Source organism: Rhinolophus sinicus, chromosome 15 (genome assembly GCF_057876585.1).
Source record: "Rhinolophus sinicus isolate RSI-liver-muscle chromosome 15, RSI-T2T, whole genome shotgun sequence".
Lineage (NCBI taxonomy): Eukaryota > Metazoa > Chordata > Mammalia > Chiroptera > Rhinolophidae > Rhinolophus > Rhinolophus sinicus.
The window spans coordinates 66,693,435-66,751,698 of NC_142515.1; the positions used below are offsets into that span (position 1 = coordinate 66,693,435).

At 41.8% G+C, this 58,264-nt stretch overlaps 1 protein-coding gene across 3 annotated transcripts; it reads left to right on the top strand.

Annotated features, from left to right (window-relative positions):
* Window positions 1-4,256: 4,256 nt before the first annotated feature.
* Window positions 4,257-33,096, top strand: ZNF239 (zinc finger protein 239). Of its 3 annotated transcripts, XM_074337302.2 has the most exons (3): window positions 4,429-4,477; window positions 5,361-5,399; window positions 28,140-33,096. In XM_074337302.2, the coding sequence occupies exon 3, from the start codon at window positions 28,235-28,237 to the stop codon at window positions 29,618-29,620; it is 1,386 nt and encodes a 461-aa protein (XP_074193403.2). In that variant the 5' UTR covers window positions 4,429-4,477; window positions 5,361-5,399; window positions 28,140-28,234; the 3' UTR covers window positions 29,621-33,096. The 3 variants fall into 3 exon arrangements, with proteins under 3 accessions (XP_019573991.3, XP_074193403.2, XP_088648286.1); XM_019718432.3 differs by lacking the exon at window positions 5,361-5,399 and having other exon boundaries at window positions 4,257-4,477; XM_088792160.1 differs by lacking the exons at window positions 4,429-4,477; window positions 5,361-5,399 and adding an exon at window positions 22,663-22,809.
* Window positions 33,097-58,264: the final 25,168 nt, after the last annotated feature.

Genomic DNA, 58,264 nt, shown 5'->3' on the forward strand with positions numbered 1-58,264 from the left:
TGCTTGAAAGCAGGGGAACGGCAGCAATGGACTTGGCCCTGGCAGGTCAAAAGCCCCCACTGTCAATGGTTGGGCCTGATAGCCCCATGGGGGGCCAGTTTGACTCATGATTTGCAAGTGACGCCAGGGGTGGTGGCTGAGTGGCCACTGCAAGTGACTGTAGTATACAGAGGTCCTGATACCAGGATGAATTTGTGAGGAAACTATGTGCTCTCACTATGGCCTATTATGGGGTCCCCTATTCTGTTACATGTTGAAACTATGCAAGGGACCTCAAGCACTGCCATAAAGGTCTGGTACCACAAACCGGGAAAGGTGCCAGTGGCAGCGACCCTCCTTTCCCAGGACAAAAAGCTAGCATGTATCCTCCCAGATGGAAGGGATTTGCCAGTGTTGGTTCCTAAGACTACCGTTTCTTTTCGTCCGTAGGTGTCAGTAGGCTAATATGACACAGGGACCCTCGCGGAAGACACTTGTCGCGTAGATTGTGAGGTGAGACCCTGTAGGGGTGCAGTGTGGGGACAGAGCCCCAGAAAGTAGTTTACAGGTTCTCAGCCTCACGTGGAAAGGTGCTGGCTCGGCTAGTAGACGGCCCTCAGCTGTGGCTGATTGGCTGTCAGCTGTAGCCAGTTAGCCAATTAGCCGCTAATATAACTGCTGCGGCTACGGAGTAGAGCCGAGGAGAGCCGAGGAGAGTACAGGAACAGAGCCGAGGAGAGTGGAGGAGAGTCGTCGGTTGGTTGGCAGAAAAACAGACAGCAGGTCGCACGTCTGGTGAACCCAGCCTCCAGTGAGACCATAGTGGTATGACTCCCCTACCTATGGCTCCGTGGGTGTTCCTTTTTGGCCTCACCATGTCCTGCATTCTTGTGTGGGGAGCGGGAGCAGAGACCCCGCAGGCTGCCCTGCACGACAGTAGTACCAAGAGCCTTGCATTGCTGGACAACATTTTCTTCCCTCTTCACTCCTCCCTGCTTGCCTGGGCGCATCTGAACAATTCTCGTCTTCCCTCTGGGCCTCAATTCTCTGAAAAGTGAGGAAGGCTGGATGAGACTCTCTCTATCACCCTCTCCACTCCCATGGCTTCATGGCATTTGAGGATATCCTGGGAACAGTTGGGAAATAGAGCTGGAGCCATTCTTAGAACTCTCAGGGATAGGGAAGAGGCGAAAAGGCTCAAATCCATATGGGGCCCTAACCTCCCTTTTCCAGCTCCTACTGTGATCTCTTCAGCATTCCTAGGAGTCCAGCTAGGCTGGACCTGAATCTGCCACCACCCTGCTTGGCCTGGTGTGTTTTATGTTGGAGAGATCCCCCAGCAGGCTGGCCTGGGAGGGGGGCGTAGGGGTCCAGCAGAAGCTCCTTTCCTCATGGCCTGTTCCATTTGTGATCCCCTCAGAAGATGAAGTGCCAGATGAATGTGCAAGAGGGAAGGTGCTTCCAATTCCATATCCAAGCTGCTGATATTTACCAGCAGCAGGATCTTGGCAAATCACGGCCTCTGTCTCCCTCTCATCTTCTGTGTCTTCACTTTAAGAATCGTGAGGAATAACCCTTACTCCACAGCACTGTTAACAGACAAGGATGAACGCTGGGCCCTGAGCCCAGTGCCGGGAACCCAGGTGGAAATCATTAAATGGAAGTCCCTTTATCTGTCTCCCAAGGTCTCCCCAGCTGAGGCCTGAAGACCTAGGTGCTCCCTGACCAGTGTTCCTTCAGGCCCCAAGACCTCAACAGGCAGAAGATGTAGACCCTAAGTGAGGCCTCCCAAGCTTCCTCTCAGAGCACCAGCACTGGCAACATGGAGAGCTTCCCAAATAGGGAGGGCTTGGCCAGATCTCCACAGCCTCAGAAGGCCACACCACTACTGCCCTTTTCTGGGCTCATGGTTGGAATCAGCTGAGGAGTGTCATGCAGAGTGACCGGCGGGGTCTTTTCTGGGGTCTCTAGTCCCTCTCCCCACATAAGAACACAGGACAGTATGAAGCCAAAAAGGAATACCCACAGAGCCATAGGTAGGGGAGTCATACCGCTATACTCTCACTGGCGACTGGGTTGGAGACACAGGAAGCAGGAGCCACACTGTTCGCAACCCTCACTGGGCCGCTTGCAGGCTCAGCCACCATCTTCTTGCTAGCCCCCATTTGCTGCTAGCATAGCCACAGCAGTTATATTAGTGGCCAATGGCTCACAGGTTACAGCTGACGGCCAACTAGCCAGGGCTGATGGCCATGCAATCACAGTTGATGGCCATTTACTACCTGAACCAGCACCCTTCCATGTGAAGCCAAGAAACTGCACTCCTGGCTCTGTCCCCACAGGAATGATGGCAAATGAGTGCTGGATGGGAAAAGAGAAAACACTGTTAGATCCACACAGCAAACCAGTGCTTTGGAAAGCAGATATCAACCTCTCCTGTGAAGCTCAGTCCCACTGTTTTAGTTAAAGGATCTTTGCCATATTGTGAACCCCCTCAGACAGAACCCAAGAGGGCCTACCCAACAGCAAGGGTAATTAGTGCACTGTGAGCAGTGAAGTGCCCCACCTCTCACCCTGACCTCTTGCCCAGCCAGTGTCTCTGGGCTGAGTTCTGAGGTCATACATGAGAGTCTTCAGGCAGCACAGAGCAGCTCCATGTTCCTCTGACATTCACCTGCCTGCCATAGCCAAGGACTACTGAAATCGTGGCCTCTTCTGCTCGTTTCCTCTATCAAACCTCCCACTTGTCCCCTGGCCCAATATTATTCAGGCCAGCTTCTTGCTTTCTTTACCATGGTCCCAGGACCCTCATAGCAATTTTCATAGCAGTTGTTTCTAATTCTCTGTACTGCCCCTCTCCTTGCAGACTTCCTGGGCTTAATAATGATGAGGCTTCCTTACGGAATCTAGGTTTGTACCACTCCAGTTTGCACAACTCCAGTGTGATCCCCTCATGGAGTAGGTACAGCATATAATAAACACGCCAATATAGAGGAATCCACATCTGTGTATAACTGATTATAGTTAAGACAGGTATGTGTCACTATAGGATGTGTGTGTGAGAAACAATTGTGTGCAGGTCTATGTGAGTGAGACATGAGTGTGAGAAACAGAAGCTGAGACCAGAGAGTACTGTGGGGATAGTATATGAGCAAGAAGACGAATATGAGGTATAAGAAAGTGTGTATGTGTGGAGGATGCATGCATATAGGGACAGTATGATGTGTGACTAAATGTGTCAAGGTAAGTTTGTTACATAGGGTGCAACATTGTACCAGTCAGCTCTTTTCACAATAGTGTTTGTTGTGTAACGAAATATCCCAAAATGTGGTGACTTACAACAAAAATCATTTGTTTCATGCTCATGAATCCACAAGCCAGCTGGGGTCTGGATGATCTAGGCTGAGCATAGTTAAGCTTGGCCTCAGGCCACAGTTGGGTCTGCTCCACATGTCTCTTATTTTTCTGAGTGAGTGGACTGCCCAGGACATGTTCTTCGCATGGCAATAGCAGAAGTGCAACAGAACAAGGCCACAAGCATTTTTAAAGTATCTGTTTGCATTACATCTACCAACGTTCTATTAACCAAAGCAAGTGACATTGCCAAGCCCAGCATCAATGGGCCTGGAATTGCATTCTTCCTCTAATAAAATAAATTCATAAGGAAAAGAATATGAATAGGTGAAAAATTAAAACAGGGACTTCTGGTTTCAGCCAAAATGGAATAGCCCCATTTCTCCCAAGTCCTCCCTCCTATAACTGAAAAATTCTGGAAAGAGTTCTGACTGCTGAGTGGCACATGGCTGATTCCCTCATCTCCTCCAAGTCTTTGTTCCTATATTTCCTATTTAAAATTGAAAAGCACATCCCAACCCACACACCCCCATTCAAGCATCCCTTAATCTCCTGACTCAGCTCTACTTTTTCCATAACACATAACAGCTTGTAACACACATTTATTGCTTGTTTCCCCCACTAGAATTTAACATCCAAAGTGATTTTTGATTAAGCGTCTTTTAACAGTTCCTGGAATACAGTAGGCCCTCAAACGTTTGCTAAACGAATGAACTTCAGAGGCGAGATGAAGATGCCCAGTGGCATGTATTCGGTTCAGAATACTATTTTTAAAGGTAAAGACGAAATTACGGGTGACGTTTACCTTCTTTTCTCCTAGTAGCACTTTAGCAAGATGAAAAACACTTTAATGGGTACTCCTAAAATAATTCTTACACGTTTGTAATAACCAAAACAACCCAGGGAAGATCTCGTGAAATGAACTAGTCATTGACCTCAAACAGTGAAAAGCAGCAGCCCCTGCATCTGAAAACCCGCCTTGCGCCGAGCTTCGCTCGAAGCCCTCGACTGCCACCGGAAGTGGGACCCAGAAGTGGGCGTGACCCATCCGTAGCTTTCTGGGACTTGTAGTTCTGGGCCCTCCGCACGGGCGAGGGTCACAATCCGGAATCCTGCGTTTCCAGGTGTCGGATTCGCTGGGGAGGTGAGAGGCGCCCCGCTGCTGGCGCCGCCCGCAGAGAGGCGTCTGGCGGTGGGGATGTGGTAGGGCCGCGGGCCCGGCGCCTGATCGCCGAGACCCGAAAGCCTGGCGAGGCGGTGGTGGGAGGGCGCGCGACCTGGTAGAGATGCGGTCCAGGGCCGCACGTGTGTCCGGACGCAGCGGCCGCCGCTGCGTTCTCTAGACCCGGCTGCGGGCACCTGAGACTAGGCGGCCCCCAGCGCTGAGTCGGCGGGCTCCGAGGGGCCCTCGGCTTGCCTGGCAGAGCTCCGGCCTTGGCCAGCCTAGGGGCTTCGTAGTTGGCCTTTTCCGCACCGGTGACTGGCCTTGTTCCAAGGAGGTTTTGAGGAGGCGTCAGGTGGCCGAGAGAGGCTCCTGTGAGGGACCGAGGTTTCTGTCCCCACAGCACAGTCCTCACTAAAAGGTTGCATCTGAGCCCCTACACTCTAGAAACGAATCAGGGCGGGGAAGGCCTCGCGGGCGTCCAAAATCCATCTCACGAGGCGACACATCCGACCTGAGACCTCTTACTGTGCTGAGCAGAACTGGAGAGCAGAGATCGGAAAGCCTGAGAATGGACACATCTTAGAGCTGCTAGGAGAGCGGAGCGCCATGGACCCTCATGGGTTGGAGGGTGGGTGGGCCTGGCCTGTTTGATCCAAAGTCCAGTGGACAGAGACGAGGGAGGCGCAGTGTGAGGGAGACAGGAAAGTCGCCTCAGGAGACGGTGTATGAAGTGTTGGCTGGAAGAGCTTACTTAGTTAACAGGAGCTGAGCCTTTCTACAGTCTTGCTGGACTAACTGGACCGGCCTGCAAGGTGGACTGCTTTTCATGGCTTTTCCTCTTTCCCTAACTCTGCCTTTCCAGGACTCTCTGTCCTGAGAGGAGGAAATTACCAAGTTCCAGGTGAGTTGGTGTTTCTTCTTGCAAAATGCCCTCTTCCTGAGAATGGCTGTAACCTTTCTTTCTTGGGACAGAAGGAAGGACATAAGCTTAACTGAGTGCTTCTCTATGTAAGGTCCTGTCTTGGTTCTGTGTGTTCTTTTTCTCTTTATTGTCACACTGCAGCCTGAGGCATACAGTATTTTATAAATATGGGTGTAGGAACATTAATATACTGAGGGCATATAGCTATCAAATGATGTTGCCATGGTCTGCAGAGGTCTCTGCTAGCTTTAAATTCCACATCAGTTTTCACTGAACCACCCTACCTCTATGAACTTGGTCCACTCCCCAGAGCACTGGGCTATGCTCTTCTGTTGAAAGACTCCACACAGCATGGTTGCCTCCTCTCTCTCAAAGCCTGCCTTTCCTGCCAGACATTTCACTCACATTGAACGTCATTCAGAGCTATGACATGCTCAGTCCAGTGCTAAGTGGCCTCAGGGAAACAAACAGCATTATAAACTATAAAGCGCTTTTCTTCATGAGCAGATTACGTGTACGAAAAACAAGTATGCGCATTAATGATAATCATTTACTAAACATGAAAGCATTAAAAACATGAGAAAATGTGTTAAATAGCAGCACAGAACTTACCAAATCACTCAAAAATGATCTTCAACCAGGCTGTGCATCAGAATTGTCTGTGGTGGTTTTTAAGAATTAAGGTTCCTAGGCACCACTACCTTCCAGACCTACTACAAAAAAGAGAATTTTACTCCTTTTTTATTCCATGATCTTTGTACATCCGTAGATTTGCTGCACTTATTGTCCAATATTTCTCTACATGTTTAATGTGCGCATCTCTAAGGTAGATGTTTGTTCATCTTGTATACTCTGGTTGATATGTTCCCTTTACCAACATATCTACATGTTTAATTGGTACAATAAATCGTTAAATTACCAGCTAGCACTTTTTTAAAAACCGATTTCTCATTTGTCTCCATAAAACCATTTCTAGAAAGTTACCTCAAGATTGGCACTTAGGGGGCAGCCGGATGGCTCAGTTGGTTGGAGCCCGAGCTCTTAACAACAAGGTTGCGGGTTCAATTCCCACATGGGATGGTGGGCTGTGCCCCCTGCAACTAAAGATTGAGAATGGCAACTGAACTTAGAGCCAAAAAAAAAAAGAGAGAGAGAGAGAGATTGGCACTTAGAATCATCGAATGTTTGAAATTAAGAGGTCAGCCAGCCCTCTCTCTGCCTTGGTGCCATCACTTTACAGACGAGAGCTCTAATTCTGAGGGAGCTGAAAGGAAGCACCATGTCCTTTGTTGCAGAGAGCAGCAGAGCCAGAAGTAAACCCCATGTTTTCTAACTCCAGGCTGTTCCTTCTCCATAACTAAGCAGGTCATCACATCAGAAACAATATGAAGAAAATAACAGGCTGGATTTTAAGGAAAATATAATTGGTTCTTAACACCATCACCAAGACCATCTTTCTGCTTGGCGAATAAAGTCCTCACACATATAGGAAGAGACTGTGAAAACTCCTATAAAAATTGGTTTATACAGAGGATAGTAAATTGCCTCAAGGAACTAAGAGCATGCCATCTCTGTCTTGAAAAGTAATTGAGGACCTCAATGGAGAATAATATGAGACCCTGTGCTCTCTCTGTTTTCCTTCTACCTGTTTACTAAGATTATTTATTCACTGCTGATTAAGTTGGGGATTGCTAGTATGATAAATTTTGAGATTCTGGTATATGTTAATAACTTTTTAAATTTAAAGAAAGGACTTCATCCGACCAATACTTGCTGAGTGTTTTCTGTGTATCAGACATTTTTCTTGAGTCTACTGAAAGGCACAAGTCCTAATTTAACCCCTCCATTCCTCTATGACTGGGGTCATTTCACCATTATGAACCCTTGTTTTCTCATCAAAAAGTGAGAGTGTTGAGTTTTATGACCTCAGGGTTCTCTTTTACTTGTAGCATTTGATTATTCTTGTAAATTAAATGTGAATTTATAAATACTTAGCATTTAGATTCTAAGTCAGTTGGGCAGTTACTGAGGATTTAAAGATTAGTTGAGCATGGCCCCTATCCTTTGGAATCATATAGCCAATCTGGGAGACAGATTTAATAGCTATAGTAGAGGTATATGAAAGATACTATGAAATGGAGGAGGAGGAAGCATCTGACTCATCCTCGTGCTTCAGAAAGGAGGTTGTTGATTGTCCTAAAACTAAAAGAGTTCCAAAATGGGTGAGAGAAATATAAGTCAGGGCAGAAGCAGCGTGTAAGGGCTATTTTAGACTAGAGCAGGACATCTGAATAACTACCGGTAATCCAGTATGACGACAGCTCCTGCCCACCACCTCCTGCCTTCTGCATTATTTCCTGTCCTAAGTAAATTGTTGCATCCAGCAGGGATAGGCTGTGGAAGGGAAGTGGATTAGCACATGATGTATGTTGTTTGGAGGAGCTTGACATTTGTTGGGGGCCGGTGGGGACAGGAAATTACTGGTCTCATGACCTTCCACTTTGGTTTGCCTTCAGAATTCTGAGTCCACTTTCTCAAGTGAGCTTGAGTTCCACCCGGGGGTGACTCATCTGCTCCACTAATACCAGGAAGACAATTCATTATTCAGTGTTTTAGTCACAACTTTGTTTTGTTTTAGTACGACCACTATTTTCTTTCTCTTTTTCCTTTCCTCTGTCACACTGATTCCTTTCATTTGGTCCACTGTCATAGCATTTCTCATTTTGGAATTTTCAACCTACTACAAAGTTTGTGGTCTGTCAGCATAACCTTTCCATTCTCAGCACAGAATTTTCCCACCACTTTATCTGTGGAATCTTAAAAAATTACTAACTCGGACTATCCGGTCTATGGATTGAAAGATGACAAAACCTGTATTTTGAAGACCTGGTAAGGAGTTATTGTGGTCTAGGTAAGAAATGAAGGCCTTTACCTAGGACACTGGCAGTGGGAATAAAGAAGAGGTAACACGTTGAAGGGATATTTAGGAGACAGCATTGACAAGATTTGAAATGACCTGATATTGTTGAGGAAGGGAAGGAGTCTTAGAAAATCCAGACAATTCAGGGAGATGGATAAAAAAATAAAAGGGAAAAAAAGATAATTCGTGGACTCGAATCTCAGAAGGGAGAAAAGGATTCGATCTAGAATACATAGGGAGAGGTTAGCCTTGGACAGAAACCTTTTTTCTCTGAGGTTGAAAAGAAAAGATCTGGTTGAGAGGAGTGGCTAAGCCGACTGCTTGATATTCACCGGGCCCTGTCGTACTAACAGATACGTTTATGTCACTCTAAGTCACCAACCTTCACTTCCACTTCTTTGTCCCACCTTTGTGCAGGGTCTTGCAGACTTCTATAGCCCAATCTCATCCCTCTTCCTCAGACACAGTGGAGACCTGTGACCTTGAGGGGAAATTGCCACTTGCCTCATTATCACCTTCTCCACTGGTGACCAGGAGAGTCAAGTCATTCCTGTAGGAGGAGTGGGGTAGGGGAGGGCTAGTTGTCCTCAGTTTCCTGAGGAGGGAGTGAGTAGTGCCTTCAGCTTCAGGCCTAAGGTGTGAGCTCTTCTGCAGGTTACTGGGCACTTCCCTGGCTCAGCATGAATTGCTCCTTTGGGCTTCACTTGGCTCTCAGTTGTTTTGTGTATATTCTGTCCTCTGCTTTTCAGCATGTAGCCTGTAGCCTGGTGCCAGCCCACAAACAGTTTGTTATCAGTCTGAAAAGAAAGGACAGAAATTGAGAGTTTAAAATTTTTATATCTGTTAAATCTAATAGTTTTAAAAATTGGTGTTGGTATTTTATATGTCTTTTTATTGTATTTCACAAAACTATTGGTTTGTGACATAGTAGGAATTTTTAAAAAGAAAGTGGTCCTTTACCAGAGGCAGTTGGAAAAATGTTGCTCTATCAACAGAACCCTGGGGGAACCAGATTCACTGTGAAGTTAACTAAATATGTAGACTCGTCTTGGGTGCCAGGCCCTGTGTGAGGCCTTGCAGATGCAGCCATGAACAAATCAGACAGCCTCTCTTCTTAGGGAACTTAGGAGGTATGATCAAAACATGATGGTGAATGTTTAAATAAAAAAAATTATTACAGTAAAAGACACATTGCCATTAATCCTCCTCAAAATACTCCCCTTCACTTCAAACACACTTATCCCATCGTTCTTGCCACTTTCTGAAGCAGTTCTGGAAGTCCTCTTTGGTGAGTGTCTTGTTGCACTGTCGTGGCTGCCTGAATGTCCTGAATTGATTCAAAACATTTACCTTTCATGATCATTTTGACTTTCGGGAAGAGCCAGATCCAGTGAATAAGGTGGATGAGGAGACACCGTAATGTTTTATTTGACAGAAACTGCCGTACCAAAAGCGATGTGTGACATGGAGCCTTTCCATTGTGTTCACAAAATACGGTGAATGCTGCTTGCCGAGTGCCATCTAACGGAAAGGCAGGGATCTTCAATACAGGAGGCCGTGTGTTGAACCTTAGTAACAGTGCGTGACAAGTTTCAACTTGTTCAGGACAGTCAGTTGGATGTGAGCTACAGTTGAGAGGTGTGTTTTAAAGCGTGCCATAAATCATCTTCCATCATGACAATGCTCCATGTCACACTTGCTTCTGATATACAGCAATTTCTGTCAAATAAAAACATTACAGTGTGTCCTCATCCACCTTATTCACCGGATCTGGCCCGTGCAACTTCTGGCTCTTCCCCAAAGTCAAAATGATTCAGGACATCAAGGCAGCAATGACAATGCAACTAAAGACACTCACAAAAGAGGATTTCCAGAACTGCTTCAGAAAGTGACAAGAACAATGGGATAAGTGTGTTTGAAGTGAGGCGGAGTATTTTGAGGGGTATTAATGGCAATGTGTCTTTTACTCTAAGAAATTGTTTTTTAGTTAAACATTCACTGTATTGTTTGATCATACCTTGTATATCTTAGTGGGAAGAGACAGACAGTAAGAAAGCAAATAAATAAATAAGAAAATGAGATAAGGTATAAGTATACAAAGAAATTAAAACGGAGAAATGATGTTTGGGGGTGTGTCTGGTATTTTCACCATAGACATCTTTGCCATAAGCATTTTTGCTACAGATATTTCCACACATAACTAATTGGCCATAAGGCAATTTTGCCGTTAAAAAAAAAAAAAGATATAAAATCACAAAAATTTAAAGGGATATTAAAAAGAACATAAAATTTAAAAGACTACTTTATTGCGAAATACAAAATATTTGAATACATTTAAAATGTGTTTAGATTCATGGCAGTACTGCTCAAATAACTGATTTTATTTTGTGGATTGTACCAAAGCACTTGTCTTTGTTCTATGGGAAAAGTGGGTTCAACTCTGCATCCTCAGTGAGGGCCCTTTGCCTCTCTTTCTCCTCCCCATATAGTGTGTTCAAAAATAAGAAACCAGCTCTTAGGGCAAATCATTATCATCTGGAAGAAATGCTCACTATTTTAAGATTACCACCACCACATCTACTTGTCACTCTGTAGACCATTAAGAACTAGCTGAGATTTATATATAATATAAAAATGAAAATAACTGAGAATTTCATCAATGGAGAAATGAAACCAAACTGACAACTAGCTTAAATACATTAGTCTGCTGAATGTGGTTGATTTGCCAATGGAGAAATGAAACCAACCAAATTAAAAACAGTCAACCAGTTATTTTATCTTTTTTTATGGCAAAATTGCCTTACAGGCAAAAATGCTGTGGTAAAGATGCTACAGCAAAAGTACCTAGAACCGTTTTTTTCGGTGCTCCTGTGGATTAGATGGCCAAGGAAACAATTCTCCGAGGAGGTAGCAGTTTTGCTGAGACCTGAATAAGGAACCATGTATGTGAAGGTATATGAAGATGTGAAAAAAGAACATTCTGGGCAGAGAGGACAACTAGTGTCAATGCCAGTTGGGGCGCTTAATGTGATCAAGGGTCTGCAGTGTAACACAAGCGAGGAGTGACTCGAAATTGGAGAATTGACAGGACCCCATTGTGTAAAGCCTTGCAGGCCAGGATGAAGAGTCTGAATTTTACTCAATATCCACGGAAAAATTTTTGGAGGGTTTCATGCCTGACAGGGTGTGTGTTTTAAAAGATCACTCTGGCTACTATGTGGAAAATTTATTGTGTGGGGGAGCAAGAGAGACAGATTAGGAGGTGGAGAGTTAACGACAGCTGAGACTCATAATGATAATAGCGCAAGACAGAATGGGTAGATTCAGATACATTTTAGAGGTAGAGTTCATAGCACTTGGTGATGGATAATGTGAGGAAGAGGGAAAAGAATCAAAATGACTTGAGCAGTTGGGTGGGTCATGTGACTGTTTACTAAAAAGGGGACAACTAGGGAAGAGTAGATATTGATGGAGATTGTCAGGAGGAAGAATTTCATTGGGCCTATGAAGGTTTAAGTGCCTTTTAGACATCGAAGTATATAGATAGATGTTAGGTAGAAAGTTGGAGCCTGGAGTTAAGGGGAAAGGTTGGAGCTGGAGATCAGTATTTAAAAATACCCAAGGAGAGTGTGTTATGGTTTTGTGTATATGTGCTATTTTATTTTTTTCAGTAATGTTCAACTATTTAGAAAAAGACATATGATTGATATGACTAGGGAAAAAAATTGAGATCTAAAGTATACTTTGGGTGAAAGGAAAAAGAGGAAGATTTAAAGGATGGTGATCTTGATAAAGCAGATGTGATAGAAAAGGAAAAACAGAAAGAATTGGAAGATGTTTTAAGAATTGGATATTAAGATAGTAATATTTCAAAAGCAGGGTAGTCTAATAGTGAAATGATTATTGAGTGAAATGAGATAGATTATTGGCACTATAGAGATTAAAAAATGTGATGGTAAGAGTGTTGGGTAAATTGTTCTCATTGAGTGTTGAGGTTGTCAGGATAATAGTAAGAATGGGGTAGGCCCAGTCAGAATGGCTATCATCAACAAGACAAATAGTAACAAGTGTTGGAGAGGCTGTGGAAAAAAAGGAACACTCAAACACTGTTGGTGGGAATGCAGACTGGTGCAGCCGCTATGGAAGGCAGTGTGGAGGTTCCTTAAAAAATTACGAATAGAATTACCATTTGACCCAGCAATCCCTCTCCCTGGGTATCTACCAAAAAAATCTGACAACATTTATACATAAAGACACGTGTGCTCCAATGTTCATTGCAGCTTTGTTTACAGTGGCCAAGACATGGAAACAACCAAAATGTCCTTCCATAGATGAATGGATAAAGAAGTTGTGGTATATATACATAATGGAATACTATTCGGCGGTAAGAAAAGATGATATAGGAACATTTGTGACAACATGGATGGATCTTGAGAGTGTAATGCTGAGTGAAATAAGTCAGACAGAAAAAGCAGAGAACCATGTGATTTCACTGATATGTGGTATATAAACCAAAAACAACAAAAGAACAAGACAAACAAATGAGAAACAGAAACTCATAGACACAGATAATAGTTTAGTGGTTACTAGAGGGTAAGGGGGGTGGGGGGTGGGAGACGAGGGTAAGGGGGATCAAATATATGGTGATGGAAGGAGAACTGACTCTGGGTGGTGAACACACAAAGGGATTTATAGATGATGTAATACAGAATTGTACACCTGAAATCTATGTAATTTTACTAACAATTGTCACCCCAATAAATTTAAAAAATAAATTATTTAAAAAAAAAGAATTGTACACCTGAAATCTATGTAATTTTACTAACAATTGTCACCCCAATAAATTTAAAAAAAAAAAGAATGGGGTGGAAAAGACAACAATGACTGTGAGATGACAGTGACAAAGAAGATTCAGCAGCTGGATGGCATGAGCTTGAGTGAGTTGTGGGCAGGAGGGGAAGGATTTGGGAGGAAGTAGAAAAGTAGATGAGAAAGAAGTTTCCAACAAAACTTGATTTAGATCCCTCAGACCCCTGAACTGTACACTTCTATTCCCTTCTCGCCTTTTCCAGTGCTACCATCCTCACCTTCCTTCCAGGACATTTGTGCAGATGGTTGTCGGTTAAGCAGGAATGTGCTTAATGTTTTAGGAAGCAGTAACATTCAAGGATTTCTCTGCGGACGTCACTAGGAGTGGGGTCCCCCACACTTAGAGGAAGCTGCGCAGAGCTGTGATACAGCCACTTGGTCTCTGTGGGTAAGAACCTGAGCTGGACACCCACCTGTTGGAGTCTTTGTCTCTTCAATTTTAAATAGTGATGGGCCCCAGGAGTTAGGGTTCAAGAATCAGTTTCTTAATTTCCTTTTGGCACTAAAGGATGTTTCTGATTATTCTAAGCAGCTAAAAGACTTTACTTGGTAAGAATTGGAGAATGGTAGCTTTACTGAATTGTCTGAAAAGCCATACCTGGTCCATCTCTGACAAGCCAGAGTTTGACACTGATTTTGCTTTCTACACAGTTATGCAGTCCCCGTGTGTTTCCCAGATGTGATCTCTTAGTAGAACAAGTTGAAGGTAATTAGATAATGGAGAACAAACTTCAAAGGAATCAGCTAGGAAAGTTATAAACCCAGGCTGATCCATGAAAGAGGAGTGAGTCTCTTATTTAGATGTTCCAGGAGTTCTCTTTGAAGTTCTCTGGTCTGTGGAGAAAGCTGAGGCTTCAAGGATGCTTTCCACAAACCGATCTCCCTTGAGCTATTTACTTACCTTCCTTCTACCTTTTCAGGAGGTTGTAGTCTTTCTCATTCACACTGACCTTCTTATCTGCACTCTATCTTTTCCCCACGTTCTCCCCACATGGTCTTGTGCCATCATTCCTTGGACTTTATTTTCATTAAGTCACCTGCCCTGCAATAGCTAGTTTCCATTGCTTCTTTTCTCACACTTTCAGAGATTCCTCCATCTCCCTTTCTGAGTATTGGACAATATGTGGTGAGACAAAACCCCAAACCTAGCAATAGATAGGGGTATAATTGATAGTTCTTCTCTTCAAAAACATTTTGATTGCTTGAAGCAAAGAACCTTAAACATTTTTGAGGTAATAATTCATTTTTAGGTATCTATCCTTAAGGAATTAATCAGTAACCCCAACTGAAAATTGTGAACAAAGATAAGTCATTATAGAATTATTTAAAATACTGAAAAAATTGTTCACCAAATATATCAGAGGGCTTGGTTATACAAATTATAGTGGAGAAAAATATGTGGCCGATAAAAAATATACTGATCAAGACTTTTTAATTAGCTAGGAAGATACATGTCTACCTACTAGGTTGAACCATGTGAAATTGCCACTTTGTAGTAAAAACAGACCTTCTACAAAAACAACTGAAAAAATATCCTGTAATGGTGGCTTTTAAGGTTTTTTCCACTTTAGTCCACAGGGTTCTCTTCCATCAGTAACTGTGGCTCTTGACCATTACTTTCAACTAAACCTGGGGGTGAGGCCAGCACCAGGGTGAAGTGGTCTCTGCAGTTGGCAGAGACCTTTTTCTTTATATACGCCTAGTGCTTGCTGTCTTATATTGTTAAACTTGTGTCCCTTTCAGAACTTTTCGTTTTTAAATTTTTCTTTTGGAATATTTACTAGTACTAGTTTTTCTCATGGTTTTGATAGTGTTCACCTTAATCTTAAAATTGTTTGACTTCTATGAAATTCTATGAAATTACAGTTTTTCTGTTTTCCCCAGCCTCTCTCTTCTTCATCCCTTTTATTCTGCATATTCACTGGCTTCTCTGTCTTTCCTCTAACATTGGAAATCCCACAAAGCTCTTTGCTTTTTTGATTTCTGTATATCAGTGTTTCTCAACCATTTTTTTGTTGTTGTTATTGTCACTGCACCCTCTCCAAGAACCGATTCTCACCCCTTGGGAGCAATAGTGCCTGTTGTGAGTGCACAGTGTGTGTGTACACTGGTCTGTCCCTCAAAGAGCTCTCGTATATTTAAACAGCTTCAGGTATCCTTCCTACGTTGATAACTCTACTGTCTTTATTTCCTGTCCTCATATTAAACTCTATTCCCAGGTATTCTTTTGGCTATGGGATACCTACGCTCGAATATACAATGTCACTTCAAATTCAGTGTATTGAGAATTTTCATATTTCTTTTTCTTTTTAACTTCCCTTCTAATTTTTTTTATTATTAAATTTATTGAGACGACAATTGTTAGTAAAATTACATAGATTTCAGGTGTACAATTCTGTATTACATCATCTATAAATCCCATTGTGTGTTCATCACCCAGAGTCAGTTCTCCAACCATCACCATATATTCGATCCCCCTTACCCTTATCTCCCACCCCCCACCCCCCACCCCCCTTACCCTCTGGCAACCACCAAACCATTGTCTGTGTCTATGAGTTTCTGTTTCTCATTTGTTTGTCTTGTTCTTTTGTTGCTTTTGGTTTATATACCACATATCAGTGAAATCACATGGTTCTCTGCTTTTTCTGTCTGACTTATTTCGCTCAGCATTACACTCTCAAGATCCATCCATGTTGTCACAAATGTTCCTATATCATCTTTTCTTACCGCCGAATAGTATTCCATTGTGTATATATACCACAACTTCTTCATCCATTCATCTATCGAAGGACATTTGGTTGTTTCCATGTCTTGGCCACTGTAAACAAAGCTGCAATGAACATTGGAGCACACGTGTCTTTATCTCTAAATGTTTTCAGATTTTTGGGGTAGATACCCAGGAGAGGGATTGCTGGGTCATATGGCAATTCTATTTGTAATTTTTTAAGGAACCTCCACACCGCCTTCCATAACGGCTGCACCAGTCTGCATTCCCACCAACAGTGTATGAGGGTTCCTTTTTCTCCAACATTTGTTACTATTTGTCTTGTTGATGATCGCCATTCTGACTGGGGTGAGGTGATATCTCATTGTGGTTTTGGTTTGCATTTCTCTGATGATTAGTGATGTTGAGCATTTTTTCATATGTCTATGAAAAATTTTTGCCATTTGTATGTCCTCTTTGGAGAAATGTCTCTTCAAGTCCTCTGCCCATTTTTCAATTGGGTTGTTTGTTTTTTTGTTGTTGAGTTGCATGAGTTCCTTGTATATTCTGGATACTAGCCCCTTATCGGAGGCACTGTTTGCAAAAATCTTCTCCCATTCAGTTGGTGACCTCTTTATTTTGTCAATGGTTTCTTTGGCTGTGCAGAAGCTTTTAAGTTTCATATAGTCCCATTCATTTATTTTAGCTTTTACTTCCATTGCCTTTGGAGTCAAATTCATAAAATGCTCTTTGAACCCAAGATCCATAAGTTTAGTACCTATGTTTTCTTCTATGCAGTTTATTGTGTCAGGTCTTATGCTTAAGTCTTTGATCCATTTTGAATTAACTTTGGTACATGGTGACAAATAGCAGTCCAGTTTCATTCTTTTGCACGTGGCTATCCAATTCTCCCAGCACCATTTATTGAAGAGGCTGTCTTTGCTCCATTGTATGTTTTTAGCTTCTTTGTCAAAAATTATCTGTCCATATTTATGTGGTTTTATTTCTGGGTTCTCAATTCTATTCCATTGGTCTATGTGTCTGTTTTTCTGCCAATGCCATGCTGTTTTGATTATTGTAGCCCTGTAGTACAAGCCAAAGTCAGGAAGTGTGATACCTCCATTATAGTTCTTTTTTCTTAAGATTGCTTTGGCTATTCGGGGTCTTTTGTGGTTCCAAACAAATCTGATGATTTTTTGTTCTATTTCTTTAAAATATGCCATTGGGATTTTGATGGGGATTCCATTGAATCTGTATATTGCTTTGGGTAATATGGACATTTTAACTATGATGATTCTTCCAATCCATGAGCACGGAATGTCTTTCCATTTCTTTGTGTCTTCTTCAATTTCTTTCAAAAACGTCTTATAGTTTTCAGCATATAGGTCGTTCACATCCTTGGTTAAGTTTATTCCTAGGTATTTTATTCTTTTTGTTGCAATTGCAAAAGGAATTGTTTTTTTTGTATTTCTTTTTCTGAGATTTCATTGTTGGTATATAGGAAGGCAATGGACTTTTGTGCGTTGATTTTGTAGCCAGCAACTTTGCTGTATTCGTTGATTGTTTCTAATAGCTTTTTGGCGGAGTCTTTAGGGTTTTCTATATATAGCATCATGTCATCTGCAAAGAGTGATAATTTAACTTCTTCATTCCCAATTTGGATGCCTTTTATTTCTTTCTCTTGCCTGATTGCTCTGGCAAGGACTTCCAACACAATGTTGAAAAGCAGAGGTGATAGGGGACATCCCTGTCGTGTTCCTGAACGTAGAGCAAAGGGCTTCAGTTTTTCTCCATTAATTATGAGATTAGCCGAGGGCTTCTCATATATGGCCTTTATTATGTTAAGGTATTTTCCTTCTATACCCATTTTATTAAGTGTTTTAATCATAAATGGATGTTGTATCTTGTCAAATGCTTTTTCTGCATCAATTGATATACTCATATGATTTTTGTCCTTTATTTTGTTTATGTGATGTATCACATTGATGGATTTGCATATGTTGAACCATCCTTGTGCCCCGGGGATGAACCCCACTTGGTCGTGATGAATAATCTTTTTAATGCATTGTTGTATTCAATTTTCTAGAATTTTATTTAGGATTTTTGCATCGGTATTCATCGGAGATATTGGTCTGTAGTTTTCTTTTTTTGTTCTGTCCTTACCAGGTTTTGGTATCAGGGTAATGTTGGCCTCATAAAATGAGTTGGGGAGTACTGTTTCTTCTTCAATTTTTTGGAAGAGTTTGTGCAGAAATGGTATTAGATCCTCTTTGAAGGTTTGGTAGAATTCACTAGTGAAGCCATCTGGTCCCGGACTTTTGCTTTTGGGAAGGTTTTGGATGACTGATTCAATGTCGTTACTGGTGATCGGTCTGTTTAGATTTTCCAGTTCTTCATGGTTCAGCCTTGGAAGGATATATGTTTCTAAGAACTTTTCCATTTCTTCTAGGTTGTTGAATTTGGTGGCATATAGTCCTTCATAGTATTCTTGGATGATCCTTTGTATTTCTGTGGTGTCCGTGATAACTTCCGCTTTTACGTTTCTGATTTTGTTAATCAGTGTCTTCTCTCTTTTTATCTCAGTAAGTCTAGCCAAGGGTTTGTCAATTTTGTTAATCTTCTCAAAGAACCAGCTCTTTGTCACATTAATTTTTTTCTATTGTCTTTTTGTTCTCTATTTCATTTAGTTCTGCTCTAATTTTTGTTATTTCCTTTCTTCTGCTGACCTTGGGTTTTACTTGTTCTTCTTTTTCTAGTTCTTTAAGGTGTAACATGAGGTTATTTATTTGGGAGTTTTCTTGTTTCTTGAGATAGGCCTGTAATGATATAAATTTCCCTCTTAAAACTGCTTTCGCTGCATCCCAAAAATTTTGGTAGGATGTATTTTCATTGTCATTTGTTTCTATGTATCTTTTGATCTCGCCTCTAATTTCTTCTTTGACCCAGTCCTTCTTTAAAAGTATGTTGTTTAGTCTCCATGTATTTGTGTTTTTTCCCGCTTTCTTTTTACAGTTGATATCCAATTTCAAAGCCTTGTGATCAGAGAATATGCATGGTATTATTTCAATCTTCTTAAATTTGTTGACACTGATTTTATGTCCCAATATATGGTCTATCCTTGAGAATGTTCCATGTACACTAGAAAAGAATGTATAGTCTGATGTTTTAGGATGAAGTGCTCTATAAATGTCAATTATGTCCATTTCATCTAATGTGTCATTTAGGGCTACTATTTCGTTATTTATTTTCTGTTTGGATGATCTATCCATAGCTGTCAATGATGTATTTAAGTCCCCTAGTGTAATTGTGTTTTGGTCAATTTCTCCCTTTAGTTCTGTTAGTAGTTGCTTGGTGTATTTCGGTGCTCCCTGATTGGGGGCATAAATATTGATGACTGTTATGTCTTCTTGTTGTACAGTCCCCTTCACCATTATGAAATGTCCATCTTTGTCTCTAGTTATCTTTTTCACCTTGAAGTCTGTTTCATCTGATATCATTATGGCTACACCTGATTTTCTCTGGGCACCATTTGCTTGGAGTGTCAATTTCCACCCTTTCACTTTGAGTCTATGCTTGTCCTTGTAGCTGAGATGTGTCTCTTGGAGACAGCATATGGTTGGGTTTAGTTTTTTGATCCAATCTGCTACTCTGTGCCTTTTTATTGGTGAGTTCAGTCCATTTACATTTAGGGTGATTATTGATATGTGAGGATTTCCTGTCATTCTATCTTTAGATTTCTGGTAAGGCTGTGTCTCCATTGTTTCTTTGCCTTTTTGTTGTTGTCTATTATTTCTGTGTGGTGGTATTCTATGATGTTTCCCTCTGTTTCTTCTTTTATTTCAGTATATATTTCAATTCTGGATTAATTTTGAGTGGTTACCCTTAAGTTTATGTAAAAGAAAGTTTGATATTTAGAGTATTCCATTTTCTTCAGCACGCTTACTTTCTCCATTCCCATATTCCGGTTCAGGCCTTTACTCTCCCCCTTTTTGAGTTGTGGTTGCCACAAATTGTCCCTGTTGATGGTGGTCGAATAGCCTCCTTTAGTATTTCTTGTAGTGCAGGTCGTGTATTAGAAAATTCCCTCAGCTTCTGTATGTCTGGAAAGGTCTTTATTCCTCCTTCATATCTAAAGGATATCTTTGCTGGATATATTATTTTTGGCTCATGATTTCTCTCTTTCAATAGTTTGAATATTTGGTTCCACTCCCTCCTGGCTTGTAGAGTTTCTGCTGAAAAATCTGATGATAATCTAATGGGCTTTCCTTTGTAAGTTACCGTCTTCTTTTCCCTGGCTGCCTTGAGGATTCTTTCTTTGTCGTTGATTTTAGACAGCTTCAGTACAATGTGCCTTGGAGAAGGCCTGTTGGGATTGAGGTAAGTAGGTGTTCTATTTGCTTCTTGGATTTGAGGGTCCAGTTCTGTCCACAAATTTGGGAAGTTCTCATCGACAATTTGTTTGAATATATTCTCTGTTCCCTTCTCTCTTTCTTCTCCTTCTGGTATGCCCATTATTCTTATATTGCTCTTTCTGATGGAGTCAGAAAGTTCTTGTAGAGTTCTTTCATTTCTTTTAAGTCTCAAGTCTCTTTCTTCTTCTAGCTGTCTCATTTCCAGGTTTCTATCTTCGATGTCACTGATTCTTTCCTCCATCTGGTCAACTCTACTACCTAAGCTGGTTATTTCATTCTTAATTTCTTCTATTGAGTTCTTAATCTCCAGAAATTCTATTTGGTTCTTTTTTAAAATTTCAATCTCTTTCGTAAAATGCTCATGCTGTTCTTTAATTGAGTTTCTGAGTTCATTTAACTGCCTATCTGTGTTTTCTTGTATCTCGTTGAGTTTTTTCAGAACTGCAGTCTTGAATTTTCTGTCAGTTAAGTCACATATTTCTGTATCTTTAAGTGCCTTCTCTGGAGATTTTTCACTTTCTTTCTGAGCTATCTTGTTGCCTTGCTTATTCATGGCGATTACTGGTTTACTATTTCTCTTCCTAGACATCTACAGGAGTGACTTCTGCAACAAGTTGATAGGAAGAGGTCTTTCTTTTGTTTTCCAGTACTTGTGGTAGAACGTTTTACTTTTTCTCCGACTGCAGGCTTTTTTTTTTTCCTCTCTCACAAGGTAGTGCTATGTTTTCTCTGCACTATTCCTGCTTCTCACATAATGGGGGGATTCCCTGGGAGACGGGCTTCTCCTCTGTTAATAGTTCGTCTAGGTCACAGGGCGCAGTGCCCCGGTGGGTATGTGGAGAGCTTTTGATGTTCCAAAGCTCTTCCAGCTCCTGATTCAGACCCCGTATGTTTCAGCAGTTCTGTTTACTCCTGCAGGGATCCGCCCAGATAGGTGGGGCCAGGGGCGGGGTGAGCTGTGAGAGGTGGCCCAGAGCAATGGCGGCGACCACCACCACAGTCGGTCCTGCTTCCACAGCTCTCTCCCCTTTGCTGGAACTAGTTGGGCTGTGGATTTGTGTTTGTGGGCCACAGTTCTCAAATATAGCAAATTTTCTGTTGTTTTGATCTGACACTGCTACTGTTTCGCTTCTAGCACCAGTTGGTGCGGCGGGCCGAGCTCTGGGAGGGGAGGGAGGGGGCGGCTAGTCTCAGTGCCTAAGGCTCTGTTCTCTGCTCGGCAGTACGGGTTTATACCACCGTTTTCAGCCTTTTTCCCTCAGTCTTTTCTCTGAGGTCTCTGCCGTGAGCGTTGGGTTCAGCCGTGTTATATGCTGTCCCCTCAGCCCTGTGGAGCCCTGGCGGAGCCCTAGCAGTCCGATCTCGCGCAGCTGTGGTAGTTCCGGGAAGCAGCGAGCTCTGCGCACTGAGCTGGGTCTGAGTCCTGCGCCCGGGCGGCTCCGTCTCCGCGCACTTCTCACTTTTCTCCTCCCCCCGCTCACACGAATCTCCCACCTGTAGGTGATTTCAGTCGGTAGTGGGCCTCTTCGTCTTGCCTGTCTGCTGCGCAGGGAATCCTTTGTGGAGTTTTTTTTGTTCGATTCTTTGTAAATTCCAGGGGAGCTTTACAGAGGCTCACCTCACTCCGCCATTTTTCCGGAACCCTCCCTTCTAATATTTTCATTTTTGTCAATATTAACATTCTTCCAGTCCCCTAGTGTAGAAATGGGCCCTTAAGTTTCTCCCTCCCTGTCCTCAGTATCTGCAACTCTGTTACCAATTATTTTTTACTTTAAATTCCTTTAAACTTATTAACACCTCAAGTCCCATAGATGTCACCCTAAAATGGGTCCACTTCATGCTTGAATTATGGTATTAGCCAGATTATTGATATCATTCTTCACTTTCAAGTTAGATGTTCCAAGTAGACTTGTCCCCCCTAAGCATATCATTTATCATGTCACTCTTTGGATAAAAAGCTAGAATTACCTTTAGTGCTTGTATAATGGCTCTAAACTCCCCACCTGGCTTTCGAGGCCCTTTGTGCCCTGCTCTTACCTATAGACGGATTGTTCCCTGATGTCCCAAGTTTAGGCTACTTCCCTCTAAACCTGTTTTCCTGAGGTCCTCCATGCATCCTTACTCTGGAACCTTTGATTACATCATGCTCTGGTTCCTGATTGATTTTGTCCTTTAAGATTTTATTCCAAGTCCATTGCCTTTGTAAAACCTTTGATTGCCCCTTCCGCTTGACCCTCTTCATCTCAGAACTTTACATTTATATCTCACAGTCTCAACTTGATTACACATTCTTTTGTATGCTGTCATTTTATCTATTGAATCTACAAGTCTGATTTATTTTTCTTTTTTCCAGCTAGGTTTCTGGAGGGAAAGCAATATATCTATTACTTCCTGTGCTGTGTGTATGTACATAGTTGAAATTTAAAAATTGACTGCTGTGCTTATCAGGAAAGAAATATTTTTTACAGTCTTGTGAAAGAGACCGTAAGTAAACACAATATATTATTATAAATTGATTAAGTCCTGCCCTGTGAAGGACAGACAGTGCACTTTGAGAATGAAGGCATGGGATGGGACAAGGATGATGTGTGTATTATTCAGTTTCAGGGAAAATCTTGAAGTGACATTTAAACTGAGATTCAAAGTACAGTGGTACCTCAGTTTTCGAACGTCTCCATTGATGAACATTTTCGTTTACGAATGCCGTAGATTTTATGGATCTATGGTATCATTAGATAGTAAAATTCATGCTCAATTTGCAGCTTTAAGGGTTGATTTTAAAGGTCTGGAACAGATTAATCCATTTTGCATTACTTTCTGTGGGGAAACAGTGCCTCGGTTTTCGAACATTTCAGAACTCGAACGGTCTTCCGGAATGGATTACATTCAAAAACTGAGGTACCACTGTATTACTAGGCATTAAAGAGGTTACTGGTTAGGGGAAGAATATTCAGAGAGATGTGCAAGGGAAGACCTGAAGACCTGGAAGAAACAGTGTAGCTAGGATACAGGGAGCATTTGGGAAGAATCCAGCGGGAAGAGGTGGCAGACAGGGCCTGGCTCCACTGTGGCATTGAAAGCACTGGTAAAAAGTATGGGTTTGTGCCAAGTTCAGTGGTAAGCCAGTAGAACAATGGAGTGGTGTGATCTGATTTACCCAGTATCACAGCCTACTTTGTAGTGAGTGGTTTGCCAAAAGTGAAGTAGGATATGTGCTTCTAGTTTTGAGCTCTGCTCTAAGTTTTCCTTTTTAATTGATATAAAATTGAACATAGTTGTCCAACATTTTTTATGCAAGATAAAAAAAATCTCAAAAATTCTAAGAACACAGAAGTATAATGTGAAATGAAATCACCAATAATTGTTTATCTTGTTTTTTCTATGTATTCTATATGTACTGTATATCTATGTTGTCATATTAACTCCCTGTAAAAGGACCTCTTTCCTCATGTCAGCATTTTCTTCTGATATTACATACTCATTCTTAATATTTTAAATATTTAAAAAACTAATATCACAAGGTTTTATTACTACTTATAAAACCTACCATTAATATAATTTTTGCCCGCTGATTTCCATAGACCTGTCATTTCTGCAGCCATCCCCAGTATTGGATAGCTAGGATGTTGAAGCCGTGTCCTTTGACCATTTAATAATTTTGGCCCACCTCATAACCTCACTGCTCCATACTGCACTGTTTTATCATTTTTTTCATTTTTCTTTTTGCCATTACTTTTAAACTTTGCAAACAAAGTAATATATTCACCTAGATAAAGCAAATTATATGGAAAAGCTCATAATAAAAACTAGTCCCCCTTCTCAGCTACTCCTTGTGTGGCTTCTCAGAGGCACTCAGTTTTAATCCTTTCCACTATTCCTTATTGTGCTTGACTTCATATTTCTAAATAACATGATTATGCAGCTATTACTTTAAAAAAAAAAAAGAAAAGAGCATAAAAAGGTGTACAATGTTATTTGTCAGTTATACCTAAATAAAGCTGAACAAAAAAATACAATGAGAATTTTGGACATGCTGGACAAAGGTAGAAAATAAATTATGCATGAGTAGCAAAGAAAAGTAAAATCCCCAAGTGTACTAAATATTTTTAAATGATTAAAGTTATACTGCAAAAATAAAAAGATGCACAGGAAAACTTTTTGTCATGTCCCCAACTCCATTGTATCCGGCTTCTAGTTGTTTGCTACCACAGAATGTCTGTACCGAGTAAATCTTGTGCAAATATCATTTCACAGCTGTGTCTGGAAATCTGAAGCGTGAAACTCCCAAGCAGGAATGCTGAGTGCATACGTTTGTGTTTCTGATCAATAATTATCAAAATGTCCTTGGAGGGGGATACCAGTTTACACTCACAGGCAGTTTGTGTATTCAGGTTTTGGGGTTTTGTAACAGCCAGAAATTGGTACCTCAGTATGGTTTTAATTTGAATTTATTATACTTCTGTTTTTCAATTTATCAATATTTGATATTTTCTATTGACTTCCTTATATCATAGATGAGGATTTTGCTCTTTTACATTACTTCCCCCATTATGCCCATCCTCCCAAGAATTTGTCAGTCACATCAGTGATTAATGCTTACATTGCTTTGACTTTGTAATTCTTATTTCCTGCAGAGTCAAGTAGTATACTATGATTACAGTTCCTTTTTTTTTTCCCCCTAAAGCTAATACTTGCTTTTTAAAATATATGTTATTTGGGGCAGGGAGGGGGGGTCATTCCATGTTTTATAGGGTTTGGGTTAATTTGGTTATTCTTTATATATCAGAAATTGATTCAATGTAATTTTCTGTTTTATTGACATCTTTGCTCATTGCTATTTCTTGTATCAGTGTCATCTTTTCCTTAAAGTAATTTAAACAACTTTTTGCTATAGTACGTTCCTGAGTAATTGTTTCAGTAATTGTTTAAATCCTTTCTTATCTGAGAAAGTGTCTGTTTATTCCTCCCACTGAAATGGTTGATTGGCTGGGTATAGAATACTAATTCCACAATCATTTTTCCTCCAAAATTAGGAGATATTTCTCAATTATCTTCAGGTGTCCAGTATTGCTAATTAGTAGTTCAATGTCAGCATAATTCTCATTTATTTGCACATAACCTGGCTTTTCTCTCTGGATGCTTTTAGCATTTTCTGGGATTTCTTTTTCCCTTGAAGTCCTGAGGTTTAATAGACCATTTTTAGCATCCAGTGAGCCCTGAATGTTGAGTTCTAGGAAATGTTTTGTTTGGTTTTATCCTTCTTATTTCTTTAATCATTTCTTTCCTTTCATTCTATCTCCACTTATTCATAAAACTACAAGATGGGTGTTTACTTTTTCTTTCCATCTCTCTTTTTACTCTGCATCCTAGGGAACCCCTCAATCTTCCATCTTAGCCATGTGTTCATTTTGTTATTCAGCATATCTGGAATGCAGGGCGTAGAATCAAACTGCCTGACACTTAACCATTACAACCTTGCTTTCCTTGTGTAGAATGGGTGTCCTAATAGCTCCTCTCACATAAGACTGTGTAACTAGTGCCTGAGTGCTTCAAAGAGGCACAGTAGGTCTTAATTATTATGATTATCATCTTTTTCAATCCTTTTACTAATTTAGAAGAATTCTGATTATTTTTCATGGCAACATGTTTATATTTTATTGTTAGATTTTGTTGTTTTTCTAGATGTGCTATCCTCTCAGATTTCTCTGGGATTTTAGTTATGTACCTTTTAAATTCTGTTTCCTCTGTTCACTATTTCTTGAGTTTGTGCCACTCTTTATTAAAATTAGTTTCTACATGTTTTTTGTCTGCTTACATTTTCTTATTATCTCATTTTTTTTCCCCAAAAGTGTTATGATCACAGTATGATACTGGCATGCACATCCTCAGCTGATACCCAACCCTCTTTGGCGCATGCAGTTTCTACTTATAGGAGACCTTTCTGCTGACTGAGCGTGGGATGGATGTGCCCCTCCAGGCAGGGGAGTTATCTGGGGCTTGATCGCCAGCTCTGCGGTATCTCCCTAATCAGAAATCCCACTTCAGGGGTTCCCTTGAGGCTTCGTCCTGGACACATGTGGAGTCAATTGCTTCTTTTTGTACCTTAATCAACCCTGTCATTGTGCAGGTTCAGCATTACCTCAACTTCTGCTTCTCTTTTAAGCCCAACTAATACTATTAGGAGTCTTTCTTTAGCAGGTCATTTATTTTGTTCCTGAGACTTTGTATGGGGCCACTTCTGTTAGCCACCCAGTATTTCATTATTTGTGGGAAAGAGGGTGGTTGGGAGAGTTGTGCTGCCAATGGCAACAACTAGTACAGCTATCAGAAATGCCTAACAAATTAACAAACCTGAATTTCCAGGACAAAACTCTCTCACTTTATAATTGTTGACTCTGAGTTTGGAATTTGAATTTCTAGGACTTCTTGAGATTTCTTACTCCTTCAGAAGCCTTCTCTGTACGTGATTTGAGCTGTGCTTTTTTTTTTTTTCCTAATTGCTCCATAATTCTTAATCCATCTGCTCTTTATAATCTAGGAGTTCCTCAACATTGACAACCTTTGTTTTCTTCCAAGACTATTATAAATTTTTGTCACTTCAGTATAATATTAGGGTATTCAGTCTAATAGTTTTGACCAACATATATGCTAGTTAAGTCTAAAGTCTATATTCCTAGCACAGTTCTCTCAGGAGTTCCAGACACATATATCTCACTGCTTTCTGAACAGTGCAGGAGGTTCCACCAGCACATTAACATCAGATTTACAGTTTGTCATCTGTCCTCCTTCTCCACTCCAGCCTTTTCCTTTTGTATTCCCTGTAATTATTACACAGCACCTTGGTCACTCAAGCAAGAAATGAGGGGATCATTCTTGGTGCCTCCCTTTTTTTCTACATTTATTTAGTTGCCACATGATTTAGAATGTCTCTCTCCCATTCTCTCCATAACCATCATCCTTATACTTTTCTTCTGATTTGCTATAGCAGTTGTTTCTCTACCTAAAGTCTTGCTCATTTCTGATGAGCAAGTTAGTCATTTCATTTCCAGTTGAAATCCTTTAATAGCTTTAAATCCCTTCGCGTCAAAATGAGAAGTATCAACAGTCGAACTTACAACTAACCTCTAGTGAATGCACGGATGTTCCCCACCCTACCACACAGACCTTTGTTCTGGCTCCTGCCTTCCTCTGCAGGCCATAATTTTCACCACTGTTACCTGCCTTATATCCTTCACAAGATGTGTTTATACTTTTCCTGAACATGTTATATTTTCTCTTCACATTTCACTTTTTTTTCCCCCTTACATTTGCCCCCAGGTTTGTGTCGAATGCCCCTACTCTGAGCTCTCATATCTGGTTGTGCCTGCATCTACTGTCGCACTAATGTGATGTTATGATTGTTGATATATTTGTCTTTCTTCCAGGTAGGCTCTAGCTTGTTAAGCAGAAGGATTCGTTTTCTTCCTTGTATCCCCAGCATCTATTAGAGTGGATTACCAATTAAATGCAAATTGAATTAATATGAAGTAAAGTGAAATGAAGTGTAATTTGTGGCAAGGATTTGGGATTCATAGTCTTCTGCAGAGTTAGGGGAGGAGTACTTTTATTGTTTATGCTTAAAAGCAGAGACAAGATTTCCGCTGTGTGTACCCAAGCCTTCTGTTTTTCTGACATTAACCTAAAGGACATGATTATAAGGACAAGACTGAACTTTTTCCTACTTACTGAGTCTTCAGGACTTAGGCACTCCAGTTCTGAAATCTTGAAATCTACCCTTTGTTTGTTCTTATCACTGAATTGTCTTTGTTCCCTAGGAGACTTGAATGAAAATTCTGTGGAGAACCATCAGGAGAAAGGACTTAGGGATCTGTTACATGAAGAGCTTTCCTGCTGGCTAACTTGGGAAGAGATGGCCAGCACAACAACCGGGAGTCAGGATTATATTGTGAACCTTCAAGGGGAAGTGTACAGGAACCCTGCACTAGATCTTTCCCCTTGTCAAAAGTGGGAAGAAGCATCTTCCCACATTTCCAGAAACAAGAGCAATGTGGTGACCCTTCAAAGTGATGATTTCAAAAACATGGAAAATGAAGATTATTTGTCTTTGAAAGTTCAGAGCCATAGGGCCACACAGGACTCCTCAGTGACATTCTGTAAGAATGAACACCAGGATCCTCAGGAAAGCAAAAGTCTGTTTGTAACTGAAGCAACCACTGAAAGAAAATTGATAGGGGGGCAAAGTCCTCCCATAGACCATTGTTCAGAGAACCATCACATTAAACTTATGTCTGATGTAAGAGAACTGATCTCACCATTGTTCAGTGGTGAGGCAATTTGCCAGAATGGCCAATCGAAAGAACCCTTAGATCCCTTTAACTGTAACTGCAAAGACTATTATGGTTGGAAATCACGGGCGGTCAGCCATCAGAGAGCTCATATGGAGGAGCATCCCTGTAACCATTATGACTGTGGGAAAACACCTAACACCAGCTCAGAGAGTCATCCACATGAGAAAATCCACACTGTAGAGAAACAACATCGATGTAGTCAGTGTGGTAAGGACTTCAGTGAGAGCTCAGAACTACTGCTTCATCAGAGAGTCCACACAGAAGAAAAGCCCTACAAATGTGAACAGTGTGGGAAGGGCTTCACGAGAAGCTCAAGTCTCCTCATCCATCGAGCAGTCCACACAGATGAGAAACCTTATAAGTGTGACAAGTGTGGGAAGGGCTTCACGAGGAGTTCAAGTCTGCTCATTCATCATGCAGTCCATACAGGCGAGAAACCTTATAAATGTGACAAGTGTGGGAAGGGCTTTAGTCAGAGCTCCAAGCTGCATATCCACCAGCGAGTGCACACTGGTGAGAAGCCTTATGAGTGCGGGGAGTGTGGAATGAGCTTCAGTCAGCGCTCTAACCTGCACATCCACCAGCGAGTCCACACAGGAGAGAGGCCTTACAAGTGTGGAGAGTGCGGGAAGGGCTTCAGTCAGAGTTCAAATCTTCATATTCACCGATGCATACACACGGGGGAAAAACCTTACCAATGCTATGAGTGTGGGAAGGGCTTCAGCCAGAGCTCGGATCTCCGCATCCATCTCAGAGTCCACACTGGAGAGAAGCCCTATCACTGTGGCAAGTGCGGGAAGGGCTTCAGCCAGAGCTCAAAACTCCTCATCCACCAGAGAGTGCACACGGGAGAGAAGCCCTATGAGTGCAGCAAGTGTGGGAAAGGCTTCAGCCAGAGCTCCAACCTCCACATTCACCAACGAGTGCACAGGAAAGATCCCCATTAGTGAGGTCTTCAGTCACATGCTTTTCCCCTAAAGACTTAAATATGTTTAACATTACTCTTATCTTTATATTCAGTGCAGGGAAGAGAGAAGAGTTATTAAGATATGTTCCCTCACTGAAAATCATTTGTTCACTCGAAGTATTTGAAGTAACAAGAACTTTGTTAGAGTATACAATGAATTGATTGTTTTAGTTCCTTAGTTGGGTAGAGTGAAAACATCTGTACTCTGTAGTTCAGCCAGTGTTACTAGAACTACATATCCTATCCAGCATTTGTAATGGCAAGAACTTTATATTTATCCAAGCAGAACATGTTTCCCTTTTTCACAATCTCTGAGAAATGTGAACTCTGGTTTCTCTTCAAATCATGTGCCTTGTTTTTCATATTTCCTTCCAGCCCTGAGTAGCCCTGTCTAAACTATGATTGTTGTTTTAAGCCAAGGGGTGGTTGGAGATATAGTACACATGGAAATTTGTTGTTTTTATTGCAAAAATGTACAACAGTCTGTGACCACACAACAAGAAGGTGGAGAACAGCTACTCGTGTGGTACACCTCACACATCATTTTACATGATGTTGAACGCCCTCCTCCTCCCAAAGCAACTGCTCAGGAACATAAGTACTATAGTTCTTCTTCCTAGATGCAGCTAGTCTTTTGGGGTTCTTCCAGATACCACCATCTCATATGACTCTCCCAAACTAAAGCCAAGTCGGTTACCTACATGCTATTGAAACATGTCAAATGAAGTTGAAACACTTAAATGAATTCAGTTCCTCTCTCAACACTTCCCTCTCATTTCCTTAATTTCCTTCACCACCCCTGTTCTAAACTAAAGTTTCAGGAGAGAAAGTTTGTGATATTTGTCTCTTCAGGCTTATGTCTGGGTTAATATTTGAAGTACCCCCAAAAAATTAATTTGTTTTTGCAGCATCCCCAGCCTCTTTAGACCTCACTATAGACATCCAACTCTAAAAGTACTTCATATAAAAATAGCTATATAAAAATATTTAAACCATATTTGGACAGTATATTTGGGAAGATAAGGCCTAAAATATGCATTGCATCATATGTAATTCTCTTGGGGTATGGGTGGGATTGGGTGTGGAGCTAGGACACCTGAAAGAGTTAGGCATTCATCCTGCAGGAGTTACTACAAGAAGCTTGTGCAACAGTTAAGAGTAGAAAAGTGATTGCAAATACATAATTAAATCAGAAGTTATGATACAATGAGCTCTTAAATGTAGCCCTGAATTTCTAAATGATGGTTAATGGTAATTCAAGCAGTGCTCAGGAGGCTGCCCAGTGTTCCATATTCATTTTTCTCCAATGACTAGAATCCATATGAAAAATACCAGATAGGGAAAATATGGATGCTTTATTTATTAGCTTGAGATGGTGGGGTTGTAACTGACATATCCAGACCAAAGGTAACCTGATGCAATTAACTGGACATAGGTAACAGGGAAGGTATATATTAATTTAAGGGAAACAAAGGTATTTCTAATAAGGAGTGAAGGAGGGTGACAGATTTAAGACATTTGCCCTCCTTCAAGAGATAGTTCAGAATATTTGACTCCAAAATGGAGCAGTCTATATGGAAATATTAGGGTAGTGACTGAGCTGTTATACCCAGAAAGTCTCAAATGGGTATAAAATAGCCTGTTTTTCCAGATTTCCTTTTATACATAAGTTATCAATGTTAACAATATTTAACAGTTTTTACTCTTCTTTAAGCATTACCTTCCTTAATACCACTGAAATGTGATCAGAGTCCTTGGGGAGCATTTCATTGATTATGGGAAGGAAGTTTGGAGAAACCAATAAATTAGGAAAAGAAGGGCTTCTGCATGAAGATGCAGGAAGAACAGGGTATGTCACATTTTATCAGATCTTCACATACCATGGATTGTGAAAAAGAATGCTCCTGGTTGATTTTCAGACATACCCCAATTTCTGAAATGTGAAAATGAAAAAAAAAAAAAGTGTATTCAAATTGCTAAAACCTCAATCCTTTTCAAAATTCCAAGTGCTGCCCTAGGCTTGATGTTTTACCAGTATTTGTTGAGTTGAACAAGGACCTTTGGCTAGTCTCAGTAATCATTATATTCAATTGATAATTCTATCACTAACTTAGCAAAGGATCTAATGTACAGATTATTATTTGTTGAGTACTTGAGACAAGTTTTACAATTCTTAGAATTCTTACCTATTCATTGGTGGTGTTTGTTTTCTATATCAATTGTTTAATATTTTTAAATCAAAATACTGGTGATCAGTACTGTACAGTTCCAAAGTAGAATCTTTTAAATGCATCCTTCCCCATCCCCTACCCTGACAGTCAGAATTAGGGGACAAAACCTATTAGTTCACTTTTTCAGCCTTCCTCATCTTACTTTCATTGGTGAGAGAGGGTCATAACTGAGCATTGAGTGCAAGGCTGAATCCTCAGTAATGAAAGCAAGGGAAAGTCCAAAGAATCATGCTCAAGGTAGTCGCCAGAATAAAACTGGCATTAGGTTGGTACCTGAGAGCAGATGATACCAACAAGTAGGTACAAGAGGTAGAGCTGGGACAAGCTAATGTGTAGGGAACACGTGGCAACTGATCAGCTGGTACTACAGAAATGCCAGGGTTTGGTCAACTAAGCAAAATGGCTGGCAGAGAAAGGACTGGGAAATGTGTTTTTGTTAAATATGTCTGATCTCCCTGGACAGCAATTAAAATGCTGAGAAATGTTGAATTTATAAAAAACAGCAATAAAGAGAACAGGAGAAAGATGGTTAGCAAAGGAGATCTCAACAAAAATTTGAAACATGGAAGGAGGATAGCTGTTGTATCGGAGCAGATACAGGCACCATTTATACTGCTTACATATGAAGATAAGGATAAGAAGGAACCAGTTAGGCTACTGTCTCAGAAATGCCTAATAAGGACAAGAGTGAGACATGGAGGGAAAGCAGTGACATGACTGGTTGTAGATGGAACGTTCGCCTCATCCCACACACACATACTCTTCCCCGACCCCTGTGCATTGTCAACCAGGGATGTACCCTCCAGCAAGAGATGGGAAGTTTCTTCTCTGCAGAAACTGGCCCCAAGTGAGAGACCTCTATCCTGGTACCTGGGAATCCAACAGTAAAGCAAATGTCTTCTAGATCAGTACACTTAGAATGGAGGTTCAAAACTCATGAAATAAAAACAGGTAAAATTGAAATAGATATATAGGCAAATTTTCAATGAGATATTTCAACACTTAAGTAATCCACAGCACAAGTGGATAGAAAATCAGTAAGAGTTTCTGTTTCTCATTTGTTTGTCTTGTTCTTTTGTTGTTTTTGGTTTATATACCACAAATCAGTGAACTAACAATTGTCACCCCAATAAATTTAATAAAATAAAATTTAAAAAATAAAAAAAAGAAAATCAGTAAGGATACATACGATTTTCTTTTTTAATTAAAATTTTCAAGTGTACAATTCTCTAATACATCATCTATGTATCACGTGTGTTTACCACCCAGAGTCAGTTCTTCCATCACCATATATTTGACCCCATTTACCCTCATCTACCACTCCCCTACCCCCTGACCCTCATTTTTTCTTTTTCTTTTTTACTGGGGAACAGTGTGTTTTTTCCAGGACCCACCAGCTCCAAGTTAAGTCATCCTTCAGTCTAGTCATGGAGGGTGCAGCTCAGCTCCAAGTCCAGTTGCCATTTTCAATCTAGTTGCGGGGGGGTGGGGCACAGCCCACCATCCCATGCAGGAATCTACTGGCAACTTTGTTAAGAGCTCGTGCTCTAACCAACTGAGCCATCCGGCCACCCCAAATTTTTGTTGTTTTACTTGTTTGTCTTATTCCTTTGTTGCTTTCAGTTTTATATCACACATATCAGTGTTCCTGACTTTCTGTGTGACTTATTTTGCTTGGCATAATAATCTCATGATCCATCCATTTTGTCACAAATGGCATTATTTCACCTTTTCTTATGGCAACGTAGTATTCCATGGTGTATATATACCACATCTTCTTTATCCAATCATCTATCAATGACCCAGCAATCCCTGTCCTTGGTATATACCCCAAAAATCTGAAAACATCCATAAAGATACATGTACTCCGATGTTCACTGCGGCTTTATTTATGGTGGCCAAGACATGGATATATAAGATTTTCAATTGAGTGATGTTTATAGAACACCCACCAACAGCATAACACACATTCTTTTCAAGTTCACATATTTTGGGCTATAGAATAAGTTTCAAAAGATTTAAAAGAATGGAAATCATACAAGATATGTTCTATCACCAGAACATATTAGAAATCACTAACATATCTGAACAATCCCCAAATATTTGGAAATTAAATAATATACTCCTAAATGAGCCATGGGTTAAAGAGGAAGTAATGAGGAAAATTTGAAAATATTTTGAACTAAATGAATATATCAAATTTTGTGGGAGGCAAATAAAGCAGTATGGAATTTTATTAACAACTTTATGCCAATAAGTTCAATATGATGAAACTGAAAAAGTCCTTGAAAAGGCACAAACTACCAAAGCTCACTCAAGAAGAGAAAACTTAAATAGCCCTATTAAATAAAATTGAATCTGTCGCTGACAAACTTCCCACAAAAAAAAGTACAGACCCAGATGGTACAAGTGAATTCTACCAACTAATATAAGAAAGATTTAATAATAATTCTATACAAACTCTTCCAGGAAGAAGCACTTTCCAACTCATTTTGTGAGCCAGAATTACCTACATACCAAAGCCAGACAGAGACATCTCAAGAAAGGAAAAGTATAGATCAAGATCTCTCATGAAGGGCCGGGCCGGTGGCTCAGGCAGTTAGAGCTCCATGCTCCTAACTCCAAAGGCTGCCGGTTCGATTCCCACATGGGCCAGTGGGCTCTCAACCACAAGGTTGCCAGTTCAATTCCTCGAGTCCCACAAGGGATGGTGGGCTCCGCCCCCTGCAACTAAGATTGAACACGGCACCTTGAGCTGAGCTGCCACTGAGCTCCCAGATGGCTCAGTTGGTTGGAGCACGTCCTCTCAACCACAAGGTTGCCAGTTCGACTCCCGCAAGGGATGGTGGGCTGTGCCCCCTGCAACTAGAAAACAGCAACTGGACCTGGAGCTGAGCTGTGCCCTCCACAACTAAGACTGAAAAGACAACAACTTGAAGCTGAACGGCACTCTCCACAACTAAGATTGAAAGGACAACAACTTGACTTGGGGGAAAAAAGGCCTCGAAGTACACACTGTTCCCCAATAAAGTCCTGTTCCTCTTCCCCAATAAAAATCTTTAAAAAAAAAAAAAAAAAATTCTATTAAATATAAATGGAAAAATTCTTTTTAAAAATAGCAAATTAAAAAATCTATAAAAAGATGGTAACGCATCATGATCAAGTAGGGTTTATCTTAGAAATGCAAGGTTGCTTTAGCATTCAAAATCAATGTATTTCATCATATTAACATGCTATATAAAAGAAAAACCATATAATACTTGTCTTTCTACTTTTTTCTCATTTTATAACACTTTTCCTCCCCTTCTTCTGCCTCAACCCCTCCCAACTCCGGTTCAAGCCATTGTTTCTCAGTCTAGTTGTGTAGGACACAGCTCCCTGGCCCTGGTATTATGAGCCTTGCACTCCCCCCCGCTAAGGCAGTGGTTCACCAGTCGACCGCTCACAGCAGCTCACAGCAGCTCTCGCCAGGCACTCACAGCAGCACACGGCATCACACAGCAGCCTGCACCAGCCTGTGGCAGCACTCAGCAGCCCACGGCAGCTCTCGCCAACCTCTGGCCGCTCACGGCAGCCCAGCTTCAGGGAGAGCCGTTGTTCACAATCTTAGCTGTAGAGGGCGCAGCTCACTGGCCCATGTGGGAATCGAACCGGCAACCTCGGGTGTTAGGAGCACAGCGCTCCAACCACCTGAGCCACTGGGCCAGCCTCAAATGTTTTTCCTACGTTAAAAAATATGTTATAAGGGCCAGCCCAGTGGCTCAGATGATTGGAGCGCCGTGCTCCTAATGCCAAGGTCCCCGGTTCAATTCCCACATGGGCCAGTGAGCTGCGCCCTCTACATCTAAGATCGTGAACAGCTCTCCCTGGATCTGGGCTGCAGTGAATAGCCAGAGGTTGGTGTGAGCTGCCTGAGGCTGCTGAGTGCTGCCACGGGCTGCTGAGTTCTGCTGCGGGCTGCCATGTGATGCTGTGAACCGTCGACCAACAACGGGCAACCGACTGCCTCAGCCGTGGGGAGCGCAAGGCTCATAATACCAGCATGGGCCAGGGAGCCATGTCCTACACAACTAGATTGAGAACCAACGACTTGAACTGGAGTTGGGGGGAGGTGGAAGAAAAAGGGGGGGGGACATGAAAAAATTCAACACTCATTCATGATTAAAAACTCTCAATTGACTTGGAATTAAAGGGACCGTCCTCAATCTAATAAAGGGCATCGATGGAAGAACTACATCTGACATCAGACTTCGTGGTGAAGTAAAGAGCACCTTTCTTTTAAGATTGGGAAGACAAAGATGTCTACTCACCAATTCTTGTCAACATTATCCCAGATGTTCTAGCCAGTGAAGAAGGCAATAAAAACAATAGGATGGGGTCCCTGTTGGGAGTCCCAGTATGTTACTATGCTCAGTGTGCACTGGATTTAGGGTGATCAGGCAGGGCCTAAAGGGTCAGGCAGAGCAGGGCAAGGAAGGACTATGGATGAGCCAGCTCTAAAGAGAAGAAGAAACACAGAGAGCCAGACACACAAAGGGAGAATGCCAGGTGACAATGGATTGAGATTGGAAATACGTAGCTGCAAGCCGAGGAACACCAATGATCAACAGTCACGACCAGAAGCTGAGAGAAAGCCTTGGAACAGATTTGCCCTGGAGCCTTTGGAGATAGCATGATCCTTATGACACCTGGATTTCAGATTTCTAGCCACCAGAACTGTGAAAGAATAGCTTTCTATTGTTTTATACCACCCAGTTTGTGGTACTTTGTTACAGCAGCCCTAGGAAACTAGTACACAGACCTTCAAAAGTGGTCATGGACAACTGACTTTTCCATTTGGAAAAAAACATTAAGGTAGATCAGTACTTTATACCATTAAAAAACTACATTCCAGGTAAATTAAAACTATAAACATAAAAAGTGAAATATCAGTTTTTTGGAAGAACACGTAGAATCTCTTTGTAACCTCGATGTAGAAAAGCAAAAAGGACTAAGAAAAGATTGATATATTTGCATCAAAACTGAAAACTTCTGTACAATGTAAGACAGCATAAATAAAAATAAAAGGTAAGCCACAGATTAGGAGAAATTATTTGTAGCCTAATGCAGTCAACAAATAAATATACAAATTATATAAAGAAATCCTTGAAAGGAAACAAGAAGTGATCCAAAAATATATAGGCAAAGGATGCGAACAGGCAATTAATAGAATTGAAAATAAATGGTCAATGGATAAAAGAATGGATTAAAATTGTAATGTATTTAGACAATGGAACATTATACAAAATTAAATCAGTTCTATATATCAACATGGACAGATCTCAAAATGTTGAGTAAAAAATGCAAGTTACAGGATAGCACAATTGTGTATAAGAAAAAGCTATACTACATATTATATTTGTGGATACATGTGTAACAAAAACTCTAAAACACAAACTGAAAAGTTACCACATTCTACCACAAGTTGCTGGCAGGGATGTAAAATGGCCATTTGGTAAACAATGTGACCGTTCTTCTATAAAAGGAGATACACACTTATCACACAGCCTGGCAATCCCACTCCGAGGTGTTTACCAAAGAGTAGTGAAAACATGTTCATCCAAAGCCTTCGTGTGAACGTTCACAGCAGGTTTATTTATAAGAGGCACAATATTCAGAGTGGAAACCTAGGTGTCCACTCACACACGCGAATGAGTACATAAATTGTGGAATACCCTTACAATAGAATGTTTTTTCAGCAATAAAAAGAAACAAACTCCCAAAACAACAACAAGGATGAATCTCAAAAGCATCATGCTAAGTGAAAGAAGTCAGACTCAATGCTCTATAGCGCATGGGAAATCCTAGGAAAGGAAAACCTGTCTGCGAAAGCACTGAAGAGGTTGTTAAGGGTAGGAGGGAGGTGACTGCAAAGTGGCATGAAGGATGGAAGTGTTCTCTCAGTTGTGGCCGTTACATGACTGCATTCATTTAACAATTACCATAAACTGGGTAGATTTTATTGTATATAAATTGTATGTTATATATAAATATAAATCAGTAGAACTAATAGAAACATACAATGCGCATCCACACACACAGCAGTGCACATCACTTTTTACTGTGGTGAGAACACTTAACATGATCTCTACCCTCTTAACAAATCTGAAGGTGCACAATACAGTTTTGTTAACCGCAGGCAAGTGCTGTAGAGCAGGTCTCCTGCACGTTACTCATTTTGCGTAACTGAAGTTTTCTATCTGTGAACAGCAGTTCTCTATTCCCCCTCCCCCACTTCCAGCAACCACCATTCTACTCTCTGTCTCTGTGAGTTAGACTATGAATGAGGGGCCTGTCCACATCATCTGGGATGATACAACTGCTTTGTTGTTTACAAGATCCCTCGATTGGCAGTGTTGGCAGATTCCTTACTGTTGTGCACTCTGCTTTCAGATAGGTGTTAACCCTGGGTTTCACTGAGCTCACAGAAATTCTCCCTACAATGTTTTGCTCCGAGTTTTCCTGGGCCACCAACTCACCCCTATTTTCCTGTGAACACGTGGACGCATGAGTTTTTTTCCCCAAGTTCAGAGCCTGCCTGAGTCTCAGGACGTTGCAAAAGTTAAATTTTGATTTACAAAGTCCTGTGATGCTTCCTCTTCTTGATCGTCCATCACTGGGTCCTCATTCGGGGAACCTGAGGAAACACTCCTCCTTTCCCTCAATAAAGGCTCATTTCTCTTTCTTCGTCATTTTCTTTTCGTCTTTTTATTATGGAAAATTTCAAACAGCAGAAATGAGACCCAATAATAAAAGGTGGCTCCATGAACTACATCACTCAGTTTCAAGTGTTACCAACTCCTTGTCCTATGCAGTTTTTATCCCCATCTCTTTTAAGAATCAAGATAATTAATAGTTATTACACTCACCAATTAACTGTATTTAAATTAAAGTTGTTTGTTCACAGGACACTGTTAATATCAACAGGAGCTCATGAGTCATGTTTGGATTAAAATAGCAATAAAAAATCCCCAAAGTAAATTTATTTTCAATCATATTTCAGTGATATAGCAAGCAGCATAAATGTTTACGATGAATCAGTGGCTGTCACAAATACATTTTAAAACTAGATGCTCATCAGCAGTTAGCAAAGGGATTATATATATATATATATATATATATATATATACCCAGTTAACAGGCAAACAATGCCTGTATGTCAGGGAACAAAGTGGATGCTGCACATTCAAGCAGTTCTATGGGTCTGGCAAACTTCTTCTCAAGTAGTAGACTGCTGCATGATCAAAAGTGTGCATGTGCGTGTGCGTGTGCGTGTGTGCGCGCGTGTGTGTCTGTGTGCGCGTGTGTGTGCGTGTGCGTGTGTGTGTGCGCGCGCGCGCATGCCCCAGCCCTTATTCACAGGGCATATGTTCCAAGTCCCCCAGTTGATGCCTGAAACCATGAATAGTAACCAACCCTATATTATACTGTTTTCCTATGCATACATACCTATTGTAAAGTTTAATTTATAAACTAGGCACAGTAAGAGATTAACAACAATAACTGATAATAAAATAGAACAACTACACTGTAATAAAAATGCCAATGTGGTCTCTCTCTCAAAATATATTACTGTCCTGTACTCACCCTTCTTGTGATGGTGTGAGATGATACAGTACCTACGTGATGAGATGAAGTGTGGTGAATGACGTGGGATTGTGACACCGTATTAGGCTACTACTGACCTGATGAGAGGACTGAGTGACTAATGGGTGGGTAGCATATACGTCATGGATACGCTAGACAAAGGGATGACTGACCTCCAGGACAGGATGGAGTGAAATTTCATCACACTACTCAGAATGGCATGCAATTTAAAACTTAATTCTGGAATTCTCCATTTAATATTTTCAGACTTTGGTTTATCTTGGGTAACTGAAACCATGGAAAGCGAAACCACGGATAAGGGGGGACTACTGTATACAGACCCACATACATATGTATGTGTACGCATGCGTGCATGCGTGTGTGTGTGTGTGTGTGTGTGTGTGTGTGTGTGTGGCTTAAAATTTTGGAAAAAATATACAGCTCACACTCTTTCCCTCAGAACAAAATGTTTCCTGAACTAGGTTTAGGTCTCTGCCACTTCATACCTGTGATTGTGCATGTATGAAAAAAGGACACAGCACATATTGGGTCCTTATTTTCTGGGCTCCTACATGTATTGTGAATAAAGTTTTGAGCTTATATTTCCTGCCCTGTCCTCCTGAGTGAGCTCCAGACTTACTATCTCTCAGACCCAAACCTGCTCCTTTCCCTTTCTTCCTCATCTGGGCAGTGACACCACTGTTCATTCAGTGTTTCGGGTCTAAAATCAAGGAGTCATCTTTAATTGATCTTTTCCCCACACCACATATTCAGATCATCAGCAAGTCCTACCATTTTATCTTTACAATATGTGCTAAATCTCACCCCTTCTGACCACCCCATCAGCATCAGGCCACCATAATTTCTTACCTGGCTTTACTGCAATCATCTCTTAACTCCACTGTTGGCCCCTACAACTAGCCCCCACACAGCAGCCAGAGTTATCTTTTTTTTTTTTTTAATTGGGGAACAGTGTGTTTCTCCAGGGCCCATCAGCTCCAAGTTGTTGTCCTTCAATCTAGTTGTGAAGGGCGCAGCTCAGCTCCAAGTCCAGTTGCCGTTTTTCAACCTTTAGTTGCAGGGGGCGCAGCCCACCATCCCATGTGGGAGTCGAACCGGCAACCCTGTTGTTGGGAGCTCACACTCTAACCACCTGAGCCACTGCCTGCCCACCGGCAGCTCAGCGGCAGCGTAGCTCAAGTCGGTGTCTTCAATCTGGTTGTGGAGGGCGCAGTTCACTGACCCACGTGGAAATCGAACCTGCAATCCCGTTAAGAGCTCACGCTCTAACCAACTGAGCCATCCCACCACCCCAGATTTATCTTTTAAAACACATAATCTGATCATATCTTTCCCCTGCTCAAAAGACCTTCAATGGCTTTTCATTACACTCAGAATAAAATCCAAATTCTTCAACCTGTCCTCTGAGTCATACTCCCTTCTAACCTCATCTTAGGACACTATTGCTCATTCACTGACTGCACGAGCTTTCTTGCTGTTCCAGGGACAAACGGGCTCATTCCTATTATAGGCCTTTATGACAGCTTTCCCCAAGGCTGGTTCATAGTTCAGTACCCCATTTTATTCAGGCCTTTGCTCAAATGACACCTCCTTGGGCATGTTCTCTCCTGACCACCTTATTTCTGTCCCAATTTTTAATACATTTAACTTCATTACTTCATTAAATCACCCATTCACTCACTATATTAGGCTTAAAAGTTGAGGACACATCAGTCAATAAACTTTGATGACGTCCACCATTTATTGGGAGGAGGGATGTGAGGAAACTCAAATAAATAGCTGAGGAAGAATAGGAGCACATTTATCATAATTAGGGGCTCAGAGAGGGTTTCTCAAGAGAGACAATGTTTTCAGTGAGTTTTGAATAAATCAGAATGGGGTGAAGAGGACCATCCACATAGACAGAGTAGCACATGGAGAGGTGCAAAGCAGAACAAGTCAAGTTCAGGGAATACACGAGGGTCTTCAGAATGGGTGGAGCATGGAATGAAAGTAGGGGAGCAGTGAGTGATATCTCTGGAGTAGGTCATGTTTACACATGACTTTGTATGTCACACAAAGGAGTAGAGGTTTTTTCCTATAAACAATGCAGGGTCACCTAAGGATATTAACAGCAGACCTCATTTAGATAGTTCATTCTGGAAGCACTGTGGGTCAAGGCCCAGAGAAGGCGACAATAGGTGAGGATGACATAGCATCCCAGATGAGAATGATGTGGATCTATAGTTAGACAATGGCAATGGAGATAGAAAGAAATAAACTCCCTACAGAGATGCTGAGTGAAGCAACTTGGGTGATTGATTATGGTGTTCTTTCTTATTTTGCCATGTGAGTGTTGGTGATGAAATTCACTAAGACTGAGAATACAGGTAAAGAAGCATCATGAGGGGGTGGGTGAGTAAATGAGTTTTGTTTGGACATATTGAGTATGAAATGGTTATGGAACATTCATCTAAAGAAGTCTACATAAAGAAGTTCACCTATGAGATTACAAACTTGTCTCCCTTGCCTCACCTGTCCTGACAAAGCCCAGTAAAGGAAGTTGAGAAGCCCCAAACAGCACAGCAGTGCCAATAGCCATTGCTGGCAGGGAGGTGAAGCCATGAAACTGTGGCCTTGGCTGCCTGCCTCACCCATCAAGTCAGAGCCAGGCAGAGGTAGTGGAGGTGCCTCCAAAAACACAGAAGTGCTAGAGACCATTATTAAAATGGAGGCAGTGCTAGGAGCTCACAAAACATGTTCTCCACCACCTACCACATTCTCCCACAACAGTGGTGTGCCCCGTAAGGTGAACCAGTCACAGACGTGACAACAACCATCTCAGAGGATATGCAGCATTTTCCAAAACACAGCAACACAGCTCCATTGCGATCCCAGAGGCACAAATACTGCAGGCAAGAAACAACACTATATCACTATCTACTGGAAAACAAAACAAAAAAATATGATGGCTATCAACCCACGGAGATGTTGAGAAAAAACACTAAACAAGAAAAGTCATCACTCCCGCAAATTTTCTGCACATGCAGAAAAACAATCTATCAAATACTACGAACAATCAAGGTAACATGGAAGCGCAGAAAGAAAATGAAAAGTCTCCAGAAACAAAACTCAAAGTCATGGTTAACTGATTTAAATGACAGAGATGTTAAGGTTGCAGTTATGAAAAAACTCAATTAAGATACAAGAGAACTCAGAAAGGTAGTTCAATGAGCTCAGGACAAAAATTAATGAACCAAAGGAGTAATTTATCAAAGAGATTGATTTAAAAAAATTCTGGAGCTGAAGAACTCAATATATGAGATGAGCAATGCATTAGAGAGCACTGGAAATAGAGCAGACCAGATGGAAGAGAGAATTAGCAAGGTCAAAGACAAAAACCTAGAAATAACCCAGGAGGAAGAAGAGAGAACTAAGAGTGTTTTTTTAATATTTTAAAAATTCTATAAGAACTACCTGACTTCATTAGGAAGACAACAAACATAAGGATAATGGGAACAGACCAGAAGGAGAAAAGAAAGAGAAGGGAATACAGAGCCTACTCAAAGAAATAACTGACAAGAACTTTCCAAGCCTATGGAAAGAACTGAACATTAGAACAGAAAAAGCTAACAGAACACTAAGTATACCAATGCAAAAAGACCTTCTCCAAAATGCATTTTGTTCAAACTATCAAAAATTAACGACAAAGTAACAATCCTCAAGGCAGCCAGGGGAGAAAAAGACTGTAACCTACAAAGAAAAGCCCATAAGATTATCACCAATTTTTCAGTAGGAACATTACAAGCCAAGAGAATGGAAGGAAATAGTCAAATTATTTAAAGAGCGGAACCATCAGCCAAGGATAATATACAGAGCAAAGTTATCCTTTAGACATGAAGGAGGAATAAAGGCTTTCACAGACAAACAAAAGCGGGGAGGATTTACCATGATAAGACCTGCAATACAAGAAATGCTGGAAGGAGTTCTTCTATCAGAAGCTAAAAGGTAAAAGTACACAAAACTCTGAGTAAGATGACTAACAGACAAAAAGAAGCATGAAAATGCAACTCTACTTCACAATAAGATATTTACCACTTAATTACAACATAAAAGTTAAAGGGGGAAAAGGGACATTAAAAATCATTATAACTACTGCAATTTGGTAACAAATGCACAAAATAAAATTATAACTTGTGACAACAAAATCATAAAAGAGGAAGAAAAAAGGACTGAGCATGTACAGGTGAATGAAGATAAAGCGGCCATCGAAGAAAAAGGACTATTGTATATATGAGGCATTTTACACACACTGAATGGCAATCACAAAATCCAGGGCTAAGACATCAAACATAAAAGAAGAGGAAACAAAGAACGACTTCCACTCCAGGTGGCAAAGTAGGTCAACCCTGTATTCGTCTCCACCCACAACCAGCTCAAAATTACAACTAATTTATAGAACAACCATCATTGAGAACCACCTGAATAATAGCTGAACAGAATTCCTGTAACTAAGGATATAAGGAAGCCATGCCAAGACTGACAGGAGGGATGGAGACACAGAATGGGCAGGTCCTACAACCAAGGTGTGACGATTAAGAATTGGAAGGGATATCTTGGCTGCAGAAGTTCCTCCAAGGAGAGAGGCGTCCCAGCCCCTCACCAGGTTCCCTAGCACAGGACACCAGTGCTGGAAAGAGGAGTCCCCCAAACATCAGGTTGTGAAAACCAGGAAGGGTTCATGTCCGAGAAAAACAAAAAACTGCTAGAGATTGAGGTGCTCCTATTAAAGGTCCCACACAAAGACTCATTCACTCACAAACTCACTCACTCTAAGTCCCAGCATAGGGGCATCAGCTCAAAAACCACGAGAGACATACAAAGAGAAACTAACTTGACTAACTTCAGAGTCAGGGCAACGGCTGGAGGGGCAGGGCCTGAGGCAGCTCTCTCTAGGGACAGAAGCACTGGCAGGTACCACTGTTCCTTTCTAGAACTCCCCTTCCCCCCAGACAGCCTGGCACAGATGGGCACCAGATCTGAATTCTACATTAACCTAGATAACACCATTCAGCACACCTGGTGGATTCCCTGAGACCCCACCTGATCTAAAATTGCCACCCTGCCCGAGACTCTTCCAGCAGCTTCTCCTGACTCAATAGCCTGACTCAACTCACATTATGGACTTTCCAAAAAACTTTCAAAGGTCCACAAACCCAAAACAAACAGTGGCTGTGAGCATGCCTGTATCTCTTGCTAAGAGGCCCCAAGTCAAACACAAGTAGCAAATGGTCTCAATTTGCATTGTAACTCCCATCAGGTGACCCCAAGCCTGGCAAAAGTGGTAGCCATCTTGGACTGTAGCTTCAAATAAGCAGCCACAAGCTTGGCACAAGTGGCAGCTGGCCTCAGTTCACAGCATAGCCTCTCCCAAGCACCTGCAAGGCCAGCACAAGTGGCAACCAAATACAGATCACTTTATACTTCCAACCAAAAGGTCCCAAGCGAGGCACAAGTGGTGGTTGAACTAGGCCTGTAATGGAGCCCTTCCCAAGAGGCCCCAAACCCAATGCACCCAATGAACACTATAGACCACACTGGAGCACCATCCAACCAGCTCCACAAATGACACACTTAAAGGACAGACTTGGCTGGTACCAAAGCCCCACTATAGTGACTCCTGCTTTTGGGGTCAGTCCCTGCACAACATTCACTATAGACATGAACAGCCATCAAAACCAGCTGCCTAATGACCAGTCAGCTAGTTATGAGGGTCAACTATAATAGGAGGGCACCACAGACCAGAGGACACCTCTGGAGGACCTGGCTCAAGTGACCAGGAAGAGCAAAAGCATGCCACTGGGCCCCACAGGACACCTTCTAAATAAGGCTACTCTGTCAAGACTGGGACACGTCAGATCTAACTAATACAAAGAAACACAGGGAATCAGCCCAAATAAGGAGATGAAGGAATATGTCCTAAATGAAAGAATAGGACAAAACTACAGGGGGGAAAAAAACTAAACAAAATGTGGACAAGCAATATACCAATACAGAGTTCAAAACACTGGTTATAAGGATACTCAATGAACTTAGGGGAAGAGTAGATGAACTTGGTGAGAACTTAAATGAAGTGACAGAAAATACAAAAGAAGAGCTAGAAACCATAAAAAATGAACCAGTCAGAAATGAAGAATACAATAAATGAAATTAAGAACACATTAAAGGGAATCAACAGCACATTAGATGAAGCAGAGTACCAAATAGCATTCTGGAAGACAAGGTAGCAGAAAACACACAATCTGAACACACATACACAAAATTCAAAAACAATGATGATAGGATCCACGATGACAGAGTAGATAAATGCTGTGCTTGCCTCCTCCCATGAACACACTAAAATTATAGAATAATCAACCTGGAAAACCATCTATAGTCTAGCTGAACAGAAGTTTTATACCTAAGGACATAAAGAAGAAGCCATGTTGAGACTGCTAGGAGGGCTGGAGATGCAGAATGAGACAGCCGCAAACCTCCATGTGGCAGTGGAGAATGGGAAGGAATATCTTGGTTCCTCTCAGAGGAGTGAGAGTTCCCAGCCCCACACTGGGCTCCCCAGCCGAGTACTAGTACCAGGAAGAGAAGCCCCCACAATATCTGGCTGTGAAAAACAGTGAGGATTCTGACCATCTGGGTGGGACGGAGGCTGCAGGAAACACAGACATCCCCTTAAAGGGCCCATGCACAGACTAACTTGCTCACAGGCACTCACCCTAGGCTCTGGTGGAGAAAGTGACTCAGGAAGCATCAGAGACATACAGGGAGAGACTGAGTTGTGTGGCTTTGAGGTGAGGACTGCAGGGACAGTCACCATTTTCCTTGTGTAGGGTCCTCTCTCATGCAGCCAGCAGGTGGGTGCCATCTTTCCTGTGTTGAGCCCTCCCCCCATACCCGTGGCCAAATCTGAATCTGAATTGGACTGATGAGCTCCACTCCCTCCACCCTGGTGACTCCCTGGGACCATGCCCCCACCAATTTGCCCAAAGCTGGAGGCACTTTCTCAGTGAGCAGCCAGTCCTGCTCACGTTGCACTTGTTCTTGGACAACTATCAGGGGTCTGCAGGTCCTCGGCTGGTAGCAGCTGGCCTCAGTGTGCTCTGAGACATTTGCTGAGTAGTTCCAGGCTCAGTACTGACACTAAACCGGGACCTGTATTAACCTGGTGACTATAACTCATCTCATCCTGGTGACCACAAGAGACTGCCTCACCCAACTCATGTACTGCATGATGCTTAATCAGTGACTAAACTGTACAGGAGTCAGCAGGTGGTACCAGTCCTCAGAGTGTTATGGCTTTTTGCAGAGCTACTCCAGGCCCAGTACTGGTGGCAGCCATCCTTGGTTTGCAGCATGGCCTCTCCCATGTGCCTCCAGGTTTCGCATAGGCAGCGACCAACCACAGATCACTCTGTAGCTCCTACCAGGTAGTCCCCAGCTGATCAGAGGCACTGGATGACCTGGGTCTGCTCTGGAGCCCCTCGCAAGAGGCCCCAGAACCAACACACTTGGAGGCTGGCTTCAGACCACAGCAGAGCACCACCCACTTAGTCCCACAAACAGCATACACAAAGGGCAGTCTCAACACACACCAGAGCCCATTGGGGTGAATCCCACTCAGTTGGGTAGCCCCCTACACAGCAGCCCATAAGTTGTGGAAAAAGCCAAACCCCACAACCAGTCAGCCTAAGGGTCAATCCCACTCATTGACGTGCCAATAGCATCAAGGCTCAAATATAACAGGAGGGCACACAGCCTACACAAGGAAAACTCCTGGAGCACCCGGCTCAGGTGACCAGGGTGACTGTGCACTAGGCGCCAAGTGACACCTATTCCATGAGGATACCTGGCCAAGACTGGGAGATGGAGCAGATCTACCTAATACATACAAACAAACACACAGAGACAGCCAAAATGAAGAAACAAATATGTCCTAAATGAAAGAACAGGAGAAAACTCCAGAAAAAGAAACAAAATTGAGGCAAGCATCCTACCAGATACAAAGTTCAAAACAATGGTTATAAGGATGCTTAAGGAACTTAGTGGTAACTTTCACAGAGATAGCAAGCATAAAAAACGGACAAACAGGCCATGAAAAAGAACTGATCGGAAGTGAAGAATACAATAACTGAAATGAAGAATGCACTAGAAGGAATCACAGCAGACTAGATGAAGCAGAGAATCAAATCAGCGATTTGGAAGACAAGGTAGCAGAAAACACCCAATTGGAACAGCAAAATGAAGAAAGAATTTTTTTAAATGAGGATAGTTTAGGAGACCTCTGGAACGACATCAAGTCTAACAAAACTCGCATCATAGGCATACCTGAAGGAAAAGAGAAAAGCAAGTGACTAAGAACCTATTTGAAGAAATAATGACTGAAAACTTCCCTAACCTGGTGAAGGAAATAGACATACTTGTCCAGGAAGTGTACAGCGTCTCAAACAAGGTGAACCCAAACAGGCCCACACCAAGACACATTATAATTAAAATGGCAAAGGTTAAAGACAAAGAGAGAATCCTAAAAGCAGCAAGAGAAAGGCTACTAGTAACTTATGAGGGAGCTTCTTTAAAATTGTCAGCTGATTTCTCAACAGAACTTTGCAGGCCAGAGATATTGGCATGAAATATTCAGTGATGAAAAGTAGAGCCCTACAACCAAAATTACTCGACTCAGCAAAGCTATCATTTAGAATTGAAGGACAGATAAAGAGCTTCCCAGACAAGAAAAAGCTACAAGAGTTCATCACCACCAAACCAGTATTACAAGGAACATTAAAAGGACTACTTTAAGACAATTAAAAACAAAAAAATCAAAATATGAATAATAAAATGGCAATAACTACATATCTATCAACAATTACTTTCAATGTGCTCCAATCAAAAGACATAGTGTGGCTGAATGGAAAAGAAAACAAAATCCTTATATATGCTTCCTATAAGAGACTCACTTCAGATCGAAAGACACACACAGAATGAAAATAAAGTGATGAAAAAAGACATTTCATGAAAATGGAAATGAAAAAAAAAATTAACTGGTAGCAATACTTATATCAGACAAAACAGTTTAAAACAAAGGCTGTAACAAAAGACAAAGAAGGTCCCCGCAATCCTGTTTCTGGGTATTTATCCAAAGAAACCCAAAATGCTACTTCAAGGGCACATGTGCATCTACCTATATGTTCTTTGCAGCGTTGTTTACAGTGGCCAAGATGTGGAGGCAGCCTGGGTGTCCATAAATGAAGAATGGATAAAGAGGAGGTGGTACATATATGCAATGGAATAGTGCTTGGCCAGGGAAATGAATAGGTTCTTGCCATCTGTGGCAGCCTGGATGGACATGGAGGGTACTGTGCTAAGTCGAGTGTCAGAGGAAGACAGATGCAATGTGATTTCACTTATATATGGAATCTAAAGAACAAAACAAACAAACTTATAGATACAGAAAACAAACTGATGGTTTCCAGGTGGGAGGGGGGTCTGGAGTGTGAGATAAAGGTGAAGGGATTAAGAAGTACAAATTGGTAGTTACAAAATAGTCATGGGGATTAAAGTACAGCATAGGGAATATAGTCAATAATATGGTAACAACTATGTACAGTGTCAGGTGGGTACTAGAGTAATGGGATCACTTCTTAAACTATATAAATGTCTAACCACTATGCTGTACACCTTTTATATTATATGAAATTAATATAAAATAATATTGAATGTCAACTGTAATTGAAAAATTATAAAGGAGGGAAGGTGAAGAGGAATAAGAGGTCCAAGTTTCAAGGTATAACACAAGTCATGGGGATGCAATGTGCAGCGTAGGAAATATAGTCAATAATATTGTGATAGCTGGGACCGCGTCAGATGGTTGCTGGGCTCATCATAGCGATCACTTCCTCGGGCATATAAATGTTAAATAACTATGGTATACACCTGAAACTAATATAATACTGTATGTTAGCTACATTTTAATAAAAACCTTTAAAGAAAAGAATAATCCTGCTCTCAAGGAGTTTATAATCAGGTCAGAAAACATCCATAAACATAAATATCTATAATAAACAGCTACAAGTCCCTGTAAGGTAAATGGACAGTTGTAAAGGGAGAAGAAAAGGTCTATTTTGTATTATTAGGCTGAGGTTTACTGAGGAGTAAAACTTTAAGTCCCAATACATAAATCATGTATTCTTTATAAATATAGGCTAACTACATAAACAAGGCATGGAAGCATTAAAAAATACTTTATAAGAAAAATAAGTAAATAAAATACTTGGTAAGTCAATGGAACTATATGGTAGGAGAATAGGGTTTGAGATGTATTAAGATAAAGCCTCACAGACATAATCAGGAGCGACGCTTTAGGTAATTGGGGTTATGTTCCTATAACCTGGGGGTTCTAAAATATTGGATCATTTACCTCTTAGTTAACATTTGATCACTCACCCAGAATAGCTATTTGTACATTTATATGTATATTAAATCTCATTATTTTTAATACAAATATTTGTATATAGATATGCTACTAATTCCTTCCCACATTCCAGTAGCCTTTCGTGGGCACTCCCTGGGACATTGTTCTCAAAGTGTCATCCTTAGGTCAACAACAGCAGCATCACCTGGAAACTTACTAGAAATTCAAATTCTCAGGCCCCACCCCAGACCTGCTATGGTAGCCAGCTTCTAAGATGGACACTGATGAGTCTCACCTCCTACTATTCGTGCCCTTGTGCAATCCTCTCCCACATTAACTAGGGCTGACCTTTGTAACAAATAAGGTGTTGCAGAAATGACAGAGTGTGACTAATGAGGCTGGGTCACAGAACATTATTGCTTCCCGGTGTTCTTTCTGGGATCACTTTCTCTTGGGAAAGCCAGCTATCATGTTATAAGGATACAACTGCCCTATTGTATCATGAGATGGGGACATCTCCATGGGAGGAAATGACGTCTCCTGCCAACCGTCAGCACTCCTTTGCCAACATGTGAGTGAGCCATCACAGAAGTAAATCCTATAGCCCCAGGGAAGCCTTCAGATGGCTGCAGCCTCATGAAGCCCCAACCAGAATCACGGTGCCGTACACTTGTAAATATGTAACCCAGAAAAACTACATGACATAAAAATGTTTGCTGTTGTCTTAAGTTGATAAGTTTTGGGTAACTTCTTACACAGCATTAGATAACTAATTCATCTACATGAACAAATACTCTGACGTAAAACTTAGCAAACAAACAGTGTTAGGTAGTTGGATAGACACCAGTGCATGTAATCTAGAACAGGAGTTGGAAAACTTCTCTTTAAAGAGCCAAATAGTAAATACTTTATGCTTTGAAAGCCATACAGTTCCCATCACCACTACTCAACTCTGCCAGTGTAACATGAGCAACCATAGACAATTTGTAAACACACGGGTTTGTCTGGCTACCAATAAAATTTTATTTAAAAAAAAAAAAAAAAGAAAAAGAAAAGTGGCAGGTCAGATTTGGTCTATGAGCTGTAGTTTGCTAAACCCTGATCTAGAAAATAAGCAAGAAAAGTAAAATATGTTAATACCAAAACTAATCTCATAAAATACACCTTAAATACAAGAGGGGCTGCCTCGTGAATGATTTAATGGGCATTTTAACAAGTTCCGCAGTGATGCTCATGCTGCTACTTATCCAGAATCTATGCCTTTAGACCAAGTGAGGGGATACTGCCCCCTTTTGAAAACATGGATACAAATACTAGAGTCAATGAAGAGATAAACTCAGGAATAAGTACGTGTCCAAATGTGAATTTCAAAAGCAATGATGCAGGCGTGCTACCCAGTAGAGCCGCGCGTGCCACACATAGTCCTGAGCAACGGAAATGTGGCTCCATTGAGGGGAGATGTGCTGTAAGTATGAGATACAGACCGGATTTCAAAGGCAGCACAAAGAAATGTAAGACTTTATTAAGTGTTTTTCTAATACTGATTACATGTTGAAATGATAGCTGGAAAGTGCTGAGTTAAATATATTATTAAAATTAATTTGTCTTGTTTCTTTTCTATTTTTTTAATGTGGCTACTAGAACAATTTAAATGAACATGTGGCTTGCATTATATTTCTATTAGTCAGCACTTATCTAGAAGAATGGTGGAGAATGGCTTAATGAAAAGTAGATGGTGAAGACTGGGGTGAGAGCTGACCAGGGTCTCATAACAGAGAGGTAGAACAGAGACTTGCTACAACAAAAATAACTCAGAGAAAATCAGATCTCTGACTCAAGGTACAGAGGGAAAGACAGGGAAATGACCTCCCAGGGCATCTTTATGAGCATTCAGGTAAATCCAGGTGCCATTTGCAAAAACTGGGAAGCAGAGAGAAAGACAGGCAGAAATAAGAATTAGCGATGTCTTGGATGTGCTGTGCCTGAAGTGTTTGTGGGACAGGCAGACAGAGATCTCCAGGACGCAGCTACAAAACTGCTTCTGAAGCTCGGGAGGGAAACCCAAGATGAAAGTGAGCACTGAGGAGTCACTGCATTTTGGTGGTAACTGAAACCAGCAGTGACTCTGACAGCTGAGGAAAGAGACTGAGATGGTCAAAATAAAAGCACAGGGTCTGAGGAAACTCTATACAGGAGCCTGGAAGAAGAACAGGCCATGAAAACTGAGAAAAGGGGCCCGGCCCGGTGGCTCAGGCAGTTAGAGCTCCGTGCTCCTAACTCCCAAGGCTGCCGGTTCGAGTCCCACATGGGCCAGTGGGCTCTCAACCACAAGGTTGCTGGTTCGATTCCTCGACTCCCGCAAGGGATGGTGGGCTCCGCCCCCTGCAACTAAGATTGAACACGGCACCTTGAGCTGAGCTGCCTCCCAAATGGCTCAGTTGGTTGGAGCACGTCCTCTCAACCACAAGGTTGCCAGTACAACTCCCACAAGGGATGGTGAGCTGTGCCCCCTGCAACTAGCAACAGCAACTGGACCTGGAGCTGAGCTGCGCCCTCCACAACTAAGACTGAAAGGACAACAACTTGACTTGGAAAAAAGTCCTGGAAGTACACACTGTTCCCCAATAAAGTCCTGTTCCCCTTCCCCAATAAAATCTTTAAAAAAAAAAAAAAACTGAGAAAAAAGGTATCTGAAAGGTGAAAATAAACTCAGTAACCTACATTAAACAAATATAGTTCTCCACTTATGAAAAAAGAATAGAAAATGAAGACGCAGAAATATTTTAGAAAAACCAAGGCATAATGGTAAGAACTAATTAATCAAATATTAGTTATTTTAGAAAAACCAAGGCATAATGGTAAGAACTAAAATAATCAAAACTGAACACAGAAAAAACAAAATCACAGCAAGAAATGGAAGGAAATCTGTTTTTTATTCCAACAGGGTGTGCGTGTGTGTGTTTGTGTGTGTGTTTGTGTGTGTGTTTGTGTGTGTGTGTGTGTGTGTGTGTGTGTGTGTGTGTGTGTGTATATATATATATATATATATATATATATATATATATATATGGGGGTGGGAGGGAGCAAAAAAATTAAAGTAAAACTGACTTCAATTACTAAGAGTCATCAAACAAGAAAGAATTCTCAAAGATTAAAAATTGACTGGTGAATGTAAAAATCAACTCTCAACTGAAGGCCTGAGATAAAATGGACATATATGAAAAATTGTGCAAATCTCCTACAGTTGTCAAAAAATGGATTCTTGGTGGCACCACAGGAAAGAATTCAAAGATGTATGGAGTAAGCCAAGCAAGTGGTGAATTTATTAAAGAAGGACAGTACACTCTCAAGAAGGTGAGAGTGGGCAGGCCGAGAGAAGAGTAGTTGCCCCAAAGAACAAAGAGCCTTAGGAATTTATTACTCTTCAAATGAGCGCGTGAAATATTCAAGTTTTAGGGGTGAGGTTATAAGTGTTCCTAGGCGGGCCCTTGCTGACCACTCAATCCTGTCAGAAGGAGGAATTTTTTTGTCCTCATTTGGCTCTTGTCGGAACTGTCATGGTGACACAGGGAGTGGAGATTTTTCGTGGCTGCCATGCAAATAATATTAGACTCCATTTTAATTAGCTAAAGTTCACATAAAGTGACAAGATGGCATCCTGAGCATGCTCTCTGCAGGTGAAATCTAGTTCCAACTCGTCTGGTAGCTGCACTTTTCTTAAGGATGTCCTAATCTCCTTTGTCTTCCCACAGCTCCTCCTTGCCTTCCTCCACTTCTCTCCCCACTGCCCTCTTCTCTCTGTCTAAGGTAACACTAGAACAAATGACAAAGGATAGAGGCTGCTGAGTATACACAGGAGGTCCCAAGAAGATGGAGCCTTGTTTCCTGAACATTTAAAATAGTAACAGTACAGTCCAAGACAGCACCAGGGAAGGCTCCTAAACTTACCTCTTCCAATGGACACACTGAATCTACAGCGATACACAGAGCAATTCCTTCTGAAAGAAATCCAGAGCTAATTGAGCAACTCCTACACAACGGGCGGATGATAAAATACCCACATTAAAATCGGTAGGAAACACTGAGACACAACCTCCCCCTAAACCCCACCCACTACCCACCCCCTAACCTACCCCATACAGCACCATTCATCAAGAGCGAACTCCCAACTCCAAGCTTCTCCGAGGAGCAAAAGGTTTGGACTCCACATCCAATTGCCCCAACTTTTAAGACTCCTATCTGAAGGACAGGCCCCCAAAACACCAAGTTCTGAAAGCCAACAGGTTTGAGTCCACAGGCTCCCATGAGAGACTTTCAGTGGTTCTCCCCAAGGGCAGTGCAGAGAGAGCACACAAAATGCCCATCTCCCAGTGTTTCCCTTAAAGAGGCCCCCTTGCATACTTTAAAAGCCACTGCCTGAGGGCCAGGCATCTAATCAGCACCCACCCAGAGGCTAACTGCGGTCCTCCCAGGAAACCAGGGAAGACATAAGACACCACCATGCCAACTTCTCCCTGAAGCCTACTCCAAATCACCAGTATCTCCACGGAAGGAGCTTGGACACAGGACTGGTGCCCCAGCTTTTGCAGCTGCTTCCCAAGAGACTGGCCCCTGGATTGCCTGGCTCTGATGGCCACCAGGGATTCCATTCATGAGACCGAGAGGACTACAGCAAACAAAAAAACAGTCCTAAACGGGTACAGGAGCACACTCCCCTAACCCCCACCCCACCTCTCCTCCCATCTCTAGTTGCTCCCTGGAACAACCCTAACTACATACTTTTCCACCTGCTGCCTGAGGGTTCAGCTTCTAATAAGCCTACATATAGGTACCTGCCCTTCGGTACACTGACAGGTCTTAGTGCACCCTCCACTACTGGGAGCCACGAATAACAAAGAAGGCAGTTTGGACAATGACAGAGGTTTCAGAGACAATTGAGTGTTGGCAAGGATACAGAGAAAAAAGAATCCCTGTACAATGTTGGTGGAAATGTTAATTGGTGTAGCCGCTACGGAAAACAGCATGGAGGCTCCTCCAAAGGTCAAAAATAAAATTATCAGGATTTCTTGTCAAAATGGCAGAGTAGGTATTTGCTGTGCTCACCTCCTCTAAGGACCACATTAATTACAACTAAACCACAGAACAATCATTATTGAGAAATCATCTGAACCAAAGCCCTACAAATATGGACATACAGAAGAAGCCACCTTAACACTGGCAGGAGGGGGGTGGATGGGTGGCTCAGTTGGTTAGAGCGCAAGCTCTGGGCAACAGGGCTACTGGTTCGATTCCCACATGGGCCAGCGAGCTGTGCCCTCCGCAACTAGAATTAAGTCAATGAGCTGCCGCTCAGCTCCCAGGTGGCAGATGGCTTAGTTGGTTGGAGCATGTCCTCTCAACCACAAGGTTGCTGGTTCAACTCCCCCCAAGGGATGGTGGGCTGCACCCCCTGCAACTAACAATGACAACTGAACCTGGAGCTGAGCTGCTCCCTCCACAACTAAGATTGAAAGGACAACAACTTGACTTGGAAAAGTCCCGGAAGTACACAATGTTCTCCAATAAAGTCCTGTTCCCCTTAAAGAAAAAAAAAAGACTGGTAGGAGGGACAGAGACATGGAACAGGCAGGTCCCACACCCACGTGTGACCATTACAAATTGGAAGGAATGTCTCAGCTGCAAAGCTCCCCACTGGGGAGCCAGGGGTCCCAGCCCTTCTCCAGCCCAGTTCTGGGAAGAGAAGTCCCATAATTTCTGGTTGTGAAAACCAGTGGAGATAGTGGCTGAGTGAGACAGAGGGTGGCTAAACTCCCAGATACTCCTCTTAAAGGGAGCATGAATGACTTACTCACTGATAGACTCACTCGCTCTGAGCTCCAGCACAGGGCAGCAGCTCGAAAGGCACTAGGGACATATGGCAAGGAACTGAATTATCTAGCTTCAGAGTAAGGGCAGCTTTCTCCCAGGAGGAGGAGCTGGCGGGAGCCACTGTTTCTTTATTGAGCCCTTCCCCTCCCTGCATGCAGACACAGGCAGACACCCTGAGTCTCCATCAAACTGTCTATCACCTTTTGTCTGTCCTTCCCTAGTAATTCCCTGAGACTCTGCCCCACCCAACTTTTGGGCACACCCAAGCCACTTCTAGTAGCCTTTCATATAAACGGCCTGCCTTGGCTCATGCTGTGGACTTTCTGAAAATCTCTCAAAGGTTCACAAAACCTAAACAAGCAGCATCTGGCTTCACATGTCCCGTATCTCTGGCTGCGCATCCCTAAGCCAAGCTCTAGTAATAAAAAGACAAATAACCCAATTTAAAAATGGGCAAAGGATTTTAATAAACAATTCTCCAAAGAAGATACACAAATGGCCAACAGGCATATGAAACGTTCGACATCATTAGTCATTAGGGAGATGCAAATCAAAACCACAGTGAGATATCATTTCACACCTACTACAATAACTATCATCAAAAGGACAGATAGTAGGACATCATAGAAATGGCAGCAGTGAGGTGGGATTCTTGAGCTCTCCTCTGGAACTTACCACAAATTGAATATCTATAACCCATCAAAGGACTCTCTGCTCATCACACAGAACAGCTAAGAGACTCGCATGAGGATTACATGAAGGTGGGCAAACCGGGTGAGCAGGGGAAGAGGGAAGGGAGCAGTGTGGAGACCCGGCCCACATCTGTGGCTACGGTGGCGTGGGAGCCCCAGGACACAGACCAGAGATCACAACAGCCAAATGATGGGCTCTCTCCCTGTGCTCCACAGTCCTCCCTAGAGATCAACATAGAGGACTGCAGTGTCCAGCGCTCGAGGCAGAAACCTCAGCTGAGAACTGTGGCTGGGCTCTCTTGGTCAGACAGAAAGTAAACTCCATACCTAGGCTGCTCCCCCAACTCTCCCACAGCAATCCTACCCCAGCCCTTCCACAGTCTTAAGCTGGTCCCTGAACTGAGGAGTAGTGTCAGATTACGGAGGAGCTGCAGCACTCAGGAACTGGAAAAAGCCAGTTTACAGCTGTGTCCTAGGAAAGAGACTGGGCAGGGAGATGAAGACACCTGCCTTTCCAGTTCCCACCTTTTCTGGGCAATCCCCGCAGGGCAATTACAGCAGGTAACAGAGGCAGCTCTGGGCTTTCAGTTGCTCAGAAATCTCATGCCCTCCAGACACCTGATGGAAGAAGTGCCCTAAGACCCAGGAGACCTATACATAGGGAAGAAGCCCACCTACCAGTGGCTGGCTGTGGTGCTCTCAGTGTCCATTTATGCAGGCGAGAGCAGAAATTGCACTGACTTTGTAAAAACTACCAACCACACCCCATAGCCCCACTAACCTAGAACTGCATTGCCAGTGTCATTCTGGACAGCAGGTGGCCGGCTCTACCTCCACAAGATGCAGAAGAGTCTTTGTACAGCAGCGGACAACCAGGGGATAGCTTGGTGGGCTTAAGCCAAGACTGGCACTGCTTTTTTGGTTTTTGTTTGTGTTTTTTATTTTACTATTATTATCAATTTTAGCATATATTCTCATTTCTCTCCCTTCTTTTCTTTTTTGTTTTCCTTGTTCTATTTTTCCTCCTTCTTTCCATTTTTCTGTATTGATTTTTTGTGGGGGGGGGGTTCTATTTTTTGTTTTGTTTCTTTTGTTTTTTTGTATTTTTGATATTTTTGTTTGTGTTGAGTGTTAGTTGTAAGTTGTATTTACATGTGAGGGTATTTGTTTTTTGTTGTTGTTGTTGTTGTGCTTGTTGATTTGTTTTGTTCTAAAATTGCCCTGCACCAGGGCCCAGCCCAAGAGGCACAAGAATCAACATACCCAGAGGCTAACTCCAGATCAAACCAGAGCATTACTGGGTTTGACCTACAAGTGACACACCCAAAGGGAATTCTCAACAGGCACAAGAGTCCATCGGGGCCAAGCCTCATCTGAGTGGTCAATCCTCACACAGCAGCTCATACACTGTGGGCATAATCAATTCTCACATCTAGTCAGCCTAGGAGTCAATCCCACATACTGACAAGCCAAAAGCAATTAAAGCTCAACTTCCACAGGAGAATACACACAACAAAAGTAACACTCCTGGAACACACGCTGTGGGCATAATCTTCTACTTACAGAAGCCCTTTTAACATTTCCTGCAATGCTGGTAATTAATTCTTTTAGCTTATTCTTTCTGGGAAGCTCTTTATCTCTCCTTCAAGAGAATAGAGAGACTGTGCAATTCAAATATAAAGGACACATACTACACAAGTCCACCCTGCAAAGACTGAGAGAGCTGAGGGATCTACCTAATACAT

Coding starts and splice junctions, on each gene's coding strand:
- ZNF239 (XM_019718432.3), top strand. CDS start 28,235: ATGGCCAGCACAACAACCGGGAGTCAGGATTATATTGTGAACCTTCAA.